Here is a 72,089-nt window from a genome sequence, read left to right as displayed (position 1 = left end):
ACACTAAGGTTAAATATGGTGTTCCACAGGGTTCAGTGCTAGGACCAATTCTATTTACATTATACATGCTTCCCTTAGGCAGCATCATTAGAAGACATAGCATAATTTTCACTGCTATGCAGATGACACGCAGCTCTATCTATCCATGAAGCCAGGTAACACACACCAATTAGTGAAACTGCAGGAATGTCTTAAAGACATAAAGACCTGGATGGCCGCTAACTTTCTGCTTCTTAATTCAGATAAAACTGAGGTTGTTTGTACTCGGCCCTGAAAATCTTAGAACTATGGTATCTAAGCAGATTCTTACTCTGGATGGCATTACCTCGGCCTCCAGTAACACTGTGAGGAACCTTGAGTCATTTTTGACCAGGACATGTCCTTCAATGCACATATTAAACAAATATGTAAGACTGCTTTCTTCCATTTGCGCAACATCTCTAAAATTAGAAATATCCTGTCTCAGAGTGATGCTGAAAAACTAGTTCATGCATTCATTACTTCCAGGCTGGACTACTGTAATTCACTATTATCAGGATGTCCTAAAAACTCACTGAAAAGCCTTCAGCTGATCCAAAATGCTGCAGCAAGGGTACTGACAGGGACTAGAAAAGAGAGCATATTTCTCCTGTTTTGGCTTCCCTTCATTGGCTTCCTGTTAAATCCAGAATTGAATTCAAAATCCTGCTCCTCACATACAAGGTCTTAAATAATCAGGCCCCATCTTATCTTAATGACCTTGTAGTACCATATCATCCCATTAGAGCACTTCGCTCTCGCTCTGCAGGCTTACTTGTTGTTCCTAGAGTATTTAAAAGTAGAATGGGAGGGAGAGCCTTCAGTTTTCAGGCCCCTCTTCTGTGGAACCAGCTTCCAGTTTGGATTCGGGAGACAGACACTATCTCTACTTTTAAGATTAGGCTTAAAACTTTCCTTTTGCTAAAGCATATAGTTAGGGCTGGACCAGGTGACCCTGAATCCTCCCTTAGTTATGCTGCAATAGACGAGGCTGCCGGGATTCCCATGATGCATTGAGTTTTTCCTTCCACTCACCTTTCTCACTCACTATGTGTTAATAGACCTCTCTGCATCGAATCATATCTGTTATTAATCTCTGTCTCTCTTCCACAGCATGTCTTTATCCTGTTTTCCTTCTTTCACCCCAACCGGTCGCAGCAGATGGCCGCCCCTCCCTGAGCCTGGTTCTGCCGGAGGTTTCTTCCTGTTAAAGGGAGTTTTCCTTCCCACTGTCGCCAAAGTGCTTGCTCATAGGGGGTCATATGATTGTTGGGTTTTTCTCTGTATTTATTATTGTGCTATCTACTGTACAATATAAAGCGCCTTGAGGCGACTGTAGTTGTGATTTGGCGCTATATAAATAAAATTGAATTGAATTGAATTGAACCACCAGGTGGTGATTAGTTGACAGCTCAGCCCATCTCTTCAGCCGAGTGTCCAGAAACAATGGCTGCAGGTCTGGGAGGATTACAAGATCGATCATTGTCCTGCAACATAGGGTGTCCTGGTGCCATGTGCACTTATAGACACCCTTATTTTCAAACATGGTGTTTGTTATGGACAAACTGTAAATTTGCACAGAAGTCCAGTAAAAAAACACTAGGGATCCCATAGGCTGTGTTGTAAGGGCGGCTTTTGCACCCAGGTAGGGTCACCAATGGCAAATTGGTCTTGGGGATTCAGAGGGCCCCCATGAGTAGATGAGCAAAGTACACATGCAAGATCCAAATATTTAATCCACCGAAGAGCTGTTCTCAGATCTCTTTGCATATTAACTTTATCTTTGAAATATCCAGTTTTGAGATTCTGTGTATTAATGCCCCAAAACTAGATATTTGACAGATGTTATCTGTATACTAAATGTTTGAGATCCTAAAATATGCACACACCAGATACTTTTTTATTTTTATTTATTTATTTAACCTTTATTTAACCAGGAATGTCCCATTGAGATTAAAAACCTCTTTTTCAAGGGAGTCCTGGCCAAGAGGCAGCAAATTTCCTTAACAGGAAACTGTTAACTGTTAAGTAGCAAAGATACTTAACAGACAGATCATTACTGCAGTAGTCAAAAGTGAAAATTTCAAAATTCATGCGTTCTGTAATAGTGTACAATATCTAGAAAAAAAAAATCTAATTTAGATTTGCATCTTGTGAACGTGATTGGCAAAATCCTTTGTTAGTCATCTGAAACACCCAGGTGGAATTATCACTAAGTCCCAGAAGAATATGATTTGTGGCCATTTTAATCTTCACAGAGATGTTTAACATGTGGGGCTCTAATCAGCTTCAGGTGGTGTGATCCAGTCTGCCTGAGATGTTCATGAGTTTGTAGTTAATCAGACACTGAAACACTTAAAATCTCTATTTTCATCATAATAAATAAATGAAATAAATAAAAAATAGGAAAATGGGTTTTTGCATGTTTGCTGTAAAAAGTCAAGAATTATTTAATGAAAAATGGAAAACAATTTGCCACGTCATCTGCTGCCAACTGGTTTCTCATTGAGTGCGGAAATGAAAAAAGATCAAATTCTTCAGTTTCAAACACACACACATGCACACATCCTGTACTGATGCTTTTCTGTGCATCCTACAGCCACTGAATGACGCTCCTGCTGCTTTTAGTCTGCACTTGTGGTTTAATTTTCATCGTTTTCTGCACTATCGGTTAACCACATGCAGACTGTAACAAATCAAATTTTCCATGTGTGACCTTTATGCAACCCACAGAACCACGTGTGAAAAGCAAGTAAAATCAAAAGTTTATTGATCCATCCTAAAATACAACAAACATAAATAAAATATAAATAACACAAAAGTTACTAAGGACATAAATCATATGAGCTTATTTAAATAATTGTCACTGATATTACAGAAAAAAACCTCTTTTAAAATTCCTGTTAAAAAGGATGCGACTTTTGGGTCTTATTCAGTCATAAAAAGACATAAAACATACATCTTTATCAACGAGTGAATATGGTCTCCTCTGAGATGGAGAGCTGACAATATAGAGACCAGAAGCTGGATGTCAGTGGTTGGATTGGTGGACTGAAGAGTCGATCACATCTCATTCTGGTTTAAGGTGTGAACACAAAAACACACAGTTCAAAAAACAGGAAACATGGTTACAAGCTTTGTGGTTTAATCAAAACTTTCATCTTCAACTCCCCTGCATCACACAGTCCCAGTTCAGACAAGTGAAACTGACTGCACTGGGAACCAACCTGCATTTGCAAAAAAACTCCATTAGATGTTTTCTGGCTGTTTAGGTGTACAGTGTATAATTTAGCTTGTCTGTTTCACATCTCGTTCACTGACAGCAGGTTCGTGCGTAAGTACAAGGGTGTACACAATTTCCATGATATACTACAAGGACGTGTACTAAGGGAACTGAAACACTTTTTTTTGTTGTTGTTGATTCTCAAAATTTTGGTCCAGTTTCTCCACATTTTGATTGTAAACTTGGTGAAGTCTAATAATGGTTTCCACTGTGGAGGACAGACATAGATACTCTTTTTTAATTTTACTTTTACTTATTATTATTATTATTACTTATTATTACTTATTTACTAAATAAGACATTTGTTATGGTATACTGGGCCTTAGTGCAACTGAGTTAATCCTCAGCCTGAAACTAAATGATTTAGCATAACTCTTTCAAGGTTTCTGGCTACTCTTCAAAAACAAACGGTCTGAACAGCAGCTGGATGGGCAGTTTGCCCAAGATTCCACATTAGGCATATCTCAATTTAATGATGTCACACAGATCAAAGGGTAGAAAAACACAGTGTGAAATTAAGTCCAAGCTTTTGTCTCATTACTCATTTGTCTATTACTTGGCAAATCAATTTAACTAATTATTTCAAACTTTGTTCATGTTTAATATAATCATCCACTGCAGGAACAAGAGATGTTTAGGGACTAAATCTAAATAGAAACCTGAGAGATTTTAGTTGTTTCTGTTATGAAGGATATTCTTTAAGACAAAATGTAGAATATTTTTTTCTTTGTTCAAAGTTAAAATAAAGAGCAGCTTTACCTGTGGTCTTCTTTGGTCTGACACCTATTTGTCCATATTTGCCATCTTTAGTTCTCACTGTTGAGTAGACCACAGCTTGATCACTCTCTCCAGGCACAACTGCAAGAGTATTTTAAAAATTATTTCACTCCACGTGGAAGCAGATTTTTTTTTTTTTTTGTGCTTAAATTAAGTGATACATTTTTGAAACTGGAGCATCCTTTCAGAGGGTTTTTCCCACCGCTTCTTAATAGCTTTGCTTTAAAACAACAATCGCCCAGAAAGAACTGGTAGGTATCTCTGTGTAAAGGAAGATGGATATCTTTGATGCTATCTTCTTTTGATCTAAGCTGGTGCACTGCACCACAGAGCACAAAGCAAATGTTTTCTCATGAACATGAACGCTACTGTTAGCCAAACCATGACAGACTGCGGTGAAATGTCTCAGTCAGAATGCAGTTAACTGGAGTCAGCAACAGGAAGCTGCTGCTGTGGTTTTACATAAGTAACTTTAATGAGGTCAAAAAATGCAGACATTTTATATAATTCAGTCTGTGCCTTTTTACATGTTAAACTAATAGATAAATAGGTAGCCAGGCATCTGACTAATGGGTGCCTCCTATGTAAGTTGGAGGAATGTGTCCAAGAACCTGCTTACACAGAAAAAAGGAGGGAAGTGTATGTTTGCGTACACCTCTGCTTTTCTACAACTACAATAAAATGGATGGAAGGATGGATACAAATAATTTTTGTGCATCAAGCAGGTAAAACATCTAGTGTTTGCAGCTGTTCACTGGAACTCTCAATATAAGGTCAAGAGAGATGTTGATGAAGAAATGAACCATCATCAGGATGAACAGCAAACCAAAGTTTTTAGAGTGGCCAGTCTGGTACATTACTAAAAAGAAGGAAACCCCTGGCCTTCTCAGCAATATCTAAAAGCCCCGAAAGACCACAGAAGACAACTAAATTATTCATTTGTAATATAATGTGAGAATATCCTCACCTGACCATAAAACCTGGTCACTGTAAAATTACTTTTAAGCCTTTAGCCTTTAAAATTTGAGGTAGCTCTATAAATTCTTTACCTTTGTTACACTGACAACAAGCATGCCATATGTTTCCTGTTTCAGCAGCCGGAACAGGAAACATATTCAACAATGCATCACAGCAAACACAGTGATGTTTTCGGCTACAGCCACCATCACCCCGAGTTACTGAAAACAAGCAAAAATTTACCTCCGCTTTGTTTGATTGGTTGTTGCCGACGATGTGATATTTTCATTTCACTGTATGTGATATCGTCTGTGATGTCAGTCGTGCCTTTATCTGTTGACATAGTCAATATTTAATATTAAAATAATTTACTCTAAAGAGTCTATGGTGATCTGCAGTCAGCGACAGGAAACGGCTGCTGTGGTTTAACATGCAGAACTTAAAACACACACATAACATCAGATTGTTGAGTGAGTGTAAGATATTAGTTAAGCCCGAAAGTAGCTCAAATAAATCTGCAGACAGACCATGTTTTAAACTATTTAACACATCAGGGTGTCTTAAATGGCAAACATGCTGCTTCATGGTCATGAAGAAAAATGTGCCGAATAACTGAACAACCACCTGAAAAACCCTGAAAATATTACCTCTGTTTTCTTTGGAGGTTTGTGTTTGTCGTTGGGATATTGTGATTTCACTGTATATGACATCGTCTGTGTTGTCATCTTCTTCAGTTTCGCTTTGATCTGCTGAAGTTATTTAAATTCAGGGTTTTTTTTAATGACTGTTGTTATGGCAACTTTTATTAGCTGCAATAACACAACATCTAAATGAAAAAAATATGAATATAATAATAAGCAAAGATATTGGCAAAACTAAATTCAGGTGTCTGAGTCTCACTTTCAGGTTTTTGATGAAGAAGTCGTTTTACCAACAAAATCAGTAGCACTAACAGGACCAGTAGAACCACCACACAGACCGATACAACAATTGACAAGCTCAATGGAGGGTTAGAGGGGGATGTAGGTGGAGGTGTGGATGTAGGTGGAGGTGTGGTGGTGTGTTTGTCTAAAATAAAGCAAACACAGTCATTAAGTTGTCGTCACATTGTGAATGTTGAAAGCTGCAGAAACACAGACAGGTGAGTGTGTCACCTGTGACAGTGATCCAGCTGGATGGAGACTCTCCATGACCGCTCATGTCACACTTGTAGAGGCCTTCATCAGACCTGGAAACATGCTGGATGGTCATGTTAACTGAAGACCCATTGCTGATGAGGGAGCCATCTTTGTAGAAAGCAGCTGGGAGGTTGGAGGAAGTGGTCTTTGTTTTACAGAGCAGAGTGACGTCATCTCCCTCCATCACAGGGAGGACAGGACTCTGCAGGATCACTGATCCACCTCAACACAGAGACAAACTACAGCATTTCATCCATTTACACACAGCTTCATCAACACTAACTCCACACACTCAGCTTACCAGTGACTGTCAGGTTAACCATGTTACTGATGGGACCCTCTCTGGACTCACACCAGTAAACTCCACTGTCTCGTTCAACGATGTAACTGATGTCACAGGATAAATTAGCGGATGTTCCCCACCCATCTCCACACTGAGTGGTGTTTCCTTTGCTTGTGTTTCTCCTCAGAGTCCATCCAGCAGAGCTGTCGTCCTTCTCACAGCTCAGAGACACAAAGTCTCCTTCAAAGAACTGAGAGCTGCTGGGACTCACAGTCAGACGAGCTGTGAGGGTTACAATGAAAAACTGATGATTGGTTAGCCTTTTGTCAAAAACAACAGAATGACGTAAAAGGTGTTTTGTTAAATAAATAATTTCATTCAGTTTTATATGTGAGCCCCATTGTGAACCATGAACCCAATCAGGTCATATCAGTGAGCATTTCTCAGGTTTAAACTGTGACAGAAGAAGGTTACTGACCTTGGTTTGTTGTGCAGCTCAGCAGTGAGATCAGAACTAAAGAGAAATGACACTCAGGTTGATTTGAGGTGAACATAAAGAACAACTCCACACAAACAGCTGACAAACACACAAACTCGTCTCTCTGTGATATATCTGCTCATTTTCTATTTGAAGCCTGCAACATGTTTCAATAAAGTTTGGAGAACAAACAACTGAAGAAATAAATCCCACAAAGTCATGTGTGAATGAGTGAGTGAATGATTTGATCTTTTCACTGCCTGCTGTGTTTCCTCGACTCCTGAGCAAAGATAAAGAGTCAGTTCAGACCTGCAGTTGGTCCTCGTGGTGTTTTGAACTTGAATTCAGCCTGATTTGTTTTTCATGTCTTCTCCTCCATCATCAGTTATCAGGAGAGCAGACAGTCAAAGTCCAAGAATTCAAACAAACACAGAGATTCTACTTACAGAGCAGACACAGCACAGATGTTTCCTTCATCGTCCTTCTCACTCATTTCAGCTTTTTTTCATTTCTCTCACTGACACCAAGTAAAGCCCGCCCTCTTCCTCTGACTCTGTGGTTTCTTCAATTGCAACAAAGACACTGCTGCATAGCTACCCTTTGTTTGAGTCACCATTTAACCAAGTATAAGCATCAACTCACTGACCCAGATTTTTTTTTTTCATGTACTTTTAATAACACAGTGCTTCTGAAAGCTGTTACACAACAACACATGGGCATAAACACACTTTCAAACTTAAAAAAGTAGAAGTAACTACAGGTTTAACAATATCTTATTTTAAAAAGCTGTTTATATCTTATCTCTATATAACAGGACATAGATAAGATAAGATATGATAAGATAATGTTATGTTGGTGGTCAGTAATAGTGCCACCATGTGGGAAAAAATAGGGTCAACCCAGTACTGAACCCATTTTGTCTTCAGTCCATGTTGAAATGACAGCATTACACAGTTATTGCAGATTTATCAGGTGCACTTCCATGATGTGATTCTTGGTTTCTTCACAGCTGCCTAAAATGTGCCAAGAATACACCCCTCACCCCACTACACCACCACTGTAAGAGCCAAAGTCAATGTTTATGTTGTGCTTATTGTTATGGTGGCACAGGTGTATAGCTTTACCTGCCTCTCAGCTGATGACATGTGGGTGTGGTCACTGTCTATTTACCTGATGTTGGTGTTCGCAGCAGGTGTGTTGGGTGAGTGGTTTTGTGGGCAAACTTTTCTGTTGACCGTCATTTTTTGGTACACCAGTTATTCCATGCGCTAGTTGTAAATTGATTGAAAGCGCAAAAGTTTGTTTTTGTTTTGTTCTTAAAATAAATACGCAAACTACAAGTACGACTCATTATGGATTATTGGAGGCGCGTCACAGGGACACAACCAACTCAGCCGGCCGCGGCTTTATTTATGGATGAAAGTCGCAACAACCACCATCCCAAATCTTTCATAGAAGGCTGGATGGATCCATGGTTTCATGCTGCTTTCACCACATTCTTAATGTTGCAGAAGAAATTGAGACTCATCAGACCAGGAAATGTTTTTCTAAACTTGTGTATAGTTCTGTGTGAAGTTTTGGGTAGCCAATGTGAACTGCTGCCTTAGTTTCCTGTTCTTAGCTGACAGCACTGGCACCTGATGTGGTCTTCTGCTGCTTTGGCTCATCTGAATCAATGTTGCACATTTAGAGATGCCCTTCTGGATAACCTGGTTGTAACAAGTGGTTATTTGTTTTTTGCTTTCCTATCAGTTTCAAGCTGTCTTCGACATCGACAGGAGAGTTTTCCCCCTAGAGCTCTGCTGCTCACTGAATATTTTCACATTTTCAGACTGCTCTCTGTTGTGTGGATTATCACAACACCAACAATTTTAATGTTAATCAGCATAAATGAAAATTATGTCAACTCAACATTCCACCACAAGTTGCTGATGCTGGTTTCCTTGTAACGGTAAATGTAACCTTTTCGTTTTCTTTTTTGCTTGTTCGAGAAAACATATTTTAAGCTGCTATTAATAACAAAGTTAATATAAACTAAAACCATTGGTGCAGTTTTCTCATTATATCATAATCATAATAGTGACAACTGTTACTATACCGTGTACACCTAATTCATCTTTATGTCATACTTAAGGCTCTTATTAATGATAGTAAAAGGTAATGACACAGTATTTACTTTATTACTATAAGCTCAACAACTTACAGTTCCTAGACTTCTTAGAACAGTTAAGATTTTATATTTTAACTGTTGGACTGAGCTAAAAATAAATAGAACATCAATCTGAGACAAATCAAGACCTTAAAACAATGCAGGTTATCAACACAACTTTTTTATTCTTTGTTGGAAATGTAGACATTCAACATGTATTAAACCAAAAGAAAATATGATGCAAAAAGAAAACAGAATATAGAAAGAACATTTAATATAAAAATATAATCTTTTTTTTCATTTCTTTTTGTTACTGTTAGTGAAAACATCTGCCTAGCAATTATTTTTAGGTTGAGTAACATTTGGCTTTTCTATCCAGTCATTTTAGTCTACACTGAAGTCTCATAAAAATCCTTCATTGTTTTAACTTTTTTTTGTAGATCATAAAACCAACAAGAGCAGCAGCAAGAAGCACAGCAGAAACAGACAGAGCAATTTTCAGTCCAACAGATCCATCCTCTGTGTGTCCTCCTGTGTGACCTGCAGGTGAGAAACAGGTGTGAGGTGTCAGCTGTCAGGTAGGTGATGAGTGAAGAACAGAACAGAATCCATTTCCTCTTCAAACTGCTGTCAGACATTATCTACTGCACTCTGATCACATCACTCAGACCAGCTGCTTTCTACAAAGTCTCATCAACAACATCTTTACAAACAAACATCAACAACCAGGAAGCAGCTTCACCTCTGATCTGTGCCACATCAGTGGACTCACAAAAAGAATTACTTACTTCAAATAGGCTGCTTGGTGTCTTGACTTAATTTTTTTCTTAATGATGTGAAGTCCATCTGTGTTTTTTCTTGATTGCTATGACATCAGAGGGAATGTTTGAAAAGCCAAAAATCTCAGATTTCGATATTATCAAAGAGTTACTTCTGATCATCTGTGGTGACTTTCAGTTTAACGTCAAAGTCCTGCTGCTTGTATTGTCTAAAACTCTGATGATGGCTGTAGATCACAGTGACTGTGGCTCAAGAGGTAGAGCAGGAGTGTGAATGTGAATAAATATGACAGCAGAGATAAAATAGACATAAAGCACTGCTGATTGAGACATATATAAATTGATTTGACTGCTCAGGTAGAAAAGTACTATATAAGAGCTAGTCTGTTTAGATTAAATAAGGAGCTCGTGTTAAATGGAAGCTGATGGGTTTTTTTCTGAGAAATTTTAATATCAGCGCAGACCATTTTGGAGAGACTCCACAGACCTTTGTCTTCCGTTTATAAAAAATATTTTTTTAGAGCTTAGACTTCTAATTAATTTAAAATTTAATTTAATTTAATTTAATTTTTTTTTATTTAAAAACACTGTCTAGCGAGGACATCATACGATGACATATTGTACACATGTAAACCACTCTGAAACTCTTTATTTTTCTTTATGTTGCTTATAGTCGCTGTTTGGTTTCCAAAAGTTAAATCTCACCTGCAGACACAAACACAAAGACAACAGCAAGCAGCAGAGTCGAGCAGAGAGAAATGCATGTTCCTGTAGCCATGTCCGCACTTGAGTCTGACCGTCTTTGTTTGTTAAAAATCCCGCTTGCTGATATTATCCATGAATAACTGGACCGGAGTTTCAAATCTCACTGTGTGAGGTCAGATTCAAGGTTTGAAACATGTCACGTGTGTCCTTCAGTCGCTCAGCCAGAATAAACTCTTTCAATTTCCCTGTGCCTGAATTACCACAAAACAGTCCCTCTTTTTTTTGTTTTTCTTTTGTAAAAACTTTGTCCTCGATCTCAACGGAGCTGCCGTTAAACCGCCAGTGGGCAGACAACACCCAGAACACGCGTGTTTTCTCTGCCAGTTGTTTTCATGTAAACGAGAACATGAAGTGAAAAAATATTAAAGTGTGCAAAGATCGAAAGACTTTTGTTTGATTTCCCCTCTGATCGAACCAAATGGGAAGTTTCTTTCATCCCACACAGCTAATGATGTCCCTTATAAATATACAGACACCGATTCTCCTTCAGCTCCTCTCGTTGATCTGAGCTGTCTCCGTGAGAAACCCTCACACTACATCAGAGCTGCTCTTACACTTTCACTTTATTTAGTTACCACATTATCTACTCCTTTATAAGTTATTGTGCTGCGTTTGACAGAATAAGTACGTTCATAGACACAGGAAAAACCTACAACCCTCATAAGTCTTTGGTCACAGTGAGCCGACTGCAGCTAGTCCAGAACCCCATATTGATCCTCTACCTGATCACACAAGTCAAGGTGTGAAAAGGTCACACCTTGATAGGTCACAATCAAGGTTGCAGGTGAATGCGCTGTGAAACCGAGCCTCACGCTATCATGTGACTTCCTGAGGTCAGATGGCCCAGGATGTGTGTGGGCATTAAAGCATCTGGCAGGGATCTCAAAACTGGATTATAGATGGCAGACAGTTGGTGTCGTAAACCACCACCTCTGTTCAAAGATGGTCGCTCACAGTGGACAAAATGTGAACATTGGCATCGTCGAAAGAGTGACCTTTGTCCTTTAGATGCAGATGGACTGCTGAGTCTTGTCCTGTGGAGGTGGCTCTTCTGTTGTGCCATACACTTGTGAAGTGGCTGTTTGGTCTCTCCAATGTAGAGGTCTGGGCATTCCTCGCTGCACTGTACAGCATACACCACGTTGTTAAGTTTGTGTTTAGGAGTTTTTTCTTTAGGACAGACAAGCTTTTGTCTGAGTGTGTTGCTGGGTCTGAAGTACACTGGGATGTCGTGTTTGGAGAAGACTCTCCTGAGTTTTTCTGAGACACCGACTTCATAAGAGATGACAATGATGTTGTATTTATCTTTCTGATCCTCCCCAGCTGGTGTCTCTCCCAACACGGCTGCACCGAGTGAACAACAGTGGAGACACTTCTTACAAATGCAGGTAGAGGTATACCTTTGCCTGCTGCTAATCACACGAATTGTCTCCTACTGTCGCCGTTCTTGCTGTCAGGGTCGCCACATCTAGCTCAGCGGTCCGTCTCCAGATAAAGCGACGCACCCCCACGATCAGGCAGCGGGTCCCTCTTTTTCCACCTGGCCTTCATGTATTCCTCCTCATATCTGGGGCCTCTCCTCCTCCAGTGCTCAGCTAGCCTCTGTGGTGGGAGATTTCTTTTCTCATGTGTTAATCACATATTTAATCATATCACATTAGTTATAGTAATATCACTTTGTCCCTTTACTATAGTAAGAGCACTCCTGTCACTAGTTTGCATGCATGTGGAATGTTAACACAGTGAGGCCATTGTAATGGGAGACGTTAAACACATAGTAGCACTCCTTCTGCTTATCAGGGATGTAAATCCTTAGGTGACGGCCAAGCAGAAAACAAAGTCATAATTCTCTCTGTGAGGGAGGAGGTATAGCCCCTCCCCCGTGAGAGGGGGGTAAGACGTTGTGGAATGTGCTTTGTCTGTGTGTCTGTATATAAGATGTAAGGGCGGTGGCCACAATTCAGAGATGGTCCTGGTGTTTCACTGGGATGTTCTCTCCACATTGCAATGTGTTTATTAAACCCACTTCAAATCAAGCTCACTGGGTGTGTTGCAGGTTACTGATAAATTTTCCACAACACTTCCTTTTAATAGGTCTTTAGCTGATAGGCCACCTCTGGACACACCATGCCTCAGCAGGTGATCCCTATTGGCTAATTTGTCCCATGCCCAGCTAACCCACAGTGGATTAAAACAATGTAAAATAACACACTAAAAACATGCTATACAAACAGAATAAAATCATGCAAATAAAACTACACTTATAAATAAACACAAAAAATCAAAATAAAACCAATATAAACGAGTTTCCACTGTGACAGATACACACAATACTTAGAGCAGACTATCAGACAATTTACACAAAGTGAAAACAAGGGACTTTCCAAATGATTTAAGTGTGAGTCACTCCACACAGCAGCTATGTCCATTCTGTGGAGTTTACCTGTTTTTGTGTAGAAAAAATCAGATAAATCAAATGAAGGAGTGTTAAAGTAGGGTTGCACATATCTGAATCAATGGCATCAGTGAGAGCTGCACTTCACTACCAAGTAACTGTACTCTTTCAGTACATCATATAGTGCTTTCATGTGGTCTATCTGTGAGACAGCAAGAGATAATGAGGCAAACATCGCCCTCCTAACATGCACGTGGATGTGGTGTTGTTTGTTACCGGTGATCATGTGAGTGCTGAGTGGACTGACACTAATACTACCTAATGTGAAACTTTTTCTTTTATCACATTTAAGATGTTTATGTAATTCTTGGAGAGATTTAAATCCTATACAAATCTGTCCCCCCAATTTTTGTACAGTCCTCATAAAGATGAACCTCTTCTCTTCCTAAATCTGACAGTGGTAAAGGAGATAAAACAGCACAAACTAAATCAGGCTTGGTCCTTTGTTTCTGTTGCAGTTTAGCAGGCCCAGACAGGTCCCGCACACAACACATGTTGGGAATTCTGCTGTTGTCAAAGAGTGACATGAAGTTTAGCCTTTCTTTCTTTTCTTTTCTTTTCTTTTTTTCATATTCTACAAATCAACAGGGAAAAAGGAGTACAAAACAAAAACAGGACTAAATAATGATTCTAAATTAGCTGTAGGTCTGTATGTTAGTGGGACTGGTTGTCTGTCTGTCTGAGTTCTGAGGAAGTCTGGTGAGCTGTCCAGGGTGCATCTCTCGCCCCATGACAGTTAGATTAAAGGATGGCTGGAAAATGCCAGACAAACATCAATATAGATGAATAGATATTATTTGGTTTGGTACTCGGATATGCCCTGTATTATCCACCAAGCAGTGCTTCAGCACCGTCAGCTTCCCTACAAATGTCTTAAAATCAGTCTGTCTTTAAACAACTCAAGCTATCTTTAGCAAAATGGTAACATAAAAAGAACCGGAGTTTTGAAAACAATGCAAAAAGCACACTGCACCCACTGTTTGTGGGTTGGCACCACAGTGAAATCCACTGTCACGCCAAACACAGAAAGTTGCAGCAGTGGACATATATAGTGATGCTTTCTCCATTCCAGCATCCCTCAGACATGTACAGCATTTACTTCAAAAGACGTGCAGTTAGCGTTTACGTCCTTTTTGCGCCTTTTTGTCTAAAGCTGTTAGTTTTATCTCTCTCCAAACAACATTGACCGAATCAGCAGCAAAAGAAGATCCAAACTACGCTTCACATAAACATCGTCATGAATTCACTCTGACTTTTGCTCTCTCTCTCTCTCTCTCTGTACTTCAAGAACAGTTTCCGGTCTAAAAAAGTATTTCCTGCATTATTCGCTTGCTTGTTACGCACAAGTCTACCGTTGTTTGCAGCGTTGTGTCTGTTTTTTCCCCTTTTACATACTTCCGAAAAGAAAACCTAATTTCTGCCGTTCAATACTGAACAAATTTAAACTTTTTAAAATTATGCAAAATACAAAACGCTTAGCCGTGTCTCTAATAAAACCGCTGTAACGTCAGAGTTAATGTTCATATGTTGATTAATGGTTTTCTTTTGTTTTTGATGTACTGCAGAATATTTTTATAAAATCTCAGGCCAGGAAAACCACCTTCATGTTTTTCTGTGTTTTATTTTCAGCTACTTTGACACAAAGGCATCTGATGTGACGCTCACACCTTTGATAAAGTCTTGCGTGTGTCAGCTTCCTTTTTATAGGAAAGTCCGCTCGCCCCTGCGGACAGTCAATCCTTCAAGCTCGGGTCCTGGGAGCTTGAGGGTCCTGCGCAGTGTTTTAGCTGTTCCTAGGACTGCGCTCTTCTTGACAGAGATCTCCGATGTTGTTCCTGGGGCTGCTGGAGCCACTCGCCTAGCTTGGGAGTGACTGAACTGAACCTAGTGCTCCGATTATCACTGGGACCACTGTTACCTTCACCCTCCACATCTTCTCAATCTCTTCTCTAAGGTATTTCTCGAGCTTCTCATGTTCCTTCTTCCTGATTTTTCTGTCATTCGGAACCACTACATCGATCACTACCGCCTTCTTCTGTTTGTCTACAATACAGATGTTCCTGTACACTATGCCGATCACTTGGTTATGGCATTCCATTTATTCATTTATTGGCTGTCCCGTTTGGTTCTTTAGCCATCAGAATAATTGTCTGAAGGCCAAGAAACATGCCAAACAGATTTACTTTACCAAGTGGATCATCACAGCGTTGCTGTATTGGTCCATTTAAGTTATTTCAGGTGGGACAGACATGACTGGGGATAGGAAAGGGAGAGCGAAAGAAAGGAAGGGAAAGAAAAACAGAGGGGAAGAGAGACATGAGAGAAGACAAAGAAAAAACTCTTGGCTGTTGCCCAGGCAAGGCCAAACACAAGATGATTGCATTGGTACAATCCATTATGGATAGTTAGGAACTTCTTGCTCAACTCTTTCACTTCCTTTTGGAGACAGGCCTGTATAAACTTCATTTCCTTCCCTTCCCTTTCTTTGACAAATTCATATTATGAATTCTGAACCTTTCTGTCATAACCAGGGATTTATCTACAAGTGATTTGGCAAAATCTCAAAAATTTCACAAAATGTCTTGCTGGATAGTTTTCTGAGCTTCCTAGTATGAAGTATATTGTGTTTCCTCACATTAGACCGAGGAGGTTGGAGACTTTTTAAAATCTTGCTTCACATCATTAGCTTTGCAGTATAGTGTGACTCTTTCATTATACATTTCCCAGTCTTTACTGGAGTACCTAGTACCTACATGGGTTGGTTCAACCCGGTTTTCAGGGTTTTCCATCAGGTGGTGGTACCTGGTAGCTAGTATTTTTTAGTACGAAAATCAATACCACCATACATACCAAGGCTGCATGACAGAAATATAAATAATATTTTACAAAGAAGATGAACTCGACTACAGCAAAATTACAGAATCTAATACAGCAGAAATACAGTAATATACATGTGTAATACAGTTTAACTTGGTGTGAGAAAACCATATCAGAATCAGAATCACATTTATTGGCCAAGTAATATGTGAAAACACACACGAGGAATTTGGTTCCAGTCGATGGTGTCTCTCAAGCACAAGAATGTAAAAACACAATATATGAGCAACACAATGAACAACATACACAAACCACATTATAAAAACAATCTAAACCCTTATATACAAAACGTAGTTATATTATAGCTGTTAGACTGAGACATAGAATATCCATCTGAGACCAATCAAGACCCCAAAACAGTGCCAGGTTATCAACACAACATTTTCATTCTTCGTTGGAAATGTAGACATTCAACATTTATTAAACCAAAAGAAAATATGATGTAAAAAGAAAACAGAATATAGAAAAAACATTTTATATATATATTATATATATACACACATATACATCTGACCACAGGACTTTCTCCCATGACTCCTCTGGATCATCCAGATGATCCTTGGCAAACTTCAGACGGGCCTGGACATGGGCTGGCTTAAGCAGGGGAACCTTCCGTGCGATGCAAGATTTTAAACCATGACGTCTTAGTGTATTACTGATAGTAGCCTTGGAAACTATGGTCCCAGCTCTCTTCATGGGACTCCCATGTAGTTCTGGGCTTATTCTTCACCATTCTTAGCATCATTGAAACCCCACGAGGAGAGATCTTCCGTGGGGCCCCAGTCCGAGGGACATTGACAGTCATCATTAGCCTCTTCCATTTCCTGACAATTGCTCCAATAGTTGTTCTTTTTTCACCAAGCTGTTGGCAATTGCCCCTGTAGCCCTTTCCAGCTGAAGGTCTACAGTTTTGTCTCTTGTGTCTTTTGACAGCTCTTTGGTTTTGCTACTTAGACTTTGGCTGATTGTGGGGTCCACAGGTGTCTTTATGATAGCTAACGACCTCAAACAGGTGCTACTAATTTAGAATCATGAGCAGAGTGTAGCTGGGCTATTTGAAAGCAAAATAACAGGTCTTTGAGGGTCAGAAATCTGGCTGATAAGCAAGTAATAAAATACTTAGTTGACACAGTAATTCACAAATGAATTGCTCAAAAATCATACAATGTGATTTCCGAATTTTTCTGTTTAGATTCTGTCTCTCACAGTGGAAATGCACCTATGCTAAAAATTGTAGACCCCTTCATGATTTCTAAGTAAGAGAACTTGCAAAATCACAGGGTGATGAAATACTTATTGACCTCACTCTGTGTGTGTGTGTATATATATATATATATATATATATATTTCTTTTTGTTACTATTAGTGAAAAACATCTGTCAAGCAAATATTTTTAGGTTGAGTAACATTTGGCTGACGGTGGATTAATTATGTTTTCTGAAGTTAAAAAATAGTCCAAAGTTAATAGCTGTCACCTAGCTGTTCTTCCCCCTTTTTTAAGAAGGGGAATTTTTTGCAACTAGTTAAAAAAACTTGGAAAGAGGAACTAACAGAGACATGTGAAATGAGACACAACATGGCACTCATGTGTTTCACAACCACATCCTGCTGAGCTAACATGACTCTTTGAATGACTCCTTATGTGATTTGGTGCTGCAAAAAGACAAATCAACTAAAACTGAATACAGAGTATATCAAACTTTATATAATACTTTTTAGATGGCTAACCATAAGCAGGTATCTTGTGCTTCTGTTTCTGTTACGTGTCATCTCAGAGGCTAAAATATCTGTGGACCACAGAGGCTGCAGGAGCTACAATGTAAGATTGATTGGTGTCTCTGGTGGAAATGTTTTTACTGTCACTACATACGAGAAGAATAGCGATGAGAATTGTGGATGCACAAACTAAGAAATCACAAAGGCACCTACACAGGGTATGATTGCAGCTTGATAACCAAGCAAGCTATCATTAACTTAGCATTTCACTCACTCCAAAGTCAATTTGGTCAAACCACTCCATGACTGAACGTTGGAGGTTATAGCTCAATGAAGTCCACATCAAAACATTTGATCCTGAGGCCACCAAATCCAACACCTTCACTCCTTGGTTCAGTGTAACAGACACCAGGAACGAGTCTGAATTTCTACACCAAATATAAAAGAACTCAGAGTGAAACCCATCATGTGCTGTTGGTCCCAGCTAGTTAAAGAGGAACTCTGTCAGCAGCTACAGAGCTCCAAGGGACAAGGTGCCTGCTGTAACTTTGTCTTTGCATTTCACTTTTCTCCACATGAGTCTCATTTTTGAGTTCTGCAGTGAGTTCAGAAATAACTGAATTATTCAATTAAAATATTCAGGTGATAGCATCTGAAATTTATGGAAACCAAGCGAAGTGCCTAACGCCTAGTTTCCACTGTTAGCTAATCAACTTGGCTTGACTTGGTTTAAGAGAAATTATGACGTTGTGTCATTTGATGGGTACTCAGTTGTAGCTGTAAATGGCCAAAAAAAAGCACAGTCGAGTTATGTCGAGCCGAGTGGGTAGTAGTGGGGTACAGGCTTATGTGCCTGAACTAAAGTGCCTATGAGTACAACTCCTGCAACAATTTGCCCCGCATCCCCTCCCAAAACTACCCAACAACAACAACCAAAGCAAAGACCAATCAGGTAATCAAAATAAAAAAGCAAGCAAACAAACAGACAAACAAAAAGATTTCTGATTTTACCCAACACCAAAAAAGGCAAAATACCAAATTACTTCCCTATAACACACTGCATGATTTAATATTCTACACCGACAATCAGTGTATGCCTACTACTCGACCGAAAAGTATATAAAATGTAAAAACATGAAACAAAAACGAAACAGCACAACAACCATAATGCAGATTAGGGATTATTTAATATAAAGTGAAACCAAACATCAACCAAATCATCTGGACTAAAAGTGATCTGTGATTCCAATCAGTGTTCCTAAACTACCACAAAAACAAAGTGTTCAGCAGTCTGTAAGAACTGGACGGATTCAGAAGCCATATTCAAAACCAGTTACAAATCAGGAACATGCACAGTATGAGTTTTCAACAAAAATGGACAACAGTCCCTCTAGTCCATCCAGCTGAAAATTATTGTCAAGACAGATAATATTTTTTACATATTCACACAGCCTAAGTCATTGGTGTGAGAAGGGAACTGACTAAACCAACAATCCCATCAAAACCAATGAGGTGTTCCCAAGCATGCAACTTTACCCACATTTTATAGATGAAAAGACAAAACCGACGAGGAAAGCACCAAGGTCAGCAGTCCTGTGGCTGTCATAATATCTCCTTCTATAATCCACAGTGATTCTTCCAAACTCACACTGTCACATGTTGTCACATGTTGTATATGTATATATATATATATATACACACATACATATATATATATCTTCACATGTAATATTTTACAAATAATGTAAACTCAACTACAGCAAAATCACTAATTCTGATACAGCAGAACATACAGTAATATAATACAGTTTCACTTGGTTTGAGAAAACCATATTAAAATACTGAAGATGGACTCAAACTGTAGGTCATAAAGCTGTTATCAGATATTACAAAGATGTTTGAGAGAAATGTGAAATATGTTTAAATTTTAGATGTTTGAAATCTGCAGCTGAATGTTCCCCATCTTTGATGTTCGTCTGACCTCAGATCATTTTTGTTTTCTTGTTTTCATTAACAAAAAACAAAACAAAACTGAGGTTGGTTTGAACACTGACTGTTTTCTTTAGATTTTCTGTAGCTAAAAAACAAAAGCAACAACAAGAAGCACAACAGGAACATACAGACCAACGGCCAGTCCAAAAGAACCACTTACACTTCGTCCTACTGGTAGGACTGCCCGACCTGCAGGTGAGAAACAGGTGTGAGGTGTCAGGTAGGTGATAAGTGAAGAACAGAACAGAATCCAACAACCAGGAAGCAGATTCAACTTTGATGACTGACGCACTGAACTCTAATAACTCACCTTTAGGAATAATAACTCTCAGGTCAAGAGTTATAGTAGTGGTGTAAGGGAGGTCTTTTTTCTGGGTAACACTACATTCGTATGTTCCAGCATCATTAATCATCACATCCTTCAAAATTAAAGACACGTCTCCATCCTTCATCTGTCTGTCCTGCAGATCCACCCGGTTCTTAAAAGATGGATTCTGATCTGCGGGATCAAATCGCCCATCTCGATACAGATACACATTTTTATTTTGTAGGTCAGGTTTGGTCCAAGCTACAGCTCTGAGGGAACCTTTATCTCTTAGAGCTTGACATGGTAGAATTACGTTCTGTCCAGACAAAACTGTAAAGATTTCCTGGTCTGGAAGAGGAAACAACACAGAGCAAAGTGAGAGAGTGAGGATCAGAAAAGACACTCAAAAAAACCCCAAAACATTTTTCTTATTGATGTTGAGGACACTGTGGGTTAAAACAGGAGCCTCAGAAACCAGCACACTTGGGAAGTATTTAGTGGACACTACCAAGTGTGCCACATCAGTGGAATCACAAAAATAATTACTTACTTCAGATATGCTGCTTACTGTCTTGGACATTTGACTTAATTTTTTACTTAATGACGTGAAGTACATCTGTGTTTTTTTTTCTTGATTGCCAAGACATCAGAGGGCATGTTTGAAAAGCCAAAAATCTCAGATTTTGATAGCACAAAGAGTTACTTCTCATCATCTGTGGTGACTTTGACCTCAGTTTAACGTCAAAGTCCTGCTGCTGCTTGAATTGTCAAAAACTCTGATGGCAGTTGTAGATTAGAGTGGCTGTGACTCAGGAGGTAGAGCAGGAGTGTGAATAAATATGACAGCAGAGATAAAATAGACATAAAGCACTGCTGATTGAGACATATATGAAGTGATTTGACTGCTCAGATAGAAAAGTTCTACATAAGAGCTAGTCTGTTTAGATTGAATAAGGAGCTCATGGTAAATGGAAGCTGATGGTTTTCTCAGAGACGTTTTAATATCAGCACCAGATCATTTTGGAAAGACTCCACAGACCTTTGTCTTCTTATTTTTTAGGACTTACATGTTTAATTTCCTGCAGGTTCCACAAAAACATTCCCGTGTGATGAGGGGGGGAGGGAGTGTGTGTGTGTGTGTGTGTGTGTGTGTGTGTGTGTGGGGGTTAAAGCAAACTTTATTTAATGAACAATTAAACCACATATTCACTTTAAAACAAAAACATAGTGCAACGATAAACTACTATGTGTATTGATTTTGCATTATACCATATTGTACACATGTAAAGCACTCTGAAACGTGTTCTTCATGTTGCTTATAGTCGCTGTTTGGTTTCCAACAGTTACATCTCACCTGCAGACACGGACACAAAGACGACAGCAAACAGCAGAGTCGAGCACAGACACGCACATGTTCCTGCAGCCATGTCCGCGCTGTAGTCCGATGATCTTTGTCCGTTTAAAACCCCGCCTGCTGATATTATCCGTGAATAACTGGACCGGGGTCTAAAACTTGACTGCGTTAGATCAAATTCAAAGCGAGTGTGAAACGCGTATCTCTTTCAGCCGCTCATCTTGAATAAACGCCTGAATTATCACAAAAAAGTCCCGTATCTGTTTTTTTCCTCTAAAACTTCGCCCTCGAGCTCCACATGAAGCTTAGGGAAAACAAACAGGAGCAGCCGTTAAACTGCCAGTGGGCAGGCAATACCCAGAACACGCCCAGTTTTTTTTTTCCCTGCCAAGTTGTTTTCATATAAACGAGAACATGAAGTGAAAATGTGTCAAGCTGTGCAAAGATCGAAAGACTTTTGTTAATTTCCCTCTGTTCGAACCAAAGTGAAGTTCCTTTCAGATTGCAGCTTTAAGGTTTAAAGGTGAAAACACATACTGATTCTCCTTCAGCTCCTCTCATATCTCTCAACCGTCTTACTGAGAAACACTTACATTACATCAGAGCTGCTCTTACACTTTATTTTAGTTACCACATTAATCATCCCTCTGTTATGTGCTGCTTTTGACAGAATAGGTACGCTTATAGACACAGCAAAAGCCTACCACCCTTTGTTCAAAGGAACTGCTTATTATGTTGCACATGTTTTACTCTAACTGAGAACTACACCCCATCACACAAGCACTTTTTCTAAACCTCAGCACTTTCTCTAACATTCACACAGACTCGAATTCACATCGATGCATCAGAAGCAACTCAGCGTTCACCATCTTACCCTAAGATGCTTAAATATGCAAACTGCTGGAGCCGGAGATCAAACGCTGATCCAGTTGGTTAACAACCTGCTCTACAGCCTCCCAAAAGCCACCAAACAGGAGAGCTACACTAGAAAACACAACATACTCCAGAATCACATGCCAGATATAAATCGATCCAAAACATAGTCAAAACAGCCTAAACACCTACAGTGTTCACTCTGGGCTTAAAGTCAAAGAATAAATATTAGATTTATGTCATACTTTATCATGCCTAACACAATATTGTCTCAAATTAGAACACAACACGACCTATCTTTGTATAGAAACTTCAGTCAGCATATAATACATACACACAAGACTTAGAGCAGACTCTAAGACAACTTACACAACTGTTACATGAGCTGTGGTTAGAAGGCAGAACTGATGAAAGATAAAAATAAATAAAGAGGAAATGCTCAGAGACTTAGCAAGTATCAGTGCTACTACTACAATCTGATCTCAGAGGGGACTTTGATGATTTGTAACAAAAAGTGAAAATAAGGGACTTTCCGAATGCCTTGAGTGTGAGCCTGCTCTCTGTGGTTCACTTGTTTTTGTGTGGAATAAATCCAATGAAGGAGAAAGAAAGAGTATTAATGTTTTAGGGTCGCACATTTCTGAGTCAATAACATCAGTGAGAGCTGAAGTAACTGTACTCTCTCAGTGCATCATACAGTGCTTTTATGTGGTCTATCTGTGAGACAGCTGAGATACAAGCGCAGCAGCAAATGAGTCAAATACTGCCTAACATGCACGTGAATGTGGTGTTGTTGTTAGCAGGGATGATGTGGCGTGTTTACTGAGTGGGCTGACACTAAAACTACCTAACACAAAAACATGAAACTTTTTTTTACCATGGTTAAAATGTTTATCTAATTCTTGGAGCGATTTAAATCCTATAAATATGCATCACCACTTTTTGTGAAGTCTTAATGAAGATGAAACTGTTCGCTTCCTCAGTTCGACGGTGGTGAAGGAGTTAAAAAGTCTTGAAAGCACAAACAAAATCAGTCTGACCGGTCCTGTACACAGCATGTGTGAACATGTTGGAGCTCTGCTGTTAGCCAAAGAGTGACAGGAAGGTTTGATTTTCTTTTTGTTTTCTGTTCTATAAGTCAACAGGAAAAAGTCCGGTCAGACAGGGTATTTATTTGATATCTGTACCTGCATGGGTTTTTCTCCTACAAAACAATAACATGCTGGATTAGAGAATGAAATTGCCTGTAGGTGTGGTGCCCTGAATGTTTGAACTGTCAACAACTCTCAGCCCGCAGTGTTTGTGACCCCCCCACACACACTTTTTTCTTGCTTTTGTTGTGAATAGTTTGTATCACAGAGCAAAAAGCATTTGCTCCCACCTGATGTAGTGTTAGGGTGATATTTAGTTTTGTCAGCAGGTGGCAGTGGCGGCTCAGAAAAATGAGAGACTGGCAAAGTAATCCCTTACAAAAGTAATGCAGGGCAGTTATTGTAATGGAAGCTGTCAGTAACAAAGAACTGCTGTTTTGCTGTGTTTCAGGTGAAAGCAGTATACGACCACTGCATACGTTTATGTAAAGTAATATGTTTTGAGTGTAATTCCTTAATGTGACATTAATGTGTCCAAATAAGAGAGTTAGATCAGCTTATCTGTGGATGAACCTGGCAACATGGGTGTGCTAGAATCCTACATTAGACTTTGCAAAGTGTTGTACCATCAAAAATATGATGGAGAAAAATATTTGCTGGTTTAAGTTAAAATTATCAGAAATGTTTTGCTAAACCAGCTGGTACATCTTATGTTGTGTATTGTTTACTGTCATTTACTCTGTTTTCTAAAGGCTGATTACAAATAATCCTATGCAAAAGTAATGGAGGCCAGTTATTGTAATGGAAGCCATCAGTAACACAGAACTGCTGAGAGCAACAAACATCAATGTGCACCTGAATGAACCTTGTCTTCCTTCAGTGTGCAACATCATCTGGCGAGCCACCAGCCAAGAGTATATTTCCTGCTCAGGACATAATCCTAGAACGTGTTGAATTAACATCTTTCGAAGATGGAACAACTACAGGATGACATCAGAACAGCATTGTGGACACTTGGGAAACCCGAACTCACCAAGGTGGGCCAGTGTCTTAAGTGCAGCGAACCAATAGTGGTGGGTTTTAAAGGGCAGTCCTGACGTGCTCTGATTCGGCTGGCAGAAAGTACTCTGGATGAGATTGAAGAAGCAGAGGAATCTGAAGTGTTTCTGCTGTTTATATAGGATCTCCAGGCATTCATAGAGTCATTACAAGAACATCCTGTGACTGAAGCGGAGATACTTCAAACTCAAACAGATCTCAAGGACTGCTTTGCCGTAGAGTTCTCAGGTGTCCATGGTGGAGTCTATAATGAGAGCAATCGAGGCGTTAAGGAGAATTTACAGCTCAGCGTAGGTAACACGACGGTGGTGGGAGAGTTTTTTTAGTGTCAATGTAGGCAGTGACAGCAATATGTGACACAACCACCCTGTGGCCTGGAGAAAAAGTACTAACATGTGAAGAGCCAGAGTGTTGAAAACAATGCAAAAAGCTCAGTGCAGCCTGTGTCTGTGCTTTGGCACAACTTTGTATACAGTATTTACTTTCAGTGACGTTCAGTTAGCATTTTGTAAGACTGCAAGGGAGCATATCTGCAGTGGATGATAGCACCCCTTCAGTTGCTGTCCGAATGGAACAGCAGTACAGAAATGTGCACTTGGGGTGGCTGTAGCTCAGGAGGTAGAGCAGGTCACTTACTGATTGGAAGGTTGATGGTTGAACCCCAGTCTGCATGTCAAATATCTTTGGGCAAGATATTAACACCAAGTTGCTCTCTGATGCATCCATTGGAGTATGAATTTATGAATATTAGACAGAAAGCACTTAGGCATAGACAAAACTGCTTGGGTGAATGATGCATATTATATAAAGTGCTCTGAGTGCTGCAGGAGAGCAGAAACACACTTTACAAGAATCAGATTATTTACTATTTTACACATTTGTGGACCATAAATTAGACGTTATACTTCTTTGAAATCCACCTGAAGGATGCTGCATGCATGTGTAGTTGGTGGAGTGTATGGTACGACCAGACTGTGGGTCATTCTTCCTTGTGCAGTCTTTGGGCCATCACTCAATTCAGTTTCATTTATATTGTGTCAAATCAGAACACTTGGCTCAAAGTGCCTCATATTGTAAAGTAAGGACCTTACAATAATGCAGAGAAAACTCCAACAATCAGCGTCACCATTTGGTGACTCTGTCCCACTAAACTTTTAAATACTCTGGGAACCACAATTAGGCCCACAGTCTGAGAGCGCAGTAACACACAAAGAGCTGAAGTGAAACTGAGTGTTAAAATAAATTAAAATTCCCCGTCTGTGTTTTTCATCCTGTTTTTGTTTTTTTAATTAAAAATTTTATTGTGGTTTTTCTTTTCCACTGGTGAATCCACTGTTGCTTTCTTACCTTGATCCGGACCACTTGTCAAACGATCAGTATTCAACAGGTTCATAGGTCATCATCTTCCAGCGACACACGAGCACGACTGTGGGTGAAAGCCCCTCTTCACTCGCTGTCTGGACGGAAACCTGTGCACATGTTACTCTACTTTATTAAAACCTTCTCCATGTAAAGTTGTTTCCTCTGTGAAGCACTTTGCAACATTGGCTTTGGAAAGATAAAAAGACTAAAATGTGTTAAAGTGAAGGTTGTAGTAGTCTAACCTAGTTTGGATGAAGTGGATCAACAGGATGAGAAATATGACTGTAGTTGTTTACCTGGGTATTAATGTTATAGATATTCATACATGTTTACATTATCTGCATGAAATAACACTAAAGCAACATCGACGTCCACTTAGAGAGAAAATGTTCTGACTATTTGATTTCAGCCTTGCACTCAAATCTTAAACAATCTTAAAGTGTCTCAGTGCAGATTATTCACTGTACATTAGTCTGATTAATCTCTCACTATAAGATGATAAGTTGATCTAAAGTACTTTACAATGTTTTAGTTTTTCTTTGTCCTTCATCTCTGATGGAGCAGCTGTGATCAGAGTGAGAGCAACAGCTGGAATTAAAAAAAAAAGCCTTTACATGACTGAGATCCAAGTTTATGGAGGAGTCTATTTCTCAGAAGCTCCTGAGGGGAAGTTAGATTTCACGAAATACCAGACTGAAAAGTTTCAGTTTCATTTTCCTTTTTATTTTTCTGTTCATTTCAATTCATGTTTCTCATATAGCAGCAAATCAATACTCATTCCAGCACTGATTCAGAAGCCATTTTCAAAACCAGTTAAAAATCAGGTAAATCAACTTCACAAAGAATGGCAAGTTGGACAACAGTCCCTCTAATCACTCACTGTAACCCATCCAAGTGAACATTATTGTTCAGGCAGTTAATTTTTTGATTTACTAACACACCACAGCCTAAGTCATTGGTGTGTGAAGGGAACTGACTAAACCAACAATCACACCAAAACCAATGAGGTCTTCCCAAATATGCAACTTTACTTATGTTACGCAGATGAAAAGACAAAACCAACAGCGCGGCCAGTCCTGTGGCTGTCATATTATCACCTTCTATAATCCACAGTGATTTTTCCACACACTGTGACATGCTTTTGTGTCTGTGTTGTGAGTTGGTTTAGTCAGCATGTGTATTTATGCTGACTGAACATGATGAGTCAAACCCATCCTGATCTCACAAACAGCTGCTGAACCTGAAGCTGAAACCAACACTCACTGATTCCAACACTGCAACATACACAACACTGGATATTTAATTTGAAAAACACAACATAATATGCATATATGTACAATGGGTTTGGGTCAAAGTGAACTTGTGAATTTTCCACAAAGGCATAACAAAAATATAAATGATATTTTACAAAGAATATAAACTTGGTTCACTGATTCTAACACAGCAGAACATAGAGTAATGTTCCTGCGTAATACAGTTTAACTTGAGCAAACCATATTAAAACTCTGAAGGTGGACAAAAACTATGGGTCATAAAGCTGCAGGCAGACTTGACATGATGTTTGAGAGAAATGCAAAAAACATTAAAATTTTAGATATTTGAAATGTGCCGCTGAATGTTCAACATCTTTAAAGTCTGTCTGTCTTCAGATAATCTTTGTTTTCATTAAAACTGAGCTTGGTTTGAACACTGACTGCTTTTTTTTAAATGACATTTTCTGTGGCTAAAAAACAAAAGCAACAAGAAGCACAACAGGAACATACAGACCAACGGCCAGTTCAAAAGAACCACTTACACTTCACCCTACTGGTGGATCTGCAGGTGAGAAACAGGTGTGAGGTGTCAGCTGTCAGGTAGGTGATGAGTGAAGAACAGAACAGAATCCATTTGCTCTTCAAACTGCTGTCAGACATTATCTACTGCACTCTGATCACAACGCAGAAGGTACACAGAGATGCAGTATATATCACACAAATATACACACAATAAACCAGATTAAATACAGCTTGTATTTTAGTACTGGAGCGTAAATGTTTAAACATATTTATATATATTTTCCTGCTGTTTAAAAACACAAATAATGAAATTGAGACTTTAGGGGATTTTAGTGCAGGACTTCTTGACAGTCAGACTTTGTACTTATGTGAAAGGAAATGTAAAGATAATCCTAATTTAGAAATGTAAAAAAAAAGTATAGCAGGAACAAAATAAATTGTTATCAAAGTGGTTGGTTTAGACTGTTGATCTTTTTATGACTAACTTAGCCAACTCATTTTACTCTGCTCTGGGGAGCTTGTACAGATTCTGACTCATTTGTTTTAACCCCTCAAAAGTAAAAAGAAGACAGACAGACCAACTGTCAGTCCAACAGATAGAACCACAGCAAACTGATCATTTAAGATGTAAAATCAAAACAAGAACCGAACATTTGATATGGCCTGCTGGATGTTAAGCATTGAAAATGTCTGTCATCTTATCATCTTCCTGTCTCTGGAAAAGTTTCAACCTACTACTTTCCAGCAGGAGGCTGGTATGAAACCTGACTTGGTTGTTGTTTACCTCTTCTGTGGATGAAAAAAACAACTGCAAGAAGAAGCAGACCAGAAACTGACAGACCGACTATCAGTCCAATAGATCCATCCTCTGTGTGTCCTCCTGTCTGACCTGGAGGTGAGAAACAGGTGTGAGGTAGGTGATAAGTGAAGAACAGAATCCAACAACCAGGAAGCAGATTCAACTTTGATCACAGACACACTGAACTCTCATAACTCACCTCTAGAATGAATAACGTCCAGGTCAAGAGTTATAGTAGTGGTGTAAGGGTTGAGTTCTTTTTTCTGGGTAACACTACATTCGTATGTTCCAGCGTCATTAATCGTCACATTGTTCAGAATCAAAGACACATCTCCATTTTTCATCTGTCTGTCCTGCAGATCCACCCGGTTCTTAAAAGATGGATGCTGCTCTTCGGGATCAACTCGCCCATCTCGATAGAAATAGACATTTTTATTTTGTGTTTTTATTTGGGCAGGTTTGGTCCAAGCTACAGCTCTGATGGAACCTTTATCATTTGGAGCTTGACATGGTAGCCTGACGTTCTGTCCAGACTGAACTGTGATGTTTTTCTGGTCTGAAAGAGGAAACAACACAGAGCAGAGTGAGAGAGTGAGGATCAGTCAAGACACTCAAAAAACTTTTTCCTACTGATGTTGAGGACACTGTGGGTCAAAAGAGGAGCCTCAGAAACCAGCACGCTTGGGAAGAATTTAGTGGACACTACAAAGTGTGCCACATCAGTGGAATCACAAAAAGAATTACTTACTTCTAATATGCTGCTTACTGTCTTTGACATTTGACTTAATTATTTTTATTTTAATGATGTGAAGTACATCTGTTTTTTTTCTTGATTGCTAAGACATCAGAGGGCAGACTTTGATAACACATGTTATTAAAGGGCTACTTCTCATTATCTGTGGGCACTTTGACCTCAGGTTAATATCAAAGTCTTGCTGCTTGAACTGTCTCAAACTCTGATGATAGTTGTAGTTTAGAGTGGCTGTGGCTCAGGAGGTAGAGCAGGAGTGTGAATAAATATGACAGCAGAGATAAAACAGATATAAAGCACTGCTGATTGACACATGCTTAAAGTGATTTGACTACACAGGTAGGAAATTACTATATAAGAGCTAGTCTATTTAGAATAAATAAGGAGCTCATTTTAAATGGAAGCTGAAGTTTTTTTTGGAGACAAAGACTATTTATTTCAATATTTTTAGGGCTTAGACGTTCAATTGACTTCCTGCAGGTTCCACAGAACAAAAAACATGCCCCGATGATGAGCGGGGGCCTTAAAGCAAACTTTATTTAATGAACACTTAAACCGCATATTCACGTCAAAACAGAAACATTGTCTAACTAGGACATACTAGGGGACATATTCTACACTTGTAAACCACTCTGAAACTCTTTATTCTTCTTCATGTTACTTGTTCGCTGTTTGGTTTCCAACAGTTAAATCTCACCTGCAGACACGAACACAAAGACGACAGCAAGCAGCAGAGTCGAGTAAACAGAGGCACATGTTCCTGCAGCCATGTCCACGTTTAAGTCCAATAATCTTTGTTTTTAAAAATCCCGCGTGCTGATATTATCCGAGAGTAACGAACCGGAGTTTAAAACTTGACTGTGTGAGATCAAATTCAAAGCCAGTGTGAAACATGTCACACGTGTTTTCTAACCGCTCCTCCAGAATAAACACTTTCAAGTTCGCTGGATCTGAATAAACAAAAGGAAAACCATTCGTTTCTGATTTTGCTAAAAATTTATCCTCTATCTTGATGGAGAACGCATGATGTCTTGGATGACTTGGGAAAAAGGAGTGTGCAGTTGGCACAGCGAGAGACGTTAAACCGCGCGTGTAAACAAGAACACGAAGTGTCATTCTAACAGGTCGGGACAGGTCCAGCAGTTACAGGAAGTTTTTCTTTTTCTTTTCTTTTCTTTTTTTAATTCTGAAAGTCAACAGGCAAGAAAGTCAAACTCAAATAGTATTTTTAGTGTCGATGGAGGTAGAGACAGGGTGAAACCACCCTGTGGCCTGGAGAGGAGCAAAGTGCGAACGTGCAAAGAGCAAAGAGCCAGAGTGTTGAAAACAATGCAAAAAGCTCAGTGCAGCCACTGTCTGTGTTTTGGCACAACAGTCAAATCCACTGTCACACCAAACACAGACATTGACTCCAGTGGACATATTTACTGCTACTGTCTCCATTCTAGCATCCCTCTGACACATACAGTATTTACTTCCAAAGAGGGAGTAGTTAGGATTTTGTAGGGACTGTGAGGGAGCACATCTGCAGTGGAAGATAACACCCCCGTCTTTGGTTGCTGTCCGAATGCAAACAAGCGTGCAGATGCACACTTGGGATTGGCTGCTGTCACTGTCCTGGGTCGTTAACTTAGTATTTGTGTTCTTTATTGATATTTTTTTCTCATATTCTAGTTTTATTGTGATTTTATATTCTGTTAAACTCTCTGGGAACTTCCTGGTTTACTTTGTAGATCCATGTGGGACTTCACTATGCTCAGCTTGCATTTCCCTGCCATCATGTGAATCAGCTGCAATGTGCTTCCCTCCTGTGTGTCATTTCCTAATTACCTTGTGCATCTCTCTCTCTCTCTCTCTCTCTCTCTAAATATATATATATATATATATTTCAGGCTCAAGATGGCTTAGATTATAAATGTGTATGGTGAACAGTTTGTTGCTCTGTGCTACTCAGGTGATGTTTTGTCTGCCTGTGCAGGCTCGGCTGGAGTGATTGCTGACCTACTAACAGACTGGTGGGTGGAGGACAACTGCTGTTCCCTCCCATTTACAATTTTATTGGTTGTCACCTTTTGCCCACAGCTGAGACAGATGTTCAGACCTGTAATCTATGTTTGTCACACTTACTGTAGGAGTGTGTAAATACAGGTGAAATGTAAAAAGTGACTGAAAAAGAAACTAAAAGCATCACGGGAATCCCCCAGCAGCCAAGCCCTGTTGTCCTACTGAGGCAGGATTCAGGGTCACCTGATCCAGCATTAACTTAGTCTAATCTTAATCTGAGCTCAAAATCATTTTAAAAATAGATTTTTGTAATTTTAGAGCTACCGATCAAATGACAGGAAGCAGGTCTACATATTGGTTTAAAACATTTATTGAAAGACGTATCCTGGTCAAACATGACTCCAAGATTTCTCAGTGTTACTGGAGGCAAAGACAATGCCATCCAAAATTATTAAAATGCAACATGTTAAAAATGTAAAAACATATCTGAATCGTGCACAGGTATAAATGGCATCAACAGCTGCACACAACTTTCAGACATTTATTTTAAAACACAAATATCAGGTATACAGAGAAAGTTAAAATGTGAAATAAATAAATAATTAAATGTGTCAATAATTAATTACATGTGTCGTAAATATTTATGTAATTAATTATTTCTGATTTTAATTAATTATTGCCACATTGAATAAATTATTTACTGGTGTATTTATTTAATTCATTATGGCAGTCCTGGCGTTCCATAAACCACATGAGAAACACACAAGAGAACAAAAGTTTAATAATAAATCAGATCCCTGCCATGAAATGAGAGTTGGGTCCAACAAACATGAAAGGAAATAAGAGTAAAGTTAATAATGACATAAAATATATTCAAATATTTATATTATCATTGCTGATTTTGTGAGCGGGATGGTGGTTAGCAGTGTTGCCTCATAACAAGAAGGTTCTGGATTTGAATCCACCATGTAGCTGGGGTCTTTCTGTGTGGAGTATGCATGTTATCCTTGTGTCTGAATAATGTCAAAATGTAGCGAGACTGAGAGAAACTTTGTGCTTCCTTCATAATTTTCACATTAAACTGCAAAATCTTCATAAATAATCTCTTAGCATAAAAAACCCACAGGAAATCATTAGTTTGGTAGTTTGTCAAAGAAAAGTAGAGTTTCAGTGCCGTGGTGATTCTGTAACTATCCTGACAAATTAGAGATGAAAATATCAGCCTCTGTGTTCCAAATGTGCAGGTGTTGATTCCAGCTGTTTTACAGTCTGTTCAAACAATTAAACAGCTGCTACATATGACACACTAATCTTTTAAATCTTAGTTTGTTCAAGTTTTATTTATTATGCGACACAGCCACTGCCTATTTCTAGCTGTCTACACTGAGGGTGTAAACATCGGTTACATTTTAAAGATGGTCCAAATTTGGAAACAGCAAGACTGGATGACGTTTTAAATGTGAGGCTCAAACTAAGAGTAAATTCAAACTGAACACTTCAATCAGTGCCACATTGCTTAACATTTGTGTACAAATGACCATCGACAAACATCTCTCATACTCCAAGATGTTTATGAGATCCTGTTGAACAGGATTTCTGATTCTGAGGTGCTGACTTGTAGATGTTTTTATGACACCCAACATTTAACATCAGGGAGTAAGTTTAAAACAACAGGTCAGATTGTAGGATCACCGGTTGTCACTTAAAAGTATTTCAGTGCATCATTGATGTGGCTTTGGAAAGAGATGATGTGAGCTTAAAAAAATACAACCAAGTAATTTATTCATTTTAATGTCAAACTGTGGAAGCATCATTGATGAGCTGCTTGTTAGTATGTCAGTACATAAAGTCCAACGTCTCCCTCTGGTGGCCATATATAAACCATGTGTGAGGATGGTGTTAATGTAAAATGTGAATCATAGTGTTCCAGTCAGTCATCAGTGTGTCTCTGCACAGCTGTAATTAAAATGTGTTCAGAGGGCCTCAGTGTCTGAATGGTTCCAGTTCAGCTCCATAACAGCAGCGTCCCTGGTTTGATTCCTGTGTTTCAGCTCATATCTGCCTCTCTCACTGAGGGGGACGTAACTACATGGACATGGATTTGTTCATCAACCAACTGATGGCCTTGGACTTAAATCTTAAACAAGCTTAAAGTATCTCAATGCATATTATTCACAGTACTTTATTAGTCTGATTAATTTCCCATTATAAGCTGATAAATGCATCTAAAGTACTTTACAGTGTTTTAGTTCTTCTTTGTCCTTCAACTCTGATGGAGCAGCTGTGATCAGAGTGAGAGCTGCAGCTGGAATTTAAAAAAAAGTCTTTACATGAAATCCAAGTTTATGGATGAGTCAGTTTCTCAGAAGTCCCTGAGGGGAAGTTAGATTTCAGGAAATAACAGACTGGGACTGATAAGTTTCAGTTTCATTTTCCTTTTTATTTTTTTTATTTTTTGTTCATTTCAATTCATGCTTATCACATAGCAGCAAATCAACACTTTTTCAAGGTGTTTTATACTATAAGGCGTTAGAATGAAAGCCCGACCTCTTACACTATCAGCAAACACTCAGTATTGATTTTAAGGAGAAAGTCTCTTTAAACAGGAAGAAGCCTCCAACAGAACACGGTCTGGGCTGGGTGGTGAGGTATGTTGGCAGATTACAGTCACTACAGGCCTACTATAGTATATAAGCTATACTAACATAATGAGTACAAAACTGCACATCAACCAGATTAGGAATTATTCAATATAAAGTGAAACCAATATCAACAAAATCATCTGGACTAAAAGTGATCTGTGATCCCAAACAGTGTTCCTAAACCGCAACAAGCATAGCTGGACTGGCCATCGGGCATACCGGGCATTTGCCCGTTGGTTCAGTCAGCATCTGTAATTATGCTGACTGAACTAGATCAATCAAACTATCCTGATCTCACTGATTTGGGTGGAGTTTATTTTTGTTATGCTGACTTTTTACGGTCAGTTACAATAACTCGTACTGCGTACTAGCTAGCATGAAGGAGTTTCTATACATCTGGGTGGGTGCTATGACGTTACTGATAGTGAACATTATTTATTTCATAAGGTTAATTATTAGAGTTGCCAACCGCTCCAAATCGTCTCGTATTCAGAGAAAATATTATGTGTTTCGTATTGAGCTGAAAGGGAACGCAATTTTTCCCAGACTTCAGCTACAATGAAAAAGACACAAAGCTGGAGTTATTCTGTGTGTTTATGCTGCACAGCTGCCTCTTCTTCTCTCATTCAGTTTTTGACAGGGGGCCAGGTAGGGCATTAACGGGAAAAGGGGGGCACAAAGAAATATTTTTCTCCCTTATTCTCATTTAAAATGTCTCGCTTTTAAAAAATAATCATCTGAATCTTACAATAAACGTTTTCATCTGATGTAAAATGTATAGAAATCCATTATTGTACATAGTAATTTTTTTTCAGGGTCCCATCATAATTTCTTCAGAAATAAGTACTGTATATGATGCCAGTATTTTCCCACATTTTCTAGATTCTGTACCAGTACTGTGTGTAAAATGCCATCAAAAAGTCACTTAAGTTTTATTCTTTCTCATCTGTCTTTCTGTCTCCTTTCACTTTTTAAAGGTTGCCAGGTTATAAAAAATATTTTGCCCTGCCATGCTGTTTATTGATGTGGTAAATGAATGGTTTATGAAAATATCTCTAAATCTGTCATTTATTATTTTTAATATTCAGTAATGATCATGTCTCACCTCTAGGCTTCTCTGTCTTAATTTAAGGTTTCCACCATGTGTTGTGGATTCAGGAGGTTAACTCGACCGAGCAGTCTTTGGGTTTTTGTACTGTTTAGAATGCCAGCATAGGGACGATGGTATGTATGTATCAATCTAATAAACTTCAAAGTTCATTAGATTGATACATATATGCCAACAAGACAGTGTACATCACTGTGACAACAGCATTTGTTTTTGTTCAAAGGCTTTATGGTTTTTCCTATAATACCTGATCTCTAGTCAAAATCCCCAGGCTGATTTTTTGTCCCAGTCCAGCCCTGGAAACAAGTAACTAACAAAGTGTTCAGCAGTCTGTAAGAATTGGACATTTGAACACGGATTGAGACGTCATATTCAAAACCAGTTACAAATCAGGATTATAGACAGTATGAGTTTTTAACAAGAATTGAAAACCCTCTAATCACCCACTGAAATCCATCCATCTGAACATTATTGTTCAGGCAGATAATTTTTTGACCAAATCACACAGCCTAAGTCATTGGTGTGAGGAGGGAACTGACTAAACCAACAATCCCATCAAAACCAATGAGGTTTTCCCAAACATGCAACTTTATCCACATTACACAGATGAAGAGAAAACCAACGAGGAAAGCAAGGTCAGCAGTCCTGTGGCTGTCATATTATCACCTTCTATAATCCACAGTGATTTTTAGGGATGCAACGATACCAATTTTTTCAAACCGATCCGATACCGATACTTGGATCTGAGTACTTGCCGATACCGAGTACAAAATCCGATACTTCTACCACACACAAGTTAAACTTAACCAGTAGTAAAGAAACGACCCCAGACAACTCTTTAACACAAAGAAAAGCGTTTACTGAGCGTAAGGGCAGAGACAAATACTGTACAACACATCCCTTTTTAAACTCAAATGATATTCCAATTCCTTAACCAAATGAAATACACTGTATAAATGAAATAATTCCCTTTCAAATTATATTAAACAACCCAACTTATGTTATCACCTTTTGGTAAGTGACTCACTAATATACACTCCAAAACACGTTATATAAATCCACTAAACACACAATATTCACACATGGGCCCCACACACACTCACATTCACACTTGTTGCAGGCCTGTTTGCTGCTCACGCCGGACGATGGAGAAAAATCCTCTTCTCCCCAGTAAGAGCACAAAAGTCTGACTTGCAGTTCCGTTGCTCGGTAGGTCGCCGTTCACCAGTCCCACACTAAATCCACTCCCTGCGGACCCGATGCTGTCTCTGCTACAGCGCGTTAGCCAGTCACTGTCCAGCTCTCCGACAGTCCATAGCGGCTGCCTCCGTGGTGCAGCCAAGCAGTCCGAGCTAGCCTTTAGCCTCGGCGGTCGTAGCTGGAAACACAGTTTTCCACGGTGGTGCGACCGTTGAAATAAAAAGTCACTTCACCCACACTCTGTTGTGAAGCTCTCACACGGTTAGCTTTCTAGTCACACACTCTTTTGTGCTGGTTAACCTCAGTAAAACTAGCCGAGTCTCTCACTTTGGTTCAGCTAACTTCGTGCATCTCTCCATGCCGTTCTCTTCTCTTCCTCCATTGCAACAGATACACAGGTCCCGTTTTATGCTGCCTTCACGGGCCTCCAGAAAATTAGAACTCTGAACAATATTTTAACTCCCTTCAGAGTTACATACCATACAATAATACTTTATGATTAACATAACAGTTTGATTGCTCTAATTACCTGTATTTACCTTGTGACATATTACAGGGCAAATTAAATTCAGGGTACAGTTACATCACATAACTGTGAACACCTTATGTTACCGTGGCGTTCAAGTCCATGGGAATTATGAGTATCTACTCCCAAATTCGGGCTACATTAGTATCGGTTCATGGTATCGGTTAACTTTTACGAGTACGAGTACGCACACATTTTACAGTATCGGCCCCGATACCCGATACCAGTATCGGTATCGGTGCATCCCTAGTGATTTTCCACACTCACACTGTCACATGTTTTTGTGTTTGTGGTCAGTTGGTTCAGTCAGCATCTGTAATTATGCTGACTGCAACATACAAGACACTGGATTTTTAATTAGGAGAGTTCATGAAGGAGCTGGATATGTAATATACAGTAATATACATATATGTATAGTGACTTTGGCTCAAAATGAAGTTGTATATTTTCCACAGCTGCATGACAGAAAAATAAACAATATTTTACAAAGAATATAAACTCAACTACAGCAAGTCACTGATTCTAATACAGCAGAGCGTACTGTAATGTACCTGTGTAAAACAGTTTAACTTGGTGTGAGCAAACCATATTAAAATACTGAAGGTGAAAAAAACTGTAGGTCATAAAGCTACAGGCAGACATTACAAAGATGTTCAAAAGACATGTGAAAGAAATTAAAATTTTAGATGTTTGAAATGTACAGCTGAATGTCCCCCATCTTTAAGGTCCGTCTGTCGTCAGATCATTTTTGTTTTCTTGATTTCATTAATGAAAAAAAACTGAGGTTGGTTTCATTAATGACTGTTTTCTTTACATATTCTGTACCTCAAAAAATAAAATTAAAAAAAGGAGCAAAACAGGAACATACAGACCAACTTTCAGTCCAACAGATCCATTCTCTCTGAATCCTCTTGTCTGACCTGCAGGTGAGAAACAGGTGTGAGGTGTCAGCTGTCAGGTAGGTGATGAGTGAAGAACAGAACAGAATCCATTTCCTCTTCAAACTGCTGTCAGACATTATCTACTGCACTCTGATCACATCACTCAGACCAGCTGCTTTCTACAAAGTCTCATCAGCAACATCTTTAGAAACAAACATCAACAACCAGGAAGCAGCTTCACCTCTGATCACACACACACACAACTCTACTCACTCACCTGGAGGAACAACTCTCAGGGTGATGTTGTTGATGTGATCGTTGGTACTTGCTGCCAACAACACTCGTATAAGACACTTGTATGTTCCAGCGTCATTAACCGTCACATCCTTCAGAATCAAAGACACGTTTCCATCCTTCATCTGTCTGTCCTGCAGATCCACCCGGTTCTTAAAAGATGGATTCTGCTCCTCGAGATAGAATCGCCGATCCACATACAAATAGACATTTTCATTTTGTAGGCCAGGTTTGGTCCACCTTACCACTCTGATGGTGCCCTTATTATTTGGAGCTTGACATGGTAGACTGACAGTCTGTCCAGACTGAACTGTGATGTTTTTCTGGTCTGAAAGAGGAAACAACACAGAGCAAAGTGAGTGAGTGAGCATCAGACAAGGCACTGAAAATATTTTATATATACCGTAAAAGAATTATTTACTTCATATATGCTGCTTACTTTCTTTGACATTTGAGCTAATTATTTTTATTTTAATGATGTGAAGTCCATCTGTGTTTTTTTCTTGATTGCCAAGAAATCAGAGGGAATGTTTGAAAAGCTGTTATCAAAGATATCTTCTCATCATCTGTGGTGACTTTGACCTCAGTTTAACGTCAAAGTCCTGCTGCTTGAATTGTCTAAAACTCTGATGATGGCTGTAGATTAGGGTGGCTGTGGCTCAGGAGGTAGAGCAGGAGTGTGAGTGTGAATAAATATGACAGCAGAGATAAAATAGACATAAAGCACTGCTGATTGAGACATATATAAATTGATTTGACTGCTCAGGTAGAAAAGTACTACATAAGAGCTAGTCTGTTTAGATTGAATAAGGAGCTCATGTTAAATGGAAGCTGATGATTTTCTCAGAGACGTTTTAATATCAGCACCAGATCATTTTGGAAAGACTCCACAGACACTTTGTCTTCTTATTTTTTAAGGGGTTACATGTTTAATTAATTTATTTAATTGATTTCCTGAAGGTTCCACAGAGACATGCCCCCGAAGATGAGCGACTTAAAGCAAACTTTATTTATTAAACAATTATATCACATGTTCAGTTTCAAACAAATACACTGTCTAACAAGCACCTAATACTTTTGTATTATATCATATTGTACACACATAAACCACTCTGAAACTCTTTATTCTTCTTTGTGTTACATACAGTTAAATCTCACCTGCAGAGACGGACACAAAGACGCCAGCAAGCAGCAGAATCGAGCAAAAAAATATACATATTCCTGCAGACATGTCTGATGACCTTTGTTTTTAAAAATCCTTTGTGCTGATATTATCCGTAAATAACAGGACCGGAGTTAAAATTTGACTGCATGAGATCAAATTTGAGGCTTGACCAAAGTCACAGTGAAACATGTCACAAACTCTTTCGATTTCGCTGGGTTTAAATTATTAAAAAGAAAATAATTCTTGACTAATTTCCCAAAAATTATATCCTCGATTGCCACGGAGAATGCATGAAGCCTTCAACATCTTAGAAAAAGGAGCTCACAGTGGGCAGAGCCAGAGACCTTAAACCTTGAAGAACAGGCACATTCTCTCAGCGAGCTGTTTTCATCTGAATGAGAACACGAAGTGGAAAAATATGCCCCCACCAACCCACACACACACACACACACACTTACACACGTCCTGATTTGTAAAATGTTATAGGTTCATCATTCCTATCCTGATGTTGTCTCGAGCTCATGTTTGAACACATACCGAGCTATCTTCGGTTAAAAACTTCAGTCAGCATAAAGACTCATACAACTTGCACAACTCTTTTACATGAACTGGTTAGAAGGCAGAACTGATGAAAGATAAGAATAAATAAAGAGGAAATGCTCAGAGACAAGGATCAGTGCTACTACAATCTGATCTCAGAGGGAAATTTAACTGATTCATAAAGAAAACTGAAAACAAGGGACTTTCGGAATAAACTTGAGTGTGAGTCACTCCACACAGCAGCCGTGTCCGTTCTGTGGAGTTCACCTGTTTTTGTCTGGAAAAAAATTGAATGAAGGAGAAAGAAGTGTTAAAGTTTTAGATTTCTGAGTCAATAACTGCAGTGTGAGATGCACATCACTACGAAGTAATTGTACTCTTTCGATACACCATACTGTTCTTTTAATGGTTTCTATCTGTGAGACAGCAAGCACCACCACCAACACCACCACTTTTTGTGAAGTCTTCATGAAGATGAAACTCTTGTCTTCCTGAATCTCACGGTGGTGAAGGAGATAAAAAAACTTGAAAGCATGACCTAAATCAGGCTCTGAGCTTTGTTTCTGTTGCTGTCTAACAGGCCCAGACAGGAACTGCACACAGCATGTGTGAACATGTGAGATCCTCCTGTCTTCAATCAGTGGAAGGATGTTTGGCTTCTCTGTTGCTTTTTTTTTTCTTTTCTCTTTCTCTTCTACAAATCAACAGGAATAAAGAGTGAAACAGGGTTTTTAGCTATAGGTGTGGCTCCTCTGCAGAGAACTTGTATTATAATGTGCCGGCAACGCCTAATCATCAAACTTTAAACAGACCTCAAGGATTGCTCTGCCATAGAGTTTTCAGCCGTCCATGTTGGAGTCAGGAGTGTAATCGATGTTTTAGGGAGAGTTTACAGTTCAGTGTGGGTGGCAGTGAGAGGGTTTTTTAGTGTTGATGGAGAAAGGGGAAGTGCTAACATACAAAGGGCCAGAGAATTGAAAACAAAGTAAAAAGCTCACTGCAGCTATTGTCAGTGTTTTGTCACAACAGTGAAATCCACTCTTACGCTAAAACACAGACAGGAGGTAGAGCAGGTCACTTACTGATTGGAAGGTTGATGGCTGAACCCCAGTCTGCATGTCAAATATCTTTGGGCAAGATATTAACACCAAGTTGGTCTGATGCATCCACTGGAGTATGAATTTATGAATATTAGACAGAAAGCACTTATTATAGAAAAAAAGTGCTTGTATGAATGTGTAAAGTGCTCTGAGTGCTGCAGGAGAGCAGAAACACACTTTACAAGAATCAGATTATTTACTATTTTACACATTTGTTGACCATAAATTAGACGTTATACTTCTTTGAAATCAACTTGAAGGATGCTGCCTGCATGGATGCATGTGTAGTTGGTGGATGTGGTACATCAGACTGTGCCACTCTTTTTTGTGCAGTCTTTGGGCCATCACTCAATTCAGTTCAATTCAGTTTTATTTATGTAGCATCAAATCAAACAGTTGGCTCAAAGTTCTTTATACAGTAAAGTAAGGACCTTACAATAATGCAGAGAAAACTCCAACAATCAGAGCCACCATTTGCTGACACTGTCCCACTAAACCTTTAAATACTTTAGGAACCACAAGTAAGCCTTCAATCTGAAAGTGAAGCAATGCACAAAGACTGAAGTGAAACTGAGTGTTAAACTAAATTTCCCACAGCAGCCATTGTCTGTGTTTTCATCCAGTGTTCTTAAATATTTTTTATTGTGGTTTTTCTTTTCAACTGTTCAATTCAGTGTTGCTTTCTTACCTTGATCTGGACCACTTGTTAAATGATCGGCCTTTGACAGCCTCATAGATCATCATCTTCCTGTGACACACCAGCACGACTGTGGTGGCTGAAAGCCCGTCTTCACTCACTGTCCAGACGGAAACCTGTGCACATGTTACTCTATTTATTAAGACCTTCTTCACATTAAGTTCTTTCCTCTGTGACGCACTTTGCAATGTTGGCTTTGGAAAAATAAAAAGACTAACATTTTTTAAAGAATCAATTGGATGAGAAATATCACTGTGTATTTTTTAACCCTGGTAATAATGTGTTAGATATTCATACATGTTTACATGACCTGTATGAAGGAACACTGTGGGAGCAGGGAATATTCTGACTCTTTGATTTCAGCCTTGGACTCAAATCTTAAACAATCTTAAAGTGTCTCAGTGCAGATTATTCATTGTACATTAGTCTGACTTATCTCTCACTATAAGATAAGTTCTTACAAAGTACCTTACACTGTGTTAGTTTTCCTTTGTCCTTCAACTCTGATGGAGCAGCTGTGGGAGCTGCAGCTGGGATTCATTCCAAAGTAAAGAAAAACAAGTCTTTACATGACTGAAATCCAAGTTTATGGATGAGTCAGTTTCTCAGAAGTCCCTGAGGGGAAGTTAGGGTTTGTGTTCATTTCAGTTAATGTTCATCATATCAATCAAATAGCAGCAAATCAACATTCCTTCAAGGTGTTTTATACTGAACCGTTAGAAAGAAAGTCCCACCTCTCACACTGTGAGCAAACATTTAGTAATGACAATAAAATCTCCCTTTTAACAGCAAGAAGCCTCCAACAGCACAAGGCCTGTGTGGTGAGGGATGTTGGTAGATAACAGTCACTGCAGCCCGCACTGTAAACACTGCTGTGACACTGTGTGTCTGTGTGCAGATGTGACATATGGTCAGGTTCAAGATGGCTGAGATTATAACTGTGTATGGTGAACAGTTTGCTGCTCTCTGCATTACTAAAATGCTACTGAGCTGATGTTTTGTCTGTCTGTGCAGGCTGGGCCTACTGTATACAACAGCGTAAAGGGAGAATTGGCTTGCTGAGGCCTGGTGATTGCTGACCTACTAACAGACTGGTGAGTGGAGGACAACTGCTGTTCCCTCCCCTTTACAATTTTATTGGTTGTCATATTTTTCCCACAGCTAAGACAGACGTTCAGACCTCGAATCTGTGTGTGTTACACTTACTGTAGGAGTGTGTAAACACATGGGAAGTGAAAAAAATGACTGAAAAGTAAACTAAAACCATCACGGGAATCCCCGAGCGGCCAAGGCCTGTTTTATTGTTACTAAGGGAGGAGTCAGGGTCACCTGATCCAGCATTAACTTAGATGCATTATCAAAAAGGAAAGTTTTAAGTCTAATTTTAATCTGAGCTAAGAGTCATTTTGAAAATAGAGTTTTGAAATTTTAGAGCTACCAATCAAATGACAGAAAGCAGCTCTACATATTGGTTTAAAATGTTATGATATTGAAGGACGTATGATACTAACATGACTCCAAGATTTCTCACAGTGTTACTGGAGGCAAAGACAATGCCATCCAGAAATATTAAAATGCAACATGTTAAAAATATAAAGACATATTTGCATCGTGCACAGGTATAAATTGAATCAACAGCTGCAGTTTTTTTTTTAATGTATCTAACGAACGCTAATATCAGGTATAAAGAGACAGCCACCGTCACATCAAGTCTGGTTGTAACAGTCGGACATCAGAGAAGATTTGACTGAAAATCAATTTGTAGTTTGTTGTCCACCTTAGTTGTACAATTTGAAAGAAATGTTTAATTTTAGTAACGTTTCTCATGAGTTTGTGATCTCAAGAGTTTAATAATCTGTATACAATGCCAGCTTAAGCCTGACAAGGTGACAAAAACAAAACACAACTACAAACGAAATAAAACGAATCTAAAAAAAAAACACTTTTTTAATTTTGTTGAGAAGTTCTTCATTGTTTCTCACATTCATGCTAACTTGATCTTCCCTAGAGGTAAAATTTAAGGATCTTTGCAGCTGATGATCATGTTTGTACTTGTCTAATGTAACTGGTAATCTAATTATTCAATTCCCATAATCTGCCAACTGAACTCTGCTGCAGGCAGCTTCAGGTGAAAAACAAACTGCAGCACTGAATGATGAAAAACTGGAGTCTGGGATTTGCTTCTGTAGATCTTTATCATTCTAAACATGTTGAGCCCACATTTCAGTCTATGAAATGAGAAACAAAGTCCTGCCCATAGACCATAATTTTATTATACCCATTAAAAGCTGATATAAAATATTGACTTTGACCGTTTTTTAAACTACATTAATACAAAAGCGCAAATCAGACACCGAGTCTATAGTTTCTTGTAGCTTATGTTTATTTTCAGTGTTTATATTGGTAAGGTTGTTCAAACTTGCTCTGATATTTTCACATTAAAGCCTTACATTCATTCGCAATGAGCTTTTAATATGAAAGACACGCAGTAGAATGTCGGCAGTATTTTTCTGTACAGTGTTGAGTCTTGAGCTGTCCTGATGAATTAGTGGCGTAAATGTGCATTGTTTATTTATGGCCACTAGAGGGAGATGTTTGACTATGTTTGACTGTAGATGAGGATGTGCACTTCCTGATAAGATGGCATTATTTTTATTTCTAATTAACTGTGGATAAAAACTATCTTCACTTAAGTATGTTTTCATGATGGGATTAAATAAACACTGTGAGCGTCAGAGTGTTTTGCCTTTGTGATCAGGTTAAATGTCTGATCTGAGAAGTTTAATACTACTACTATTATTGTTATTATAATTATTGTTATCATTATGAATCAATAATTTGGGGTCATGGAATCTATTTAATTCTATTTTTCTTTCCTGTAATTCAATAATTAATCTATACTAAATCAAAGAGGGATTTTCTGTTTGGTATTGAGGAAAAGTCACTGGTTAAACCTCGTGCCGTCTGTCTTTTTATGTGTTTGTGGTGCTGCTCTCATTTTATTTCCTGTTGCTGTTTCAGGTCTCTGACTTTGTGCTGCTTTAAACTAAGAACAAACAAATGAAATGAGGTCACTTGTTTTTAGGATTTTACGGACTGTTACTTTGGCTTTTGTCCAAATGTATTTACTGTGAAGTGATCCTGAGATGCTTCCAGGTCAGAAGAGAAATGAAATCTCTCCAGTTAGTGGCATTAATGTCATTTATAAACATATAAATATAAATTTAAAAGCTGCCCCGCTGTGTGACCTAGTTTTAACAGTAGATGACAACAGACAATCAGCACGGCCACGTCAAGCTTCAGTGACAGGTTTAAGAGGAGGGGCTCTGTGCTGGGTCAGGAAATGTGCTCCAGTAATTACTCTGAGTCACATGTTCAGGAATTATTACTTTATCAGACAAAAACTAAAGCCTTTAGTTTTCATCTGAAAGTATTGAGACAGACACTATGAATGTTTCCCAGGGCGAGTAGCAATATTACTACTACTACTAATATAAATAATAACAGTAATAATTGATAACGATAATAATAAACAGTCAATTAATGATTTTCTACTAACAGCACTGTGTTTGTTCTCTTCTACATCATTTGATGAAAAACAGTTGTAATGTAACATAATGAAAAACTGTCTATGGTTATACACCGATGTTCAAGTTCATATCTTCAAACTGACTGTACTGACAGAGTGCATCGGTTAGCCACAACCAAACCGGAACTGTTCACATTTTTCACTTGACAACTCAGTGAAACCCACAGAACCACGTGAGAAACACACAAGAGAACAAAAGTTTAATAAGAAACCAGATCGCTGCCATGAGAACAAGAACTGGATCCAACAAACAAGAAAGGAAATAACAGTAAAGTTACTGGCAACATAAGATATATTAAAATATTTATATTAATATTGCTGATTTTGACATTTGCATGTTCTCCTTGTGTTTGTGTGGGTCTCTGCAGGTTCTTTGGCTTCCTCCCTCAGTCCAAAAACATTCAGTTAGTGGGGTTAGGTTAATTGATTATTCTAAATTGCCGTAGGTGTGAATTCTCTCTGTGTTAGCCCTGCAAGACTGGGGACCTGCTGAAGGTGTACCCTGAGTCTTGTCCTACAGCAGCTGGGATAGGCTCCAGCCCCACTGCAACCCTGAATTTGTAAGTGGAGGAGGATGTAATAAGTCAAATAAAAGACACAAAACATCAAAAAGAAATCTTTTCAACATATGGATGTGTCTGTGGTGGTGATGGGTGGACCAGTTAGAGACCAGCAGCTGGACGTCAGTGGTTGGACTGGTGGACTACTTCAGTGAAGAGTAGACGACGTCTGGCTCTGGTTTAAAGTCTGAACACAAACACACACAGTTATTAGAAACAAACAAAAGAAGAGGAAACATGATTATAAGCTTTGTAGTTCAATCAAGACCTCCAGTCTCCACTTCTCTGCATCACACACAGTCCCAGTTCAGACTTCAAAGGGAACCAGCTCAGACACAGCCAGCTTCTTATTTCTCACTCCACCCGAAGATTAACAGACTGATCAGATCACAAACAGCAGCAATAAAAAAAGAAAACAAAAACAAAAACAAGCCTTCGACACCATTTTATGCACTACCCAGAGTCAAGGATTTTTTTTTTTTGACCAGCCAATTAAAGTGAAGTATATTTATCTGTTCTTATCATTGCATTAGCTTAATCTAAGCATTAGGTTAGATGAAGTGATAGCTTTCATAAACCGCAGCAGATGTTTAGAGTTCTCTTCTCATAACATCTGTACTGTAAAACAACAAATGACCAGAAAGAGCTGGGGGGTATTTTTGTGAAAAGGAAGGTGGGCGACCACAAAGCTGCCATCTTCTCTCAATGCAGACTGATGCACTTCACCACAAAGCACAAAGCAAGCAGCTTCTCACTGCATGATCACTGCTATTGGCTGAACCAGAGCGCACAGCAGAGACAATTCTCACCAGCTTCAGACTAACTGGGTAAACAGGAAGTAGCTACTGTGGTTTTACATGCAGAACTTTAAAAATGTTCACAAAAAAGTTTGATTCATTCTATTAAAGGACAGTTTCAGAGGCTCGCTACACTCAGTTAAGGATCTCTAGACTTTTCCGTTCATGTCTTCATACGTCTCATAGTGACAGCTCCAGGATTATAGTGAAAAAACCTTCCAAACTCACAATTTTCCTCATCATCATCCAAATCACCAAATGTTAGCATACCGAGAAGATGGTGAACATGATGAATGTTAAACCTACTGCTAACCTTCTAACGCTAGTAGTTAGCTTCAAGCAAAGTCCCACTTCCTGGGTGTTTAAACTGACCTAATACAGGAGGAACTGACTGAAACCAGTGCTGCCAGATTTAATTTCACAGATTAAATAATCTTTGATAATGGTCCAATGTCAACTAAAAACACTGAATGCAGAACGTCACACCAGCAGTCAGACTTGGTGATGCTAGTGTGACGGTCTGGTACTGCTTTGCTGCTTAATTCAAGGAACAATGAATTATCCTCTATCAGAACATTTTGCAGGAGAAAACCATCAGTTGATGCCCTGAAGCTCGAGCACACCTGGATTATGGAGCATGACAATGATCCAAACTCGCAGCAGCAATTCCATCTCTCAAAAGACAAAATAGAGAAAGATATTTTTGGGGGTGCCCTAGTCAAAATTTATTTTAATTATATTTAAGATGCTTTGGCATAACGTTAAAGAGACCATACATACTGGTGAACCCTCCAGTGTAGCTGAAATTAAAAACGCATAATCAGCATTTTTTCACAGGGCCAGGTAGGCTTGGATGGCTTTTTTCCTGTATGTTAAATGAACTCATGATTTTAAAAATGTTTGGTTATTAGCCTTTTATCAGTATTGCATTTTGGTTTCATTTAAATGAGTATGGTAGAAATGTGTTGTGTTTTGCAAATAAGCAAACAGCTTTAACTTCTGTGCAGCTCATCAGTCTCATGGTCTGTATCAGAAACATGTTAAACTGAATCTTCCCAATCAAATAAAATTTAATGATCATAATCAAGATGAATGTATGTGGTCACCTGTCAAGATGTCAAAAGCATTAACTTTATCAAAGATATTTCAGAATTTAAGTATACAATACTGTCACAATACAGCTATGTGCAGGCGAGAGTAGGACCCAAACACAAGCTCGCAGAGACAAAAAGTAAACTCAAAAAACAGCTTTAAGGGAAACAAAGAATAAAACTAAACTGGGAAAACTAATACTAAATCATACATGGAAACACAGGGAGAATCACACAGCTATGATGGAGGACGCAACACTGACAAAGAGAAACATGGGGCTTAAATACACAGAGGGATAACGAGGGCGAATGAGCCACAGGAGGAGAGCACAGCTGGGAGTAATTAGGCAGGACGAGACAAGGGAAACAAAACTAGAAACATTAACAAAGGACATAGACTGTGAAAGTAAAACAGGAAACACACTGACTGAACTCAAGACAGACTGGGGAGACAGAACATAGGGACCTGAAACATGGGACAGAAAGGCACAGTAGACACAACAAGAACACAACAACGCCACAGGGGAAGAGTTAAACAAAACACAGGAACACAGGACCTCTTTCAAAATAAAATGGGAAATATAATGAAACGCAAACATGACAACATAAGAAACACTGACATGAAACACATGAAGGACAAGGGAGACTTAACAGGGGTTGGATACACAAGGGGAATCTAATAAATAAATGAACTGTAGATAACCTAATGAACAAAATAAACTCAAACTTAAAACGCTGGGTCAAAAGACGCAGGATCGTGACAAATATGAGTGGTGATTTGCAATGAAAGGGGAAAATATACAGTGAGAAGTTTTTATAAGTAACTTTTAATGAGTAATCCTCCATTCTCATTTATGACTACAAAATTTGATAAAACATAATTGCAAAATGTCAAAAGAAAAAAAACCCTAACAATTCTCTGTTAATGAGATCAAATGTTCAAACTACTGTGACTGAAAGCAGACATGTTAGCCGCAACCAAACCAGAACAAGTCAAATTTTGCATCTGACATTTTGGTGAATTCCACCACGAGATCACGTAACCACGTGAGAAACACACATAAAACTAAATGTATATTTGTTGTGCAAAGAAACAAAATCACTGCTGAGGAAACATGAGGCAACAGGCATAAACACAAAGAAGAGTGTTACAGGAAACATAAACACATTTATACAGTATTTCCCTGCTCTTAAAGCCAGATTAATCAGGGATTGGACTGGTAGGACCTCTGACCCTGATGTGAGTGATAGACCCAGAGGAGGGCAGGCCCATGTATTTCTTTCAGACTATGTGTTACTGGGCCCTATGGGCTAAGCCCCAGTTCCCCCACAAGCACCTCTCTCCTTGGCTGCTTCCAGGGTAGGAATGAACCCAAGGGGTGTTTTGTTGTTGGACCACAGTCTCTCCACTTAGGTAAAAGAGGACCAGAGCTGTCAAGTGATCACTACCTGATGCTGAGTTGGATCAGGTGATGGGAAGGATGCTGGACAAACCAGGCACACCCAAATCTCTGATAAGTATTGGTTGTGTCTGACAGATGGCCCAGTTCACAAGATCTTTAATTCCCATCTTCAGCAGAACTCCAGCAGCATTCTGAGGCTTGAGAGAGTGAGTCCAAATGGACGATGTTCCACACCTTTCATAGCTGAAACTGCTTTATAGAGTTGCAGCTGCAAGGTTATGGGTACGTGTTATGGCAGTAACCCCCAAAACAGATGGTAAACTTACAAGATGAAGGAAGCCATGAAGATGAATTCCTATAAAGTTTAGATGGTTTATGTGACTCTGGAGTGAGGTGACAATTCCCAACAGTAGTAGTAGTGTGAAGTAAAAACTCCAGTGTGGGAGGACTCAGTGAGACAATGGAGCAAAACTGTCAATCTGCCTTGAAGCAATTCTGACAAACCATTAAGTGACGCAGTAAATCCAGTGTGGATGGAGCGCTGCTGACCTCGGCTGAAGTTATAGACATGAAATGGAAATATTACCTCACTGATCTGTTGCTACAGGCCGATCAGTCCCTGTACAACCATAGCAAGACCCTGGTTTGCATTTCTGTTAGTAAATCTGATTTGTTGTTGATGATGATGCTGATGAATACATGTTCCAACTGGAATCTGTCATGGCTGCACTTCATCACTGGTTCTCTTCCTAACATTTATGGATAAAATTTCTGGGTCCAACTAAGAGGTGGAGTGTTTCTGCTTTGGTGGCCTTGGTATGACCTCTATATTATGATGTGGTTCTTCTGGCCTCATCTGTTGGTATCCTCCAGTGTGCATTAGAGGGATTTGCAGCTCAGTGTGAAGTAGCTGTGTTGAGAATCAGCAACTCCAAATCTGACACCAGCACTTTAGTTGTCTTCGGTGGTCTTTCAGGTCTTTTGGTGCTGTTGGGCTGGTCGATGCAATCCTTCTTTTTAAAAGTGCAGCGGACTGTTGATCAGGCCATTTGGTCGTAATAGTATTTTTTTATGTCATGTCCATGATAGTCTTACTTTAGTCTTTTTTAGACCATGATGGTAGCATTGCTGTCTTTAGAGTTCAAATTGAAATTGCATTCAGATTGAATTCACTTTGAAGTGACTTTAGATCTTTTGTAACCTTAATTTGTTGCCTTAAATTGTATAAATGAATAGTGATGTATAAGTACCAGTTCAAAGGTGCAGAGCAGCTTTACCTTTTTTCCTCTTTGGTCTGAAGGCTATTTGTCCATAATTGATGTCTTCTGTTCTCACTCCTGAGTACACTGCAGCTGGATCACTCTCTGCAGAGTAACGTACATATACATTTCTGTAAGTAGAGCAGCTGCAATAGTACTGTTACATTATTGCAGTATACTGTATGCTTTACCACTTGTGATTGCCACAATTTGTTATTTGTGTATTACTCAAAGTGTATTGACACACTGAGGTTGTACATAAATCCCACTTGCACTGTTCAAACTCTGCCAGTTCATCACAGATGGTCCTGCACTGGGTTATTGAGCACAGCACCATGTAAAGTTATGAACCTACGTGTATCAAATAATGCTAAAACATTTTATAATATATTATATTATATATTATACTATGATGTAATTATTTTGTAGTGTGCTATGGTTGATCGACCCTGCCTGATATGAACATATTCTGCTCTTCTAAACATGATCACTAAAAAAAACAACAACAAAAAAAACAAGCCTCTGTCCATAATTTTAGATACAACACAGGGTTGAGGGATTATTTGTTTTAGAAGTGTCAGTTAAATTCAATAACTGCAACAATTTTTCACAGTTATCTCATCTGAATACCTCTGCATGGAAACACAGAATGACCGCATGGAACTGGGTGGGTGTTTTGTGAAAAATGAAGGTCGAACACCACAATGATGTTACTTTTTTTTTCTTTTTTCTTTTTTTTTAGCACAGGCTGATGCAAGTCACCACAAGGCAGAGAAGCAACAGCTTCTCACCTATCACTATTATTAGCCAAACCAGAACACACAGCAATGAGAATTTTATCAGCTTCACACCAGCTAAAGTCAATAACAGGAAGAAGCTGTTGTGGTTTTACATGTAGGACTAGGTTAGAAAATAATTCATTGCTTTCATGGAGAGTTTGAATGTCTCATAGTAACAGTAACATCCTCAAAAAAAATGTGTGTTCACCAAACCTAGATAGTGAACTTATCTTGGCATCATCTGAGATGCTTTGGCACATAAGCCTCAGTTATGATTCTACCCAATGTTCTATCGACCAGATGTGGCTCCAGAATCCCAAAACACAAGTGCCTGAGTTGAAGGAGTCACACTCTACCTGAGTAAAAGAAGATGTAAGATTATGATGTAAGGTTTGGGTAAAGTAAGGTTAGCCATAAAAACTGAAAAATAATTTCAGTATTATGTAAAATGACTTTCTTTCAGGGAACACAAAATGGGTTAACAATATAAAGTTGTTCTGCAGCAATGGAGGTTCATCAAGCCTTGATAGCTGGTGCTACTAATTCCTACATTGGATTTCTCAGGCTGACCCCTATATTTAGCCTTTCCAGGGGTCGAGCGGTACATGGGACACTGGGTAGGATTCTATACGCACCCGCAGAGATGAGCTAGGAGGAAGACAGCCTAAACACCTAAACAGCATCCTTTGTTGATCTCAGAGGGCCTCTGTGAGCTGGGGGAACCTAACGGTGTCAACAACCAGGTTATTGGGACCCAGAGGTAAGTAACTGTGTTTTTATGTTTATGTGTTCCAACATAAAAGAAAGTATTGTGCTGTAGAAAGTAGTGTGTTACTACAGAAATGGCAAGAAAAAAGCAAATAACAACAGAGGTGAGACAGACCATCATACACTCTGCTATGTGTCTAGTTGGTCAGTGGTTCATTCCACAGCAAGATAATGACCCAACACATTAGTGCAAGCTATGCCAGAACTACCTCAGGAAAAAAGAAGATGGTAAGCTTGAAAACGTGGAGTGGTCAGCACAGTCTCCAGACTTAAAACCCATCAAGCTGGTTTGGGATGAACTGGACAGAAGAGTGAAAGCAACGCAACCTACAAGTGCCACATTTATGGGAACTTTCTGAAGAATATTTGATTTCTGTTGTAGAAAGAACGCCACGCGTGTGCTCAGCTGTTATATCTGCAAAAGGTGGCTACTTTGATGAGTCACAACTTTAGAATATAAATTGATTCCATAATTTCTTGTTGAATTCCAGTTGTCTTTTTGTAAAATGCTTTAATTTCAGAGTGCAATGAGACATTAACCTGGATAATTTTCAATAAATCTGGAAAAACTGGATTGTTCTAAAACTTTTGACCCGTAGTGTATATACATGGCAAAACTAACTGTGTGTGTGTGTGTGTGTGTGTGTGTGTGTGTAATTTCAGTTCCTTGTGCTGACAGGAAATTTGGCTAGTGAAATATAACTTCCAGGATCCTGGTGACAGAATGGATGGACAGATTCTGACTTTCTAAAGCAGCCAATACAAAGACAAACAAAACTTTCCAAATGTTTTCATAAGCCTGGTGTTAATCAATATGTGAGCAGACTAGGATGGTGGATATTATGAACATTACACCATGCTAACCAGCTTGTAGCATTCCGATTTTACAATTTAGAGTTTGAACTGAAAATGATGAAGACAATGAAGATCAGCTGTACCTGACTTTTTTTTCTTGTCTTTGATGATGATTTGCCCATAAGTGACGTAGTCTGTTCTCACTGCTGGAGAGACTGCAGCCGGATCACTCTCTGCACAATGAAACACACACAGAGGACGTCAGTGCAGGCAGTACAAGTGATAGCAGAGCTGACTGAAACTGCTGCTCTAGCAGAACTCTTTATGCACACACACAAAAATACAAACAACAGCAACAACAAAACAGTTACAACACTGCAAAAGTCTTGAATCACCCGTCATTTTTTCATATTTTGCTTCCGACGAGTCAGACTTTTGTGTGTTTTCAAGTGCTATTGAACAATATTTCTCCAGACTTTTTAAGGTCTTTCAAAGTTTTTCTTTGGACAATGGCTGCTATTTTTCCACATCCTTTTCAATCCACTCCTTGTAGCTGACCATTTCCAGAATATCTTTTTTTAATTCAAGTATAAACAGGGACCTAACTACATAACTCAAATGATGAACTAGTGTTGTGTGGCCCTTCAGTTGATGGGTGCCAAGGAACAATTCTTAAGGAAGCTAAAGGCTGAGGTATGTCACATTACACAAGAAAATCACCATCAGTATGTAGGTAGGACTTCAGGAGAAAAGTACAACAGTGAGTGTCTACAGCCATCTGTAGCTCATGCTGGGGACTCTTTCATTGTTCAGGTTGCATTTTAACCTTTGGTGTTCGAGATCTTGTCCAAACTGATGGAAATATGAACACAGAAAAGTACCACAATGTTATATCATCTGGGAAGCGTCTGGTTGGTAACATTTGTTTTAGTATGGCGGTGATCCCAAACACACTGAAAATGCAGTAAAAGCATGTCTAGATAGAAAAAACAAACATAATAGATCACAAATTAGCCTCCCCAGAGCTTGGACCTCAACATTATTGACACGGTGTTGGATATATCCTGACAGAGAATAGAAAAAAGTCCAAAGAAGAGCTTTGGATGTCCTTCAAGAAGCCAGGATATTTTATCTGGAAGACTTTTAAAAGAAATGACAAGAAAGTTTGGCTGAGAGACTGTGCTGAAGAATAAAGGTGGTCATACCAAAGATGGACTTTCAAGATCACTAGAATTGTACAAACTCAGTTTTTTCCCTATAAACTCTACTTTCCATGTATGATTATGCATAACTCACTGCACCTAGCTACCATTTTTCTGTCAAAATATAGCAAAATGAGAGGTAGCTCAAGACTTCTGAGTGAGTAATATGGATCAGTGAAACTTTCACTTTCCATTTTCATTTATTCTGAGTATCTGATTTTTTAAATAATAATGATTAAACATTAGGCAAAGATTTAATTAACTGAAAACATGACATATGATGTTCCTTTTATATTTCCACACTTTTTCTTCACAGTCTTGTGTATTTATGTATTTATGTAGTATGTGTGTATTTATTACAGCCCCGTATTCATAATCTAATGTTTTCTGGTTTTATGTGAATAATATGAAAAACTTAATTGAAAAACAAACTTCTTTTGCTTTTCTGTTTTATTCATTTATTTATTTTTAAACTTGTGTGTTGTGGATGTTCTCCATGTAGCACATCATACTCATGTTGACTCATGTCAAAACTGCATATTCCATTTCAATAATATTATTGATGATAATAATAATGAATGCATGTTCCTTCCTCTTTTTTTGTAATTAACAGCTCATTGGTAAAATGGTTGTAGCTTGCATTGTTGCTCGAAGCAAGACGACTTAGAGCTGTCAGCTTCTGTGAACCACAGACCACAAAAACAATCACACATACAAAGAACAAGACTCACTAGGTGTAAAACTTTACGGAGAGATAATTTGATGATGTGTAATGCTGTTTTGAACAAAATAAATCTATATTTGGTCATCAAAAAAAAGGATTAAACTATAATACGAAACTCTAAAAACTCTCATTTCACAGTTTAACTGTTGTATCAAAAATTCTGAGTTGCTTGTTTTAGTGTTACAGCAATGTTTTCACACTTCTAATCATCCTTCACATGCTCCATAATGTCCTTATTTAAACATAGCACCAGACTAAACCAGGTCTTAAACTCTTGAGGAGATGAAGGTCAAAAAATATCATGATAATTCAAACTATGCTCATAAGGGATGTTCTAGTTTAAAATATACCCTTATTCCTATTATGCATGAATGTTACCAGATTGTAAAGGTGCGTGACAAACAATTATAAGCACTCAACAACCATCTAGATAACTTTTATGTCGAAGGTCATGGGATATAAAATCAGTGTCGATCATCTTATAATAATTAAAAGGTTTGCTGACTTTACACAAAAATAAGGTTTAAGTTCTTTGTTCTTCATTAAATTAAAATTCTACTACATATTGCAAAGGTACACAGCAGTATAGCGTCACTAAAGGTTGACTCCAGAGTACTGGCACGATCAATGCAAATGGGTCCTCCGACAAGAACAAAGAACAAGCCAATTATCCTCTGAGAATGAGAAAACTGAAATATTAATAATTACAGTTCGCCTAATGTCCACTTCAGTCTGCAGAGATTCCCATGTTGTAATGCACAGAAATTAATACGCATGCTACAAAAAACAGTTTTTGATCTGTACTGTTATTTTCCACAAAAACTGCACAGAAGGAAAATGTATGAATGCTAAGTTCAGTATGGGAGATCTGTAGTCACCAATTTCTGTTTCCTGCGTGATGGCAGGTAATCTAAGCTTTACGTCACTTCCACTTTCCAAAGCTGTCAAGCTGATTTTGACATCACTGCTCTGGTCCAATCATCTTTCTGCTGGTCTTCTTCACGCCAATCAGCCTTCACAGCCTTCACAGCATTGTCGTCTTTCCCTCATCACTCAGACTCCGTCCAAGCCTCCATCTTTATCTCCACCACCAGGATCTAGACTCCTGGGGGTCCTGCCCTAATCCCTATCACTGCTGGGATTTTGTTCTGCTTTGATGGGCCATCTGAGTTTAACTGCAAAATTCATTGATTCTGTACATATATAATTGAACATATGAATCATAAATCATGTTTAGCTTCTTCTGATGATCAAGCGATCTCACCTTATTGAACTTATTTTGGAGGTACAAGAGTGTACCTCTTTTCTACTGCCCTGAAGATGTATCAGACTAAGTGTTCCTTCTGTATTTAACCTCACCTTATAAACAAATATCCACAATGTAAAAAAATCCAACTTATTTTACAAAGAAAAAAAAAGACAAAAGAAGAAAATACTTACCTCTGTTTTGTTGGGCAATCTGTTGTTGGCAATTGGATATTTTGACATCACTATATGTGATGTTATCTTCTGAAGCCGTCTCCTGTTCAGCTTAAATGACCAAAATTCATAAGCAAAGAAAAGAAAAAAAATAGGTATCTGACCTTTAACCCAAAAACAGTGGTGATCGTTAGAAAAGGAACACCAATTGATAACATTCACATGCAATGAAGAAAGATAAAAAATAAACTGAATTATAATAAGTTTTAAAATTTCAGATAAAAAAAACAAGTCTGAGTCTCACCTTCAGGTTTCCTGTGAACATATTGTCTCACCAGCACAACCAGTAACACCAGTAGAACCACAACACACACTGATCCAACACATGACAACACAGAGAGAACAGGAGGAGAGAGTGATGGAGGAAGAATGATGGAGGTGGAACCAGGACGAGAGGTGGATGTAGGTGGAGGTGTGGATGTAGGTGGAGGTGTGGTGGTGTGTTTGTCTAAAATAAAGCAAACACAGTCATTAAGTTGTCGTCACATTGTAAATGTTGAAAGCTGCAGAAACACAGACAGGTGAGTGTGTCACCTGTGACAGTGATCCAGCTGGATGGAGACTCTCCATGACCGCTGATGTCACACTTGTAGAGGCCTTCATCAGACCTGGAAACATGCTGGATGGTCATGTGACCTGTAGGCTGCTTCCTGATGAGGGAGCCATCTTTATAGAAAGCAGCTGGGAGGTTGGAGGGAGTGGTCTTTGTTTTACAGAGCAGAGTGACGTCATCTCCCTCCATCACAGGGAGGACAGGACTCTGCAGGATCACTGATCCACCTCAACACAGAGACAAACTACAGCATTTCATCCATTTACACACAGCTTCATCAACACTAACTCCACACACTCAGCTTACCAGTGACTGTCAGGTTAACCATGTTACTGATGGGACCCTCTCTGGACTCACACCAGTAAACTCCACTGTCCAATTGGAGAACACCACTAATGTTGCAAGTAGAACCAGCAGGTTTTCCCCACCCATCTCTACACTGACTCTTCTGTTGTTTGCTTGTATTTCTCCTCAGAGTCCATCCAGCAGAGCTGTCGTCCTCCTCACAGCTCAGAGACACAAAGTCTCCTTCAAAGAACTGAGAGCTGCTGGGACTCACAGTCAGACGAGCTATAAGGGTTGAAATGAAAAACTGATGATCTGTATAACTTGACACAATTGTAAAAGTATGTTGTGCTTGTTACGGCCCTAGCAGGGCCTCTCCTGAAGTTGCCTGTGTTGGCAGGTCCTACCATCTCTCCTGCCTTAGGTGCCACCTTTTACTTTTGTACAGCTGACTGCCATCAGCAATATTCAAGGGCAGCTCTTGTGCCAGAGAGCCATGGTAGCAGCTGCAGCTAGTGAGCTACGTGTGTTTTTTGCTTCTAGTGTGGTTGCAGCTAGTGAGTTGTGTTTTGGGATTGTTAGCTCCTGATTGGGGGAGAGGAGCATATTTGGTGACTAACCCTTTTTTCTTTGACTTTTTAGTAGTACTGACCAACGTCTGAGTTTTGATCTGTTTCTTCAAATGGTAATAGCGGCTTGTCGGTCTCTTTTAGTTGAGTTTTATAATAGAAACCGTAATACAGGGAGTGCAGAATTATTAGGCAAGTTGTATTTTTGAGGAATAATTTTATTATTGAACAACAACCATGTTCTCAATGAACCCAAAAAACTCATTAATATCAAAGCTGAATGTTTTTGGAAGTAGTTTTTAGTTTGTTTTAGTTTTAGCTATTTTAGGGGATATCTGTGTGTGCAGGTGACTATTACTGTGCATAATTATTAGGCAACTTAACAAAAACAAATATATACCCATTTCAATTATTTATTTTTACCAGTGAAACCAATATAACATCTCCACATTCACAAATATACATTTCTGACATTCAAAAACAAAACAAAAACAAATCAGCGACCAATATAGCCACCTTTCTTTGCAAGGACACTCAAAAGCCTGCCATCCATGGATTCTGTCAGTGTTTTGATCTGTTCACCATCAACATTGCGTGCAGCAGCAACCACAGCCTCCCAGACACTGTTCAGAGAGGTGTACTGTTTTCCTCCTTGTAAATCTCACATTTGATGATGGACCACAGGTTCTCAATGGGGTTCAGATCAGGTGAACAAGGAGGCCATGTCATTAGTTTTTCTTCTTTTATACCCTTTCTTGCCAGCCACGCTGTGGAGTACTTGGACGCGTGTGATGGAGCATTGTCCTGCATGAAAATCATGTTTTTCTTGAAGGATGCAGACTTCTTCCTGTACCACTGCTTGAAGAAGGTGTCTTCCAGAAACTGGCAGTAGGACTGGGAGTTGAGCTTGACTCCATCCTCAACCCGAAAAGGCCCCACAAGCTCATCTTTGATGATACCAGCCCAAACCAGTACTCCACCTCCACCTTGCTGGCGTCTGAGTCGGACTGGAGCTCTCTGCCCTTTACCAATCCAGCCACGGGCCCATCCATCTGGCCCATCAAGACTCACTCTCATTTCATCGGTCCATAAAACCTTAGAAAAATCAGTCTTGAGATATTTCTTGGCCCAGTCTTGACGTTTCAGCTTGTGTGTCTTGTTCAGTGGTGGTCGTCTTTCAGCCTTTCTTACCTTGGCCATGTCTCTGAGTATTGCACACCTTGTGCTTTTGGGCACTCCAGTGATGTTGCAGCTCTGAAATATGGCCAAACTGGTGGCAAGTGGCATCTTGGCAGCTGCACGCTTGACTTTTCTCAGTTCATGGGCAGTTATTTTGCGCCTTGGTTTTCCACACGCTTCTTGCGACCCTGTTGACTATTTTGAATGAAAGCGCTTGATTGTTCGATGATCACGCTTCAGAAGCTTTGCAATTTTAAGACTGCTGCATCCCTCTGCAAGATATCTCACTATTTTTGACTTTTCTGAGCCTGTCAAGTCCTTCTTTTGACCCATTTTGCCAAAGGAAAGGAAGTTGCCTAATAATTATGCACACCTGATATAGGGTGTTGATGTCATTAGACCACACCCCTTCTCATTACAGAGATGCACATCACCTAATATGCTTAATTGGTAGTAGGCTTTCGAGCCTATACAGCTTGGAGTGAGACAACATGCATGAAGAGGATGATGTGGACAAAATACTCATTTGCCTAATAATTCTGCACTCCCTGTAAAAGTCTTTAATTTAAACATTTTGCCTCCGTCTCCTTTTTCTGACCTAGACACTTTTTGTTACTTTTATTCATCATTCATCATTTGCCATGTTTTACTATGACCCTGATGAGGGCCACAAGCCGAAACGCGTTGGTCAATTATTAAAGTTGTTCATCTTCCCTCAAGTGTTGCTGGAGTTCCTGCATTGTGATTACTTTCATTCATCGGCTGGACCCCTTTTAGGGGAACGTAACAGTGCTTATCATTTATTTCATCCATTTTATATGTGAGATCCATTGTGAAACATGAACCCAATCAGGTCATATCAGTGAGCATTTCTCAGGTTTAAACTGTGACAGAAGAAGGTTACTGACCTTGGTTTGTTGTGCAGCTCAGCAGTGAGATCAGAACTAAAGAGAAATGACACTCAGGTTGATTTGAGGTGAACATAAAGAACAACTCCACACAAACAGCTGACAAACACACAAACTTGTCTCTCTTATATTATATCTGATAATGTTTCATTTAAATTAATGTTTCCAAACTTTTTGCCAGAAGGAAAAAATTGCTGAAAAAATGCATCTAGCATTCTCTTTGTTTTAAATGTTTCAGTTCTCTAGTCTGTTGTTTTGGCTGTTAAAGGCTTCTGATTTTAAGCTAAAATTTGGGAGACATTTTATCATGGGTCTTAGAGAGAATCCATCAATTCAATTAAATTCTATTTATATAGCGCCAAAACACAACAACAGTCACCTCAAGGCGCTTTATATTGTAAGGTAGACCCTACAATAATACATACAGAGAAAAACCCAACAATCATATGACCCCCTATGAGCAAGCACTTTGGCGACAGTGGGAAGGAAAAACTCCCTTTTAACAGGGAGAAACCTCCGGCAGAACCAGGCTCAGGGAGGGGCGGGGCCATCTGCTGCGACCAGTTGGGGTGAGAGAAGGAAAACAGGATAAAGACATGCTGTGGAAGAGAGACAGAGATTAATAACAGATATGATTCGATGCAGAGAGGTCTAGTAACACATGCTGAGTGAGAAAGGTGACTGGAAAGGAAAAACTCAATGCATCATGGGAATCCCCGGCAGCCTACGTCTATTGCAGCATAACTAAGGGAGGATTCAGGGTCACCTGGTCCAGCCCTAACTATATGCTTTAGCAAAAAGGAACGTTTTAAGCCTAATCTTGAAAATAGAGATAGTGTCTGTCTCCCGAATCCAAACTGGAAGCTGGTTCCACAGAAGAGGGGCCTGAAAACTGAAGGCTCTCCCTCCCATTCTACTTTTAAATACTCTAGGAACAACAAGTAGGCCTGCAGTGTGAGAGCGAAGTGCTCTAATAGGGTGATATGGTACTACAAGGTCATTAAGATAAGATGGGGCCTGATTATTTAAGACCTTGTATGTGAGGAGCAGGATTTTGAATTCAATTCTGGATTTAACAGGAAGCCAATGAAGGGAAGCCAAAACAGGAGAAATATGCTCTCTCTTTCTAGTCCCTGTCAGGACTCTTGCTGCAGCATTTTGGATTAGCTGAAGACTTTTCAGTGAAGTTTTAGGACATCCTGATAATAATGAATTACAGTAGTCCAGCCTGGAAGTAATAAATGCATGAACTAGTTTTTCAGCGTCACTCTGAGACAGGATATTTCTAATTTTAGAGATGTTGCACAAATGGAAGAAAGCAGTCTTACATATTTGTTTAATATGTGCGTTGAAGGACATGTCCTGGTCAAAACTCCAAGGTTCCTCACAGCATTACTGGAGGCCAAGGTAATGCCATCCAGAGTAAGAATCTGCTTAGATACCATATTTCTGTAAATACTAAATATTAAACATTATTGCACGTAAGATCGACAGCGCACAGTGTGCTTTGAGGTAAGAGCCAAAAAGGGTGTAGTTTGTGTGTGATCACCTGTGTGTACACCTGTGAGCATGAACGCGCTTGTTTTTAAAAGGTTCCTTCATGTAATGATCTGCTAGAGGTGTGGGGGCCACTGCCCCGTCCTCCAGGGCATGAAGCAGGTATGGAGGAGATCAAAACTCCAGACATCCAGAGGCCCCCAGAACACAAGAGACCAAGGAAGACCAACAGAGGGGCAGCCGCGCCACTATCCCAGAAAGAGCTGAGGAGAGTCCCAGATGAGGGGTCACTCAGCAGCCGCGGAGCAGAAGCCAAGGGGGGTTGCAGTGACGTGCCCGTGAGCTCCGCCGGCAGCCAGCTGTGCCTGAGTGACCGAGCCCGGGCCGAGGCCGAGGCACCCGCCTCCGAAGAGGCCCGAGCGAGCCCCAGGCTCCAGGCCCCGATAAGCAGCCGCCAAGGAGTGAGCCGGTGTGTACCTGGGCGCCCACCCCCGGACACAGAGAACCACCAACGCACCGATGTCTGAGGGCGTCCACCACCGGCAGGGGAAGTGGTGGGGGGAGATAGGCCTCCAAACCTTGGAGGGCCTGAGATGTCCCCAGAGAGGTGGCGTCTGATACCCAACCTGACATATAGACACAGACATACAGGCACACACAGATACAAACATCCATTCCCACCCTCATGCTCTCATAGGCAATTATTCCACACTCAACCAACGGAGACAGACATAAAGAGGCGCTGTACACACAATCACTCTCCCCAAGCGTACTCTAAGAACCGGGTCCCGGGTACCCTTGCCCCTGGAGGGGAAACTGCACCCAGACCCAGGTGGTGTTACCCTTTTCCCTGCGGTGGGGAGAAGCAGACCGCCCGACTCCGCAGCAGCAGGGAGGCCGCACATTCAGACCCCAGTCGGACGGCCAACTCCTCCTCCCAGCCCCCCGCTCCAGCAGGCCGCAGAGAAGCGGGGTGTGTGAAGACTCAAACCTCCCTCCACCCGCTCATATGTACTGTTGATGTATGTGTGTTCTAAGGTGCATTTAAAACCCAGGAGGGCATGGAGCTACCTGCCAGAGCAGCAGGTAGGCGCATAGCCCCTCCTGCTAGCCCTCAATGTCTACGTGTATTTAAAATTGAGAGGTGGGCAACGACGCCAGGGGTGAGGTGTACACCCTGATGGTAATTTGGATTCTGTGTGGCGTGCCCACCCCAAGATCCTATATGTATGTGTAATGAGAGTGTGAGTAATGTGAATGTCTAAGTTGTGGGATAAAATTGAGGCAGAGGCAGCCAGAAGGGGACAGAGGGGGATGCCTCCCTGCACCCTGGTGACACCCCTACCCCAAGGCCCTGCATGTGTGGGTGACTGTGGTGGAGCGAGAAGAGGGAGGCAGCTGGAGATGGGGAGGGAAGGAAGGGAGGGGCAGTGACCCCTCCTGGGGCCAGCTCCCCGCTGACCCCAGTAGGCACCCCATACTCTGCAACCCGCCAGGAAAGGGGGCCCAGGCCCATCCGGACCGGGGCCCAGTGCAGCGCCGCCCAGCCCCCACAGAGCCTGGGACAGTCCACCCGACCCCACCACAGAAAACTACACCCACCCCATCATCCACTCATCTTCCAGACTACACAAGACAATAGAAGCCCAGGCTGAGAGCTTCCTCCACCTCTCCTGTATCTCCCCCCCTGCAGAGAGAGTTCCCAAGAGAGGAAAGCTCCTGCAAGATGTGACAACCTCCCCACCAGTTGAAGAGCCCCCAGGTGGCTCGATGCACCGGGCGGCACCCTGCGCCAGGGCTGGGCCCCCATACACCCACCCGCCCACAACCCGGCAACACACCAACCAGGACCCAGGCCCCTGAGGCCCGGCCAGGGCCCCAGCCCAGAGGCAGAACGCCCCCAGAACCTCACGCCCATCCCGGACCCACCCAGGGGCAGCCAGGCTACCAGGTCAGTAACCCACGTCCGTCAGCACAGACCCTCCCTAGCCCCGCTGCACGCAGCCACGAGGAAACCGTCACCCAAGAGCCAACAGAGCCCTTAATTGGCCATGACCGCTACCCGGGTTGAGCCCCCAAGGAAGATGCTCCTGGGAACCCCGATGCCCTAAGCCTGTCCCTACCCCCACACCTATCACAACAGTGAAGGTGGGACCAAACTATGACCCCCACCCCACTAGGTGATGGAGCTGTTCAAAGGAGCCCAGAGCAATTGATCTGATGTGGTGGCAGAGGCTGTATCAAGACTAATGTAATCTAATAGATAATTTCTATATTGGTTAAAATTAAGATTATTTTATTTTTCCAGTTCATGAGGACTGTTTTCTTGGCTATGCATAGTGCAGTGAAAACCATATGGGCTATATTCTTTTCCGTAGTGACATTATCTAAGCTGCCCAACAAACACACTAAAGGCGAAGTTGGAATGTTACATTTCAGACACTTTGATAAGTCTTCACATATCTCGCCAAAACTTCTGAACTGGTGGACAGAACCAAAGAGCGTGGATATAATTGTCCGGTGAATTGGTTTGGCAGTGTGAGCAGTTGTTGGTAGATGTAAAGCCCATCTTGAACATCCGATGACCTGTATAGTGTACTCTATGTAGTATTTTGTATTGAATTAATTGAAGACTGGGATTTCTAATTAGATGAAAGGTTTTTGAGCAAATCTGAGACCAGAAGTTTTGGTCTAAGTTAACTGATAAATCCGCTTCCCATTTTGCAATAGGAAGTGATATTGATTCATCTATTTTAGAAAGCATTCTGTATATTTTGGACAGTAATTTTGGGGTTTTAAGAGTCAGAAATTGAACCACACTTGGTGGTGTTTGTAGTTCATCTTGACCTGGTTTAAATCTCTTTTTACTATGGATTTAATTTGCTGATATTCTAAAAATCTTTTCTTGCTGATCCCATATTGTGTAACTAGTCTGTCAAATGAAATAAATTCTGTTCCTTCTAGTATATGTTCTAAATATTTGATTCCTTTACCACTCCAATCTGAAAAGTTTATCATATTATTGTTTTGTAATATGTCAGGGTTGTTCCAGATAGGTGTACGTTTGCATGGGATTAATGAAGACTCTGTCAACTTCAGAAACTCCCACCATGCTGTCAGAGAAGAGCTGATGTTGATGCTTTTGAAGCATTCATGTCGTTGGATGTTTGAGCTAATAAATGGTAGATTTGAAATCTCTAGATTATTGCAAAGTGCTTGTTCTACATCTAGCCAAGGTTCATCTAAGAGGGTATGTTGTTGCCATCCTGAGATAAACTGAAGCCTGTTGGCCAAGAAGTAGTGCTGAAAGTTAGGTAATTCTAATCCTCCTTTATCCTTGGTCTTTTGTAATGTTTTTAAGCTTATACGTGGGGGCTTATTTTTCCAAAGGAATTTGGACATATATGAATCTAGAGATCTGAACCAATCTTGCGGCGGTTTAGTTGGGATCATTGAGAATAAATAATTTATTTTTGGTAATACCATCATTTTTATAGCGGCAACCCTTCCCATGAGTGATATGGGTAGACATTTCCACCTAGCCAGATCACCTTCTACTTTCTTTAAAAGTGGGATATGGTTTAATTTAGTTAGATCTGCAAGCTTGGGAGAAACATTAATACCTAAATATTTTATATTTCCCGATTGCAGTGGAGTAGAAGAGGAATTATGGAAGGAGCAATTAATCGGAAGGACTGTAGATTTTGACCAGTTAATTGAGTAATCTGATATTCTTGCAAAAGAGTTTATCAGTTCAATCACCCCAGAGATATTGGTTTGTGAATTTTGGAGAAAGAGTAACACATCATCCGCATAAAGGCTGATTTTATGTTCCATGTTCTTGCATTTTATGCCCTTAATTACTGAATTCTGTCTAATTGCTGCTGCTAGTGGTTCGATAAAAATTGCAAACAGTGAAGGGGAGAGTGGGCATCCCTGCCTGGTGCCCCTCAGGAGACAGAAGCTGGAGGATGTCTGGTCATTTGTTCTGACACAAGCTGTTGGGGAATTATATAATATTTTTAACCAGCTGATGAAAGAAGATCCAACACCAAATTTGTTTAAAGTTGTAAATAGAAATTTCCAGTTAACTCTGTCAAACGCTTTTTCTGCATCTAAAGAAAATATTGTAGTTTCAAAGGTTTTACTGTATGAGTAGTCTATCAAATTAAGTAATCTACGTGTATTTGTTGATGAGTGCCTACCTTTTATGAAACCAGTTTGGTCAGGATGAATTAAGAGGGGGGTTATTTTCTCTAGTCTCTTCGAGAGAGCTTTGCAGATAATTTTGAGGTCTACATTTATAAGGGATATTGGACGATAGCTTGAGGGACATACAGGGTCTTTGCCTGGTTTTAGCAGGAGATTAATGTTTGCAGAATTCATATTTGATGGAAGTCTGCCCTTTTCTTTGATTTCCAACAACGTTCTGTAAAAAACTGGTGCTAGAATCGTCCAGAATTCTTTGTAGAATTCTGCAGGAAAGCCGTCTGGACCTGGAGCCTTATTATTGGGCATACTTATCAGGGCTTCCTGGAGTTCACCTAATGTCAGTGGCGAATCCAGTGCAATTGCTTGAGAGTCTGATAATTTTGGGAGAGTTATGTTGTCTAAAAACTGATCAATTTCCTATTTAGTATTTACTGTCATATTCCCATAGATCATTGTGATGTTGTTTATTACTCTCGTTTTCTTCTGCTTGCTTTCTCTTTCTTTCTCAACAGGTGATCCAGATGATCGATATATGTATTTTTTTGTCTGCTTATTCTGTTGGTTTTGGTTTTTGCCCTTTTTCCCGTCCCTCTTCCCCGCTGTTTTTCTTTCCCTCTTTCTTTCTCCCTTTCTTTCCCCAGTTAAGTCTGTCCCGTATTCAGCAAGTGAAAATAAAATAAACAATAAAAGGTGAATCAAATGGACCATTACGGCAAGGCTGGGATGGTCAATTTGGTAAAGTAAATCCGTTGGGCATCGTTCTTCGCCTTTAGACAATAATTCTGATGGCAAAAGAACCAAACGGGACAGGTTAAAAAAAAAAAAAAAAAAAAAAAAAAAAAAAAAAGATACCATATTTCTAAGATTTTCAGGGCCAAGTGCAATAACCTCAGTTTGATCTGAATTAAGAAGCAGAAAGTTAGCGGCCATCCAGGTGTTTATGTCTTTAAGACATTCCTGCAGTTTAACTAACTGGTGTTTGTTATCTGGCTTCATGGATAGATAAAGTTGTTTGTCATCTACACAACAGTGAAAATTTATGCTATGCCTTCTGATGATAGTGCCTAAGGGAAGCATGTATAATGTAAATAGAACTGGTCCTAGCACTGAACCCTGTGGAACTCCTTTATGAACCTTAGAGTGTGAAGAGGACTCTCAATTTATATCAACAGATTGGAGTCTATTAGATAGATATGATACAAACCACTGCAGCGCAGTACCTGTAATACCTACAGCATGTTCTAATCGCTCTAATAGGATATTATGGTCAACAGTTTCGAACGCTGCACTGAGGTCTAGCAGGACAAGCACAGAGATGAGTCCACTGTCAGAGGCCATAAGAAGATCATTTGTAACCTTCACTAAAGCTGTTTCTGTGCTGTGATGAGCTCTGAAACCTGACTGAAACCCTTCAAATAAGCCATTCCTCTGCAGATGATCAGTTAGATGGCCTGTATTTATATTTATATAGCACTTTACTAGTCCCTAAGGACCCCAAAGCACTTTGCATATTCAGTCATCCACACACAGGTGATGGCAAGCTACATTGTAGCCACAGCCACCCTGGGGCGCACTGACAGAGGCGAGGCTCCCGGACACTGGCGCCACCGGGCCCTCTGACCACCACCAGTAGGCAACGGGTGAAGTGTCTTGCCCAAGGACACAACGACCGGGGCTCGAACCGGCAACCTTCCGATTACAAGGCGAACTCCCAACTCTTGAGCCACGATCGCCCCAGTAGCTGTTTGACAACTACTCTTTCAAAGATTTTTGAAATGAAAGGAAGGTTGGAGATTGGCCTATAATTAGCTAAGACAGCTGGGTCTAGAGATGGCTTTTTAAGTAAAGGTTTAACTACTTCCAGCTTGAAGCCCTGTGGTACATAGCCGATTATTAGAGATAGGTTGATCATATTTAAGATTGAAGAATTAATTAATGGCAGGACTTCTTTGATCAGTTTTGTAGGAATGGGGTCTAAAAGACACGTTGATGGTTTGAAGGAAGTAATTATTGAAGTTAACTCAGAAAGATCAATTGGAGAAAAAGAGTCTAAATGAATATCAAAAGTAGCTGTAGATCATGTTACATCTGGGAGATGATCATGGGTAATTTTTTCTCTAATGATTAAAATTTTATTTGTGAAGAAGTTCATGAAGTCATTATTAGTTCACGTTAATGGGATGGTTGGCTCAACAGTGCTCTGACTGACAGGACTAATTGTACTTCAAAACGTTTGGTTATTAAGTGGTGAAAGCTGAAGAAGAAACAAGACTTAAGGGAGGGGTTGCGACAGTCTCTGGGTGTAGTAGAGTCACCAGATGACTGGAAATGTACAGCTGCAGTGCTGGAATACTCCCCAAAAGGTATTTGGTGTATCCTCTAGACAGAAGAAAGAAGACAACCACACTTGGTGGTGGAATTAAGAACTACCGGAAAAGTTCAAAGCAAGAATTTGATGAAGGAAAAATGGAATTGTTAGAGAGATGAAGAAAGTAGATACAGGGTTGTTTTTGCAATAAATTTTTATGTCATTATGAATTTGTACCATGAAGTAGCATTAGGAGCCATATAAAGTTTGTGGGCTTAAGGCAGTGTGTATAGGGTGTTGCATATCTATTCCTGGGATTAGGGTTGACACACCTGTAATGACTTAAATGATACCAAGTCATCTGAAAAACCATTAGATTTGATATGATCTTGAAATATAAAAATAAAATGATATTTTATAATTTTTTGTTGCTCAAAATAAGAGTCACACTCGCGGAAGCCGGTATACCCGCCGAAACGCCAAGCGTTTATTGAGACTTTCGACCCCAGGTGGGCCAAGTATGGAGAAATGTAAGAACAGAAAAATATCTGAAGAAAATAATACATTTAATAATGCCTGGGCAGATTTATTTGCATTTACTTCTGATGAGAGCGGCCTACCAGTATGCCTAATTTGTGGATTGTCGATCTTCGGATCCACGTACGTATTTAAGCAGCTATTCCCCAACATGAACTACGATTAAAAAAAAAAAAACGCTCATGCCTCACAGACGACAGCTTACAGTCCTGTGTAAAGATGAAAGTGACTTTGTACAGCACCGGTCTGCAGACGCTGTGCGCAGAGGTTCAGGAACAGAAGTCCCATTGTCAACATATCACAGCAGACCCGACGATGTTTGCATGAACTTTACAGCTTCTCTTTATTGACCACTTTTGACACACAGTTGCTGTACACATGCAGCTGGCTTTAGCTTTCCAGCACAGAGCCCGACACATACCAACACAACAGCAGAGAGAGTATAGGCTTCAAGACAGCGAGATGTGATTGCGGATGACGCCCAGGTGCGACCACCTCTCCTGCAGTGGCACTGCAGGCCACGCCTCGCCATACACATTGACCAGGTAAAATAAATATTTATGTAGATATTTTGCGAATATTTATTATTCTTTTTTTTTTTCACTAGCATAGTGCTTTTCTCCAATTATTTTTAAAAATCAGGTCAAGGCTCTTCTACACGCTCCGAAAGCCCAAAGGCGATATAAGGATAACGACTTACTTTTTGTTGGCTACATGGATAATTTAAGTTTAGCTTTTTTATTCGTTTAAAAGAGACCTTCAACTGGATGGTTTTCTTTTTTGTTATAATTTTTTAAGAGTTTAAAATATGTTCATTACATAAATAAAATTTCATTTTCTTTGTAGCACTTCATAAATTTCATAAGTAACACACTATTGTTGTTTATACAAAGCATAATGGTAAAAAACAATGTACGCAGTGTTATCTTCTTTTTTAGATGTCAAAAAGTTTTTGCGGCTCCCAGTGTTTTCTTTTACATGGAAACCGGGTCCAAATGGCTCTTTGGGTCTTAAAGGTTGCTGACTAGGGGCTAGGGTCTGGGTTCTTCTGATATAACATAATCTGGCATTCCTTTTTTTTTCTTTTTTTCCCGCCTGTTCCGTTTGGTTCTTTTTCAGAATTATTGTCTAATGCCCAAGAAAGATGCCCAACGAATTTACTTTACCAAATGGACCAATGCCATAATATGGTATTCCTGCTCTTCAGTGTAACCCGTGGTTATACCTTGGTGTAAACCCTCTGTATTTCCACTCATCACTTATCCCTTGACTGTGGATATATAATTGAGAGTGATCTTAACTGATTTGAGAATGAAACAGATTGTTAATTTGGTCACTCCTAAGGTTTTTGGTACGTCTCTAACAGATTTACTTTGCTTTGTCAGCCTATTCTCTTAATAAATATCTACAGCGGTTAATTACATAGGAAAAAATACACACGTTGTGTTTTTGTCCACAAATGTATTAACCTAATTGCATGTCACAAATGATATTGAAAGTGACAGAACTGCATGTTATTGTCTGAAGTGTTTAATATCAGCCTGAGTATTTATAAATGCTATTAAAGACCCAAACAGTTGAGACATTTAAACCCAGAGAAACTACACTTTGAGTATAAAAATGAATCCAAATTTCCCAAAATAATCTACAACTTTTAAATAACCATGCAAAGTCATGTGTCCACTGTGCAGCTGTGTTGATATAATGAGTGAATGATTTGATCTTTTCACTGCCTGCTGTGTTTCCTCGACTCCTGAGCAAAGATAAAGAGTCAGTTCAGACCTGCAGTTGGTCCTCGTGGTGTTTTGAACTTGAATTCAGCCTGATTTGTTTTTCATGTCTTCTCCTCCATCATCAGTTATCAGGAGAGCAGACAGTCAAAGTACAAGAATTCAAACAAACACAGAGATTCTACTTACAGAGCAGACACAGCACAGATGTTTCCTTCATCGTCCTTCTCACTCATTTGAGCTTTTTCTCATTTCTGTCACTGACACCAAGTAAAGCCCGCCCTCTTCCTCTGAGCACCAGCTTTTCTATTGGTTCAAACACAGTGAGGAAACCCACTGTGTATACAAATACACATACAGACAGACACACATATACACACAAAAAAATAAAATCCATGTCCATGTAGTGGACGTCCCCCTCAGTGAGAGAGGCAGATATGAGCTGAAACACAGGAATCAAACCAGGGACGCTGCTGTTATGGAGCTGAACTGGAACCATTCAGACACTGAGGCCCTCTGAACACATTTTAATTACAGCTGTGCAGAGACACACTGATGACTGACTGGAACACTATGATTCACATTTTACATCAACACCATCCTCACACATGGTTTATATATGGCCACTAGAGGGAGATAACGTTACATACTAACATGGATACAAGCAGATCAACAGTGATGTTTTCATAGTTTGTTATAATAACATAAAAAAAAAAGAAAAGAAAAAGTTAAGTTGAATTAAATTCAAAATAAAATTCAAAATTAAAATGCTGAGCTGTATCAGCTTCAGGTGCAATAGTTCTAATATAAAGTGAATAAGAACTCAGTTGATATATTCAAATAGTTTTTGCTTAGGAAGTGTGAAGTTACCCAGAAATATCCGTATGTGTCGTTTAGCACAGGATACACTGGACCATCCTCAAAAAGGAGAGGCCAAAATGCTGCTCCAAGTTTTATCGTGAAGTATCATTCTACCATTCATGAGAAACAAAACTAACAAAGTAGCAGAGATCACATAACTGATAAGTAAAACTGCATTTTCCATTCCATGCCGTAACCTGATAAAACGTTTTCAGTTTTTTTAAAACTATAGAGATTGTAGGCATTAATGTTTTTGGAGTTCCTGATTGGGTTACTCATAAACTGAAATTTTATGAAATTTTACTTCTTCTTTTTTTCATTGAACATGTGCATATCCAGAGGTAAAGTAGCGAGTCTCCATTTAGGATGTTAGCAAGATAGCAAAAGAAAAAAAAATTAAAATCGCTCTCTCGCCCCTGCAGCCGTTCTATCCCTCAGGCTCAGGTCCTCCACCAGAGGCCTGGGAGCTTGAGGGTCCTGCGCAGTATCTTAGCTGTTAATAGGACTGCGCGCTTCTGGACAGAGATCTCCGATGTTTTTCCTGGGATCTGCTGGAGCCACTCGCCTATCTTTGGGGTCACTGCAATGAGTGCTTTGATTACCACTGGAATCACTGTTACCTTCACCCTCCACATTTTCTTGAGCTCTTCTCTGACCCCTTGGTATTTCTTAAGGATCTCATGTTACTTGGTGGTGTCTCCCATTTTGACCTTGGGACCACCAGGCCACATTCAGCTCAGATGTTTCTGTATACTATACCGGACTTGGTTATGGCATTCCATGTATGCCCTGCCTGCTAGCATCTTGCACCCTGCTGTTATGTGCTGGATTGTCTCTGGGGCATCTTTACACAGCCTGCACCTGGGGTCTTGCCTGGTGTGATTGACCCCAGCCTCTATGGATCTTGTACTCAGAGCTTGTTCCTGTGCTGCCATGATTAGTGCCTCTGTGCTGTCTTTCAGTCCAGCTTTGTCCAGCCACTGGTAGGATTTCTGGATGTCTTGTCAGTACTTGCGCGGAGCAGTTTGGTAGCAGCAGTGCTCCTGGCAGATTTAAATAAATGGCTGTGCTCCCAAGAAACCTCTGTCTCCTCCTTGTCTGAGCTCGCCACATTGGTGACAGAAGTGGGATAGCTCACCCTCGCCGGAATGGAGAGAGACACTCAGAGGCTGGAGCAAGCCGTCGAGGAGAGCATTCGCTGCTTGGGAAGTGGGCGATTGAAGAGAGAGCAAGCGAGCGGCCATGTAAGTCCCCCAACGGGTCCCAACGGCGCGAGCGCACCACGGCAGCGGCCCGTCGTGACCGACGCTGGGACAGTGCTTCATGGGCTGCCTCTGTCGACGGACACGCCGGGCCCCCAACAGCGAGCAGTGATGCCTGCAACGCCAGCTAAGGTACCGAAATACAGCGGGCTAACCCGCTAGAGCCCTACTCTCTCACAAGCACGGCTAGCCGCGAGGCATAATGGCTGGAGCGACGAAGAGGCTGCTACACACCTAGTGCTAGCATTGGAAGGAGATGCACTGCAGGTACTCCTTGACCTAGCCCCGTCAGAGCAGCATGAGCTCCAGGCCCTCACCATAGCACTCGAGAGGCGATTTGGGCAGCGGCACTCCACTGATCAGAGCAGGGAGCAGCTGAGCAACCGGAGCCATAGGCCGGGGGAGAGCCTGGGCACCTTTGCAGCGGATGTGTTGCTGTATGCTCGTCGTGGCTACCCAGAGTTCCCAGCAGCAGCCCGTGAGGAGCTTAGCCTACATGCATTCCTG

At 39.9% G+C, this 72,089-nt stretch overlaps 3 protein-coding genes and 1 long non-coding RNA gene across 4 annotated transcripts; all 4 read right to left on the bottom strand.

The window, feature by feature from the left end:
• Positions 1-16,111: 16,111 nt before the first annotated feature.
• Positions 16,112-21,699, bottom strand: LOC116328095 (hepatitis A virus cellular receptor 2 homolog). Its single transcript, XM_031749799.2, has 3 exons — positions 21,369-21,699; positions 20,018-20,362; positions 16,112-19,896 (listed from the first exon to the last, which is right to left on the bottom strand). Exons 1-3 carry the CDS (start codon positions 21,439-21,441, stop codon positions 19,793-19,795), a joined length of 522 nt encoding a protein of 173 aa, XP_031605659.2. The 5' UTR covers positions 21,442-21,699; the 3' UTR covers positions 16,112-19,792.
• Positions 21,700-26,454: 4,755 nt separating this feature from the next.
• Positions 26,455-30,228, bottom strand: LOC120437454 (coxsackievirus and adenovirus receptor homolog). Its single transcript, XM_039608039.1, has 3 exons — positions 29,776-30,228; positions 28,527-28,883; positions 26,455-28,417 (listed from the first exon to the last, which is right to left on the bottom strand). Exons 1-3 carry the CDS (start codon positions 29,846-29,848, stop codon positions 28,263-28,265), a joined length of 585 nt encoding a protein of 194 aa, XP_039463973.1. The 5' UTR covers positions 29,849-30,228; the 3' UTR covers positions 26,455-28,262.
• Positions 30,229-36,894: 6,666 nt separating this feature from the next.
• LOC120437453 (selection and upkeep of intraepithelial T-cells protein 7-like) lies at positions 36,895-39,415 on the bottom strand. The gene is made up of 3 exons (XM_039608038.1): positions 38,892-39,415; positions 37,717-38,061; positions 36,895-37,478 (listed from the first exon to the last, which is right to left on the bottom strand). Exons 1-3 carry the CDS (start codon positions 38,962-38,964, stop codon positions 37,369-37,371), a joined length of 528 nt encoding a protein of 175 aa, XP_039463972.1. The 5' UTR covers positions 38,965-39,415; the 3' UTR covers positions 36,895-37,368.
• A 4,197-nt stretch (positions 39,416-43,612) lies between these two features.
• Positions 43,613-56,085, bottom strand: LOC120437710. Its single transcript, XR_005611360.1, has 5 exons — positions 55,926-56,085; positions 55,643-55,732; positions 52,420-52,509; positions 49,953-50,039; positions 43,613-45,571 (listed from the first exon to the last, which is right to left on the bottom strand). It is a non-coding gene; the product is annotated as an uncharacterized LOC120437710 (long non-coding RNA).
• Between the last annotated feature and the right edge of the window lie 16,004 nt (positions 56,086-72,089).

Source organism: Oreochromis aureus, linkage group 3 (assembly GCF_013358895.1).
Source record: "Oreochromis aureus strain Israel breed Guangdong linkage group 3, ZZ_aureus, whole genome shotgun sequence".
In the NCBI taxonomy this organism is placed as follows: domain Eukaryota; kingdom Metazoa; phylum Chordata; class Actinopteri; order Cichliformes; family Cichlidae; genus Oreochromis; species Oreochromis aureus.
The sequence above is the reverse complement of the archived record's forward strand: the minus strand, read 5'-3'. Positions and strand labels throughout refer to the sequence as shown.

Coding starts and splice junctions, on each gene's coding strand:
- LOC116328095 (XM_031749799.2), bottom strand. CDS start 21,441: ATGGCTGCAGGAACATGTGCGTGTCTGTGCTCGACTCTGCTGTTTGCT. Junction 20,363..21,368: donor CTTTGTGTCCGTGTCTGCAG/GTGAGATGTAAC, acceptor TTCCTCTTCCAG/ACCAGGAAATCTTTACAGTT. Junction 19,897..20,017: donor GAGAGTTATTATTCCTAAAG/GTGAGTTATTAG, acceptor TCTCACCTGCAG/GTCGGGCAGTCCTACCAGTA.
- LOC120437454 (XM_039608039.1), bottom strand. CDS start 29,848: ATGGCTGCAGGAACATGTGCCTCTGTTTACTCGACTCTGCTGCTTGCT. Junction 28,884..29,775: donor CTTTGTGTTCGTGTCTGCAG/GTGAGATTTAAC, acceptor TTCCTCTTTCAG/ACCAGAAAAACATCACAGTT. Junction 28,418..28,526: donor GGACGTTATTCATTCTAGAG/GTGAGTTATGAG, acceptor TCTCACCTCCAG/GTCAGACAGGAGGACACACA.
- LOC120437453 (XM_039608038.1), bottom strand. CDS start 38,964: ATGTCTGCAGGAATATGTATATTTTTTTGCTCGATTCTGCTGCTTGCT. Junction 38,062..38,891: donor CTTTGTGTCCGTCTCTGCAG/GTGAGATTTAAC, acceptor TTCCTCTTTCAG/ACCAGAAAAACATCACAGTT. Junction 37,479..37,716: donor CCTGAGAGTTGTTCCTCCAG/GTGAGTGAGTAG, acceptor TCTCACCTGCAG/GTCAGACAAGAGGATTCAGA.